Source organism: Gossypium raimondii, chromosome 8 (genome assembly GCF_025698545.1).
Source record: "Gossypium raimondii isolate GPD5lz chromosome 8, ASM2569854v1, whole genome shotgun sequence".
Classification (NCBI taxonomy): Eukaryota; Viridiplantae; Streptophyta; class Magnoliopsida; order Malvales; family Malvaceae; genus Gossypium; species Gossypium raimondii.
Window position 1 is genome coordinate 33,967,737 of NC_068572.1, and position 72,089 is coordinate 34,039,825.

General features: G+C 32.7%; 2 protein-coding genes, 1 long non-coding RNA gene and 2 other non-coding genes across 5 annotated transcripts; 3 read left to right on the forward strand and 2 right to left on the reverse strand.

Annotated features, from left to right (window-relative positions):
• Positions 1 to 19,851: 19,851 nt before the first annotated feature.
• Positions 19,852 to 20,312, forward strand: LOC105793614 (uncharacterized). Its single transcript, XM_012622485.2, has one exon. It carries the CDS (start codon positions 20,021 to 20,023, stop codon positions 20,192 to 20,194), a length of 174 nt encoding a protein of 57 aa, XP_012477939.1. The 5' UTR covers positions 19,852 to 20,020; the 3' UTR covers positions 20,195 to 20,312.
• A 6,864-nt stretch (positions 20,313 to 27,176) lies between these two features.
• LOC105793615 (heavy metal-associated isoprenylated plant protein 30) lies at positions 27,177 to 28,241 on the forward strand. The gene is made up of 3 exons (XM_012622486.2): positions 27,177 to 27,564; positions 27,651 to 27,726; positions 27,810 to 28,241. The coding sequence occupies exons 1-3, from the start codon at positions 27,412 to 27,414 to the stop codon at positions 28,130 to 28,132; spliced, it is 552 nt and encodes a 183-aa protein (XP_012477940.1). The 5' UTR covers positions 27,177 to 27,411; the 3' UTR covers positions 28,133 to 28,241.
• A 17,926-nt stretch (positions 28,242 to 46,167) lies between these two features.
• Positions 46,168 to 46,274, forward strand: LOC128032196 (small nucleolar RNA R71). Its single transcript, XR_008188324.1, has one exon. It is a non-coding gene; the product is annotated as a small nucleolar RNA R71 (small nucleolar RNA).
• A 10,350-nt stretch (positions 46,275 to 56,624) lies between these two features.
• LOC128032132 (small nucleolar RNA R71) lies at positions 56,625 to 56,731 on the reverse strand. Its single transcript, XR_008188261.1, has one exon. It is a non-coding gene; the product is annotated as a small nucleolar RNA R71 (small nucleolar RNA).
• An 8,825-nt stretch (positions 56,732 to 65,556) lies between these two features.
• Positions 65,557 to 66,929, reverse strand: LOC105791280 (uncharacterized). Its single transcript, XR_001132889.2, has 2 exons — positions 66,855 to 66,929; positions 65,557 to 65,853 (listed from the first exon to the last, which is right to left on the reverse strand). It is a non-coding gene; the product is annotated as an uncharacterized LOC105791280 (long non-coding RNA).
• Positions 66,930 to 72,089: the final 5,160 nt, after the last annotated feature.

Here is a 72,089-nt window from a genome sequence, read left to right on the forward strand (position 1 = left end):
GCATTGCAATGAGATTGGTTGAATTATGCTCTAAAATGTCATAAATGTCAGATTTATGCAGACAGTATTAATGCTCCTCCTACCAATCTTCATATCTTGGAATCTTCATAAATGTGGGGCATGGGTGTCATTGGCCCCATCTCACTGAAAGCATCAAATGGGCATCACTTCATCTTTGTAGTGATTAATTATTTTACCAAGTGGGTTGAAGCCACTTCAACTCGATCAGTGATCTACGAATTTCTAAAAAAAGAGGTCATTTTTCGGTATGGTTTACCTGAAAGAATCATCTCAGATAATGCTAAGAACTTGAAAAACGCCTTGATAGAAGAGGTTTGCACACAATTTAAAACCAAGCATCACAATTTTGTGCCATATCGTCCAAAACTGAATGGGCCAGTCGAAGCTGCAAACAAGAATATCAAGAAGATCATTTCCAAGACAACAGAAATGTGTAAGGATTGGCATGAGAAACTCTCTTTTGCTCTCCACACATATCGCACATCATTGTGGACTTCGACTGGAGCTACTCCGTTTACATTAATGTATGGCATGGAGGCCATTTTACCTAATGTGGTGCAAATCCCATCTCTACGAGTGTTGAGGGAGGTGCAACTAGAGGAGGTTGAGTGGGTGCAAGAGAGATGCGAGCAGTTGAATTTAATTGAGGAAAAGAGATCAGTAGCTTTATGTCATGGCCAGTTGTATCAGCAAAGAATGGTGAAGGCCTATAACAAGAAGGTGCGACCAAGGCAGTTCAAAGAAGATTCTATCGTATGTTCATGATCATCGGGGAAATGGACGCCAAAATAGGAGGGACTGTAATTGGTGAAGAAAGCTTTCTCTCGTGGAGCATTGATTCTCGCTGAAATGGATGGAGACAAGATGTCGAACCCTTTAAATTTTGATGCAGTGAAAAAATAATTTACTTAATAACTAAGCTTGATTGTTCTTAAAGAGTTATTCACATTAAGTAATATTGGCTTTTTCTACTTTTCTTTTCTTTGTACATCATGTTTGAGGTTACGATGTGCTTTGGAATCTTGCATCCTCCTTAAGGTTAATTACTTAATAAGTTGGTCATGTTCAAAGTGACGAATGGAATTTTTGAAATATCCTTCATTTGAAGAAAATTTCATCTTCTGTTAACCACTTTGGGTCATTTTTTTTGTTCAAAATTGACCCTTACCGAAGGATCACCCTCTACATTGGAGGAAATTTTTGAGGTTTTGGGTATGGATCGATGATTTTACAACATTGTGAAATAAACATGAGATTATGCACAATTCAAATTGAAAAGATGGGCGATGATCTTTGTGATGAGATTAACCATATTTTGAAATGATTCATGACATCTTTTCTTCTCACGGTTATTTGGAGAAAATTATATCCCTTGACACCTCATTTTGAGCCTAATGTTTCTTCTTTCTGAATCCTAATTAAAGTTATCCATCGAACATTATGGATTGACAAGAAAGATCATGAAAAATGAAAGTAATATTATAAATTTCTGATCTCCTTCCAAAAAAAAAGAAAGAAAAAAGAAGAAATAGGGAAAGCGAATAAGAAACAAAAAAAAAGGAAATAGGAAGGAGTAAGAATGAAGAAAAATGATTGAGAGATGGAAGGAGCAATAAAAAATTCAAAATAACTCCTCATGGTTTTTATACTCTTTCACATAATATATATTTTAGCCTAGAAAATCTTTCTCTGATTGACCCTTAAGCCTCAGACCATGTTACAACCCTTAAAAGACCATTTTGATCGAATATGTTTGTTCAAATCAAGAAGTTAATCCTTGGGAAATTGTGATGTCTTCAAGAGCATAAAAGAGGGAGATGAACTCTAGGGTGAAAACAAAAAAATGAGCAGTCTAGGGAGATTTCTAAAAAAACAAAAAGAAAAAAAGATATGAGACGCGCTAGAGGATAATGAAGATTTTCAGAAAAAAATTGATCCTTCGGTACAAGCCCTAAAATCATCTATTTGAGCCTATTTTAACCCTTTCTTTGGCACCCAAACTCGAGCCGACACTATAACCTTGGAACAAGTCCATCTCTGATTGCTCATGGTTGGTTTAAATTAGGGAATTAATCTACTTGGAGAATTTAAGAGTCTATAGAAAGAAGATTTTGCTTAAATCAAGAAAAAAAATAAAACCAAAAAAAAGGAAAAAAAAATAAAGAGAGCAAGAGAAAGGGACTATATTGAAGAATATCTACTTTTAAGACACAATTTTACAAAAGAGCATGGTACAAGGTTTACAATCGGAACAGTCTGAAGTCAGGAAAAGGAAATTTGGCTTCACGAGAATTAACGAGTTGACTCTCAATGCAAGAAGTTTATGTTTCAAGGGTGGATTTATTGAAATCCGTTGCACCAAGTTTGTTAAGTGAATTATCATTTAGGAATTTAATTTACGAGTCATAAAATCATTTTGAAATTTGTTAAGGTGATATCCCATGGGATTTGATTTTTTAAGATCTGTTGTATGTGGATAGGGATTTGATCTTTTTCAACCTAAAAACATGATTCTCAAAATGATTACCTTTTATGAAAAATTCAAGAAAGGAATAAAAGAAAGCATTCATTGCATTTAGAGGCCCAGGTGTGGAGGCCTATTTACTTTTCATTGTATTTAGAGGCTCAGGTGTGGAGGTCCATTCACTTTTGATTGCACTTAGAGGCCCAAGTGTGGAGGTCAATTCACTTTTCATTGCATTTAGAGGCCCAGGTGTGGAGGTCCATTTACTTGTCATTGCATTTAGAGGTCCAAGTGTGGAGGTCCATTCACTTTTCATTGCACTTAGAGACCCAAGTGTGTTTCATTGCATTTAGAGGCCCAACTGTGGAGGTCAATTTACTTTTCATTGCATTTAGAGGCCCAGGTGTGGAGGTCCATTCACTTTTCATTTCATTTAAAGGCCCAGGTGTGGAGGTCCATTTACTTTTCATTGCATTGTGTATGAAGGCACATGTATCAAGTCTATTTACATTTCTTCTGCATTCTCATTTCAAAGATTTGGTTGTGAGGTCTATCTTGTTTCACTCTTCGTGTTTTGATGGTTTAGTATCTACTTTTCTAATTTTGGATAACGTAATATGTTTTGATCTATTTTGATTTTGGTAATTGCAAAAATTTGTTATTCCTTTTACTGAGGTGGTGAATGGGATTTGATAGTGGTTAGGTGTCTACGTCTTTGTACGTTCCTTGCTACGCAAGCCACAAACAAAAAGGGGCAGCTGTAGCACCCATTTTGTCCGAGCCCATTTGGAGGCTTATTTAAAATTTTGTTCTCTCTTGGGCCATTTGAAGCCCACCCGATTTTGGCCTATTTGAGACCTTTATTTTTTTTTCTCTTCTTTCCTTTTTGGGCCGGCCAAAGGCCCAATTTATTATTATCATCACTACTACTATTATTATTAAATATCATTATTATCATTTTTTTTACAAATAAACAAGATTAAAAATATATATATGCATGAAATGAAAGAGCAAAAAAAAAAAGAGGCTTTTCTTATTTTTGTTCTTAAAAAAAAGGTAAAAAAAAAAACCAACAAGCATTCTATTTCCTTTTTTTCATCTATCTTCTTTTATTTTTTTGGCCATAGACATGTCCTGAGGGATCAGGTTTTGGGCTCCGATGAAGGGGACGTCACTGGACCGTCGATCCTCTGCCCCTAGGAGCCCCCAAAAATCCTTTATTTCCCTCCCCTTTCTAAAATAAAGGTTTTTTTTTAAAAAAATGCTTGATTTTGGGAAATATTTTGATTTAAAAAAAAAGAGAAAGTTTAGATTTTAAAATATAAAAATATGTTTCTTTTAGTCATTTTAAAGGAAAGTTTAAATTTTTAAAACAATATTTTGATTTTTTTAACTATTTCAAAGTAAAAGCATTAATCTTTAAGAAAAATAGTGTGTTTTTTTTTAAATGGAGAAAGTTTAGATTTTAAAAATAAAAATTTGTTTTTTTAATCATTTTAAAGAAAATTTTAAATTTTTAAAACAAAGTTTTGATTTTTTCAACTATTTCAAAGTAAAAGCTTTAATCTTTAAGGAAAATAGTGTTTTTTTAAAGAGAGAAAGTTTAGATTTTGAAAAAAAATATTTTTTTAGTCATTTAGAGGATAGTTTAAATTTTTAAAACAAAATTTTGATTTTTTTTTCCAACTATTTCGAAATAAAGTTTTGATTTTTAAGAAAAGTAATAATTTTTTAAAAAAAGCTTTGATTTTACACACAAAAAAAAATCTGGCCGCCGTACGTGGCGGCTCCACCACGACTCTCTGGTGGTGGAGCCATGGCCAACATAGAAGGAGGAAGAGAAAGAGGAAGAGGTTTTTGTTTTTTTTTTTTTAAAAAAATGGCGTTAAAATGAAAGAATGAATAGTTTTTTTCATTTATAGGTGTCAAAAATAGGTAGTTTATTCTCACCCCTTACTTTTTAAAATTACAAAAAATACCCTATTTTTTGCAGTATCGCCCTCACTCTCTGGCCTATTTAAACCCATGACCCTTTTGTTTATTCAAACACTCGATTTAATCTAAAATTCCAAAATTAAAAGAAAATTTATTGCTACATCAGTCCTCTGTCTTCCATATTTTTTATCTTCCAGTCCTAAAATCAAGCTATGTCATTTTGTTTCCATCTTTAATAAATTATTTACACTTATATCTTCCCTTTAATTTGCTTTTACACCTTATATATTTGATGTCAATTATGCACTTTATTTTAATGTTTTATATTTATTCACACTTGTATGATTTTTATTTTTCTTATTTTGTCTTTATTTATTTTTCTGTTCATTTATATTTATGTTTTTTACACATTCCCTTGCATACATTTTAATATTATTTATTTATGTTACTTTGATTCTTTTATTGTATTATGAATAAGGTGTATTATTATATCATCATCTGCCAATTTCTTATTTATTTCATTTATTTATATTTTCTTTTTTTATTTTAGCTTCTGTAAGGTCCAAAATCTTGATTCCTATTTAGGTGTTCCACTTTTTCATGAGAGGATCACCAACAGTTCCTTGAGATTTGTGGTGAAAAAGGTTCTCGCTCGAAGAGTTACTTTAGCCCAATCTGTTCTCTTTACAATACCTAATTATTTTATGCAGTCTATGATTATTCCACAAGGTATATGTGATGAGATTGAACACATCGCTAGACAATTCATACAAGGATATTTTGGTGGAAGAGAAAGATAACCCTAGTTAATTAGCAGTCCGTTTTTCAACCCAAGGCTTCTGGAGGATTGGGATTCAAGCAACTGAAAGATTAAAACACTTCATTTATGCTAAAATTAAGGTACAACATTCTGATCAATACTGATTTTCTATGGGTTCGTGTTCTCAGGTCAAAGTACGGGTTAGAAGAAGACATACCTACTGATATCAATCGAGGTAACTACTATTTCCTTTGGAGATCTTTCTCGAGAATCTGGCCCCTTCTTTGTGAGAATATCATCTGGTCAGTTGGAAATGGTAGTAGTATTAGGTGCTGGAAGGATAGTTGGATCTCTAGAGTCGACCCTTTATTGAACCATATTCCCTCACGAAATAACCTTGATGTGGACTGCCTACTTCGAGAAATGGTAAAAGAGGAAGCCATGTGGAATTTAGATTTATTCCATGTGTGGTTTCCGAATGAGATTATCAATCGTATTGTTAGTATCCATTCTCCACAATAGTCGACCGGTTCGAATAGAGTTGCTTGGGTGGGAACATCAACGGGTTCTTTCTTTATCAAAAGTATCTATAAGACGATCAAGAAAAGCTCGTGGAACTTAAGGAAAGACTTTTGTAATTTACCATGGAAGTACAAAGGACCTCAGAGGGTTCAGATTTTCATTTGGTTGGCCTTCAAATAAAGATTACCAAGTGGAGAGACTGAAGCTTGGTATTGCGAATGATGAGTATTATACAATATGTAGAGTAGCTCCAGAGGATATTATGCATGTCATAAGAGATTGTACTCATACAAAAGAGGTTTGGTTGTAGCTTGTTCTAGTAGAGCAGTAAGATTGTTTCTTTTCCAGCAACTTGGAGGAGTAGCTTGTGACAAATTTGAAAAATAGCCACATTTCGCCTTCGACGAGGTTGATTGGTTAGCTTTATTTGGTGTAGTCATGTGGCGAATCTAGCAAAATAGGAATCTTCTTATTTTTCAGGGAGTACCATGAAGGTTTGAAAAGATTATCAAAGGGTCATATAGTTGGGCAAAACAGTACGCGTCCTTACCCGTGGTTAATTCTTTCGTGAAGCAAATGGTGAATGTAGAGCCTAACTAGGCTGATAGGTGGATGCAATTAAGAACTGACGGTTTAGTTAAAGTAGATTTAAGTTATGCTGTTATAGGAGGAATTTTGAGGGATAACCATGGGGGTTGGATTATTGGTTTTAATCATCAATTGGGAAATTTCTCAATCCTTGATGTTGAGTTATGGGGTATCTAGGATGGTTTGCACCTACACAAGAGAAGCAAGGTAATAAAGTGTTGATTCCAACAAATAGCTTGGAAGCTATTTAAGCTATCCAATATTCGATTTCAACGCCTTCTAGGTCTCCTAAAGAATGTAGAGGACTGAATAATCGAGTATATCCTTAGAGAATGTAGAGGACTGGGTAATCGAGTATATCCTTAAGGAAGAAAACATAAAAGCTAATAGATTGGCCAAAATAACTTTTAATAAGGAGGATGGATTGCAATTGTTTACAAATAATCCTTTTGATATAGATTAATTATTTGTTTTTTCTTCACACCAAAAAAAAAAAAAAACTCAAGCTTATAAATACATATTTATTTTATAATTGGATTGTTATGTAATTTTCTTGATTAAAATGAAACTCAATAACAAAATATTTCTAGTCAAACCATCCAAGAAAATGAAAAAGATAAAAAAAATGATACAATCGAAATCAAGGGCTAAAGCTAAACAGTGGTTTACGACCCACTGTCTGCAATGAAGCTATTTTCGGCGGTTGTTGATACTATTAAAGAGTATTAATAATGACTATTTTACCTATAAAGGCCCATTTCCAACTTTATTTACGGAAAGGGGCTAATTTTTTCATTATTTACCGGAAAGGGCCAGAAATGACAAAATACATCTACGTAGGAGCGTTTTTGGGTGAAATTTTGGCAACCCACGCCCTTGGAAAATCGATTTTGCCATGTCAGCACAAAACACGTTGACGTGCAAGCGTTTTGCTGACGTGGCAAAATTACTCCCCCAGGGGCGCGTTTTGCTCTGTGTTTTTCTAGGTTAGGGCTTTTTGCATGTTTAGTCCCTAGGATTTTTTGGTTTATGGTTTTTAGGGTTTAAGGTTAGTGTTTAGTTAAAATAATTTAGGGTTAGGGTTATATGGGTAGGGTTTTGTTAAAATAATTTAGGTTTAAGGTTTAAAAATTTTAAAAAATAAATTAGGGTTTAGTGCTTTTTAAAAATTAATTAAATTAGGGCTTATTTTTTTGGAAAAAAATTGTGTCTAGATTTAGGGTTTAGGAAAAATTATATTGACAATAAGGATTTTTTTTCTAAAGTTCTTTCAGGAAAATTAATTTTGAGAATACTGTTCTGAAAAGATAATGTCAGAAACTATTCAAGTAGGATGCACTATCAGTAAAATTACTGAAAAAGGCTCCCACGTGGACGCTCTTTTTCTACAGTAGTTTTTGAAAAAATAATTTTGAGAAGACGGTTCTGAACAAATAGTGTCAAAAACGCTTCAAGCAGGATGCACTGTCAGCAAATTTGATGAAAAAAGCTCCCATGTGGACGCTCTTTTTCTACAGTAGTTCTTGAAAAAATAATTTTGAAAAGACGGTTCTGAACAAATAGTGCCAAAAACACTTCAAGAAGGATGCACTATAACACCCCTTACCCGTGTTCGATGCCGGAATAGGGTACGAGGCATTACTAGAACACACATATTTGCATACGTATTAAACCGAGTTACAAAACTTCATTCAAATTAAGGTTTTCCAAATTATTAACATGCTTTTATAAATCTTTACATTATAACTTCAAAATACTATAATTATAACAAATAGGGCCTCCTAGACCCGATACTTACTCATGTAATTCAATGCTTTATTTTTATTTCATTCAATTCACAATTTCTCATGTTCACAATTCAAATCAATTTCTCAATCCAATATACATTTCAGTACCACCATAATTCTTTTAATTCAAAACATATCACTAGAAACTTCCATTTAATTCACGTACAATTCAATATCATTAAGTTCAATACTAATACGTATTCACCATTTAACTCAACGTTTAGTGATTTTACCCTTCATTAACACATTTATAAAATTCTTAGTATAGCAATGCAAACATCACTTAAGCTTAAATAACAACATCAAATCAACTCATCATCCTCTTTTCATCATTTTATTCTTTAAGTATGAACTTAGTATTTCATTTCCTTTCCACACCCATTTCCTATGAATATTACACAAAACAATAACATATCATTCAACCATAGTCGCAAGCTAGTGCATTTAATCCATATACCATTCATGGCCTTACTTCATACCAAATCATATACCAAATATATCATACATACATACTATGAAACTTTATTTTCCAATATGAGCTTAAACCATGATCAATAACATACAAATGTAAGCATCATTTCTATTTCCACGTTTATCGATTATAATCGATCATATAACCAATTATACATAAATCATTCATATATATATATATATAATTTTCCTCCTCCTCCTCTCCATTCCACATCCTTAGTGTACTTAACATTCTTAGAAATAACATTTTCTATAGTTTCTTTATTCACCCTTATGTATATTCAAAGCTGTCTATCCGAGTCAGTATCACTAAATTATTTTTATCTAGAGCTACAGAACTCCAAATTAAGAACCTTTAATTTTCCCTAAAACTAGACTCACATATCTTATTACCATAAAAGTTTCAGAATTTTTGGTTTAGCCAAATAGTACAGTTTATTGTTTAAAGTTTATCCTGTAATGCAGTCTGACAGTTCTGACCACTCTTCACTAAAAATGAATTATCTAATTGTACAGAATTCAAATAGTTTTCTCTTTTGTTTCTATTGAAAATATACTCATTAAGTATTCTAATAATATAAATTATAACTCATAATTATTTTTTACAATTTTAATGATTTTCCAAAATCAGAACAGGAGATTCCGAAATCAATCTGTCCCTATCTCACTAAAATTCAAATATCTTGAAATATATAACTCTTTTTCTTGCTCTGTTTCCTTTTATGTAAAAATAGACTCACTAATATTTCATTTCATATCTTATTCACTCTCTAATTATATTTCCACCATTTTTGGTGATTTTTCAAAGTCACATGATTGTTGCTGTCCAAAACTATTTTGTTGCTAATTCTACTTTTTCATAATTTCACTTTTTCACTTTCAATCACTATTCAATTCAAAATTCACTTTGTCATTTTCAAGTCAATATTCAATTCAATTCCACACATCCCTCATTCACATAGCACTATAACCATTTATTTTATAACACAATACAAGACTTCATCATTTCAGTCACTCTTTCGCAACTTATCACATTCCAATCACATTCTCATATCTCATTGAACATGTCAGTATAACAACAAATATTAGGGGTTTTTCACACAGTAGTACCCATATTACTTTTATCATTCGATACACGTAGTAGCCTTCACATAGTACTACACACGTGATCATGTTTTACGGTTCACGTAGTAGCCTTCACATAGTACTACACACGTGACCAAAGCTTTTCGGTACACATAGTAGCATTCACTTAGTACTACACATGTGACCATCATTTATCGATTCACGTAGTAGCCCTCACACAGTACTACACACGTGACTAAAGCTTCTCGGTACACATTGTAGCCTTCACTTAGTACTACACATGTGACCATCATTTATTGATTCACGTAATGGCCTTCACACAGTACTACACACATGACCAAAGCTTCTCAGTACACATTGTAGCCTTCACTTAGTACTACACATGTGACCATCATTTATCGATTCACGTAGTAGCCTTCACACAGTACTACACACGTGTTCATCGATACCTTATTCAAATATTTACCATTCCGACAGTTCCACAAAGATTCTTACTTTCCAATAATTTACAATTTCTCCATAACACATTATAATATCAATCTTTCCACTCAACTCCATAACCAATTTAATAATTCAATTTAAATCACTTCAACCATTACTTGCAGTTGGTATATCCATAAACCAAGCTGATTTTAAACAAATCAACTATCAATTTCAAATTTCTAACTTTAATATAACTATTTCATATCCAACCCTTTCGCATATATTGTCACGAAATATAACAAAAATAATTATAACAATGTATTAATTACATACAACTTACCTTGATACAAAATGTAAAGATTTTGGAATTTAATCCCCAATCTTCTCTTTTCCCCGATTAAGGTTGACTTCTCATCTTTCTTGATCTATAATGACACATTTAACTTATTTAACACTCACATTTATCAAAACAGTCCTTGACTCGAACTTTAGCAAAATTATGATTTTGCCCCTAAACTTTTGCATATTTACACTTTTGCCCCAAAGCTCAGAAATTAAACTTCATCTCTTATTCTTATGTTTTAGAACATGCTAAACATTTTTCCCTTTATGGCAACATCAAATTCCCACTCTAGCACTTACTTATGAACATAGGTATTTTTACCGATTATGTCGTTTTACATTTTTCACTTAAAATCGCTTAGTAAAAGTTGTTTAACATAATTTCTAGCTTAATATTCTAACATAAAACATCAAAATAAACACATTTAACCTATGGGTATTTTTCCAAATATAAACCCTAGGTTAAATTATTGCTAGAATAAGCTAAATCAAGTTACCAAGAATACAAAAACGTAAAGAACATTAAAAACGGGGTTAGAACAGACTTACAATCAAGCTTGGAAGCTTGAAATCCCTAACCATGGCTTCCCCCTTGCTAATTTCGGCCATGAGGTTGAAGATGATGATTTTTGGCCTATTTTGTCTTTTTAATACTTTTTAATTACCAAATTACCAAAATGCCCCTAACTTAAAAATTTCCTATTTCACTTATCTCATGTCCATTTTTGTCCATAATTTAACCAATGTTCTAATTACCATTTAATGACCTCCAATTTAAAATTTCATAACAATTGGACACTTCTAACATGTAGAACTCAACTTTTGCACTTTTTACAGTTTAGTCCTTTTGGCTAAATTGAGTGCCCAAACGTCGAAATTTTCGAACGAAATTTTCACAAAATTTTTCCGTGAAATTGTAGACCATAAAAATATAATAATAATTATATTTTCCCTTGTTGGATTTGTGGTCCCGAAACCACTGTTCTGACTAGGCCTAAAATTGGGTTGTTACATACACTGTGAGCAAAATTGATGAAAAAAGCTCCCACGTGGACGCTTTTTTTCTATAGTAGTTCCTGTTTGGCCTTAGGCTATAAATGAGAAAAATTTCATTCTCGAGTTGCAAAAATTACAGCAAGAAAAATTAGAGAGGCTAAGCAAAATAGAAATTAAAGATGAGTGAATGTATTAATGTTGTTATTTACTATGATGGTGAGGCCTGTGACTTCGAGAACGGTGTTGGTTTTTTTATCGGAGAACACAACACGACTGGTTTTTAACCAGAACATAGATTTGACAAAACTTCGTAAAAAAATTAGGTGCAAAATCTTCGGAACGATGCCAATGAGGGTTTCTTCTATTAAGTATCGATTTTGTACTTCGATTAATCCCATGACATATGACTCATTTGATATCAAAGGTGTTCGTAGCTTGGAGGTAATGGTGCAGACTCATCTCGCTAGTGGATTACCCTATCTTGAGTTATATGTACAATTTTCATCGCCAAATGAAGCATTTGCGACTTCATCATCTACTGTTGTTCAAGAGGAATACACGACCCCTACCCGACACTCCGTCAGTGAGAGGCAGAACACAGAAGCACTCGTGTTTGGCAATAGTATGGAATACACAACTCCTGCACGACACTCGATTAGTGGATGGGACATGCATATTAGTGGGTCGATGTTCAACGCTGGAAATACGTATTGGGGAATTACATCAACTTCTAGTGGTTGGAAATCCACATCTGATTGGGGGCGTTACAAAATGTCCACAAGAAGGGATGATGTACTCCCTACGACGTCCACCGGCGAGGGGACCTCGTACGTTGCAGATGATGGTGGGTTGGATGATGAGTCCGATGTGGATCCACCTCGAGAGCCCAGCCTCGATGGTGCAGAAGTTGCATTATTTTTTGAATCGGAGCCTGTTCCATCCGAACTTGAAGACGTTGAAGGGGGTTCAGATGAAGAAGAAGAAGATCCGCGATTCAGGGCATACTCACCTCTAGCCCACATACATAATGTTGATATATCGGTAGATTATGTGTTGGAGTTTCCAGATCTACCACATACCTATGTTGTCAGTATAGTATCACTGGGTGTTTAGGGTTTTTGAATAATAATGTTATTACTTAATGTTGCAATATTGAACGTACTTCGTTGACAGGTGTTTCACAAGATCATCCCAAGATAGATTTAGGTATGATAGCTAGCTTAATACTACCGATGGTGAAGGAAGATCCCAGAACTTCTATATCAGTCTTAATTGCCAATATTCATAGTGAATTGAGGTACACACCCTCTTACTGCAATGCTTGGATAGCTAAGCAGAAAGCGTTGGAAAAGAAGCATAGTGGGTGGGACGCTTCATATAATGAGGTGTGGCAGTGGTGTTAGGTGTTAGAGAGGTACGTCCTAGGTTGCATACCTGACCTTGAAACGGGTCCTGTATACTACAACGACCGATTGCTCTACAGATGCCAAGTGTTCAAGCGTCTGTTCTGGAGCTTTAAGCAATGCCGGGACGCATTTGTGTACTAGAAGCCATTGGTACAAATTGATGGTAGCTTTATATATGGTAGATATACCCATCGGCTAGTGCTAGTTGTGGCACAGGATGGCGGTAAGAGAATCCTTCCAATTGTGTTTGCAATAACACCGGGAGAGTCAGGTGATGACTAGGATTTCTTTCTTTCTAGGTTAAGGAGGCATGTATGCCCCCAACCTGATATCTGCGTTATATCAGATCGGGGCACTAGAATACTAGCTGTAATTGAGCGACAGGGAAGCTTATGGGATCGCACACACCATAGGTATTATCTAAGGCAGGTTGTGTCCAACTACTACGGGTAATATCGGTCTACCACTGAACGACGGCAAGTGACCAACATGGGTATTTAATCTCTATTAATATAATTTCATTTGTAATATTCAATTTATTCTAAATGGAATAGTGGTATGTAATTTTAGCTATCAACTTATATTGGCAGGGTACGAGATCAATAATGACCATTTTCATGAGATGTTGGCGATTTTGCGTTCAATTAATGAACAAGGCACAGACTACCTCTATAACATACCTTTCGAACAGTGGACACAAGCATACGACGACGACCTACGATATGGCCATATGACCACAAACCTGGCTAAATGCATAAATTCTATTCTAAAAGGAACGCAACATTTGCTGATAACCTCGGTTGTGCGAGAGACATATTTTTGTTTGGCGACACTATTTCCAAAGCTAGTAGTGAGTTATAAATGCCAAATGCAGGGAGGCTATGTATGGTTCCTGAAGGTATTGTAAGAAATTAACAAGGGGAAGGCGCGGGACAACACCATGCACATAGTGTGTCACGATTGTGACAACCTATGGTTTCATGTGACTGAGTTTCACAGACCGAACCAAGGTATTACCGGTGGGAAATACCTTGTACACCTGAGAAATAGGACTTGCGACTGTGGGACGTTTGATGCACTTCATTATCTATGCGCTCATGCAATTACAACTTGTCAAAATCTCCATTTAGATCCTATGAGATATGTTGACGAAGTGTACAAAATAAAATAATGTACAATGTGTGGAGACATGGATTCCCACCGGTCCTAGATGAACGTAAATGGCCGTCTGTATCGATTGCTCTGTTTAAGTTGTTACCGTATAGAGAATTGCGTCGCAAACCAAAAGGTCGACCTTACTCGAGTAGAATACGTAATAATATGAATATCTAGGAAATAACGAACCAACAGAAGTTGTGTGGATGGTGTAGGAACCCAGGTCATACAATTCGATCATGTCCAAATCAAAATAGTGGATAATTGCTGTAATGAAACTATGTTGCATTATTTCTATTGCCTTATTCAAAAGAACTTATATTTTATTAAAAATATAAAAATAATTTACTATTAAAATATTAAAAACAATTTTTATTTTATTAAATGAAACAATATAAAACAGTTTGTACAAATTTATTAAAAAAATCAATGTATGTGCCGGTCAGAATCAGTGCCACATGGGGGTGGTCGACGATTACACGCTGGATTCCTCCTTAGTTCAGCTTCCGGTGGGGGTTGTGGTTGCTCCAGCTGTGGGTGTTAGCAGGATGACCCACCTTGATAGAATAAAGAATGTAGAGGTGTTTGCATCATCCACAACGGAGGTGTTTGAATCCCATAAAGCGATGGAGATTGGTAATGAGATGAACTCCCCGACGGTGCCTTGTGTGATCCCTCTGGCGATGATGGCCTATATCATCGGTTGAGTCGCAGTCATCGGGAAAGGAGATGCACCAGACCATGCATTCCAACCTGGCATAGGACTGGGAAAAGGAAACATATAAGGGTTAGGATCCATATAAGGGCTAGGATACGCATCTGGCATAATCTAAAGGGGCTGTGGTGTGGGTGTCATCGGTTGAGGCGTTGGGCCCAGTGATTTTGTGGGCACTGTTGATGGGCTCGTGCCGTCATCCGTTCTCCTTGGATTTAAAGGGCCTTGTTATTCCCTTTCGACACGAATTTGCCGACGCCTCTGCTCTTCCGATAGCAAATATGGATTGCCATGGATCCTAAACCATGGCACGTAATCTGGCGCACACATTAACTCTGGAACAATGATCGGTTCACGAGTAGGTATAAAATCATACCGATTTTCCCAAATTTTGATATATTCTGAGAAGAATACCGGCCAATTCGTATTCGATTACCGTAAGTCAATTTTGTATTCATCATCAAGCACCTCAAGTGCCTCGGGAATCGGTTGTCGGAGTCTAAATTACCGCAACACCCTATCCTTCTGGTGCATCTCGACAGTAGCATAGTTGACCAATGGGACCTTAACATGCCAAATGTTCGAATTTTTGAAAGAATTCATCCAAAATTACTACCCGAATTGTCGGATCCTCGTATGATGTCCATTGAAACTATATGAACGTGATAAAAATATTAGTTATATACATGATACTAAATATTAAATATAAAATGGTTATTTTATGTATATATATTTTATTTAATACTTACTTGCGCTTCTGATCGTTGGTCTAATAGAGGTCGTATATCTTCAAGAGCGGTAGGTATTCCAACATAACTTGCCGAATGGTTCCACCTAATTAAATAAATTTTTAGCATGCAATTTTATTTTAAATCTATGTAATAATTGGAAAATCAAATATAAATTTTACATCGTTATGAGTGGGAATGTATATGGGTGGTTCACTCGAGGACGTAAAAATGGAAAGCGAAACTGAGCCCATGATTGTAGTAGTGATTGGCAACCTCCGATTTTGGCTTTATTTCGTGGCGTCACCTCACACATCTCCCGATACAATGTTGCCAACACGACAGACCCCCAACTAAATTCGCCAACTGCTCTAAAATTAACGAGTTTCAGCAGCCACCTTAGATGTATTAGGTTTCGTGACAAGTCCGACATCAAATAACCTCCAATCATCTTAAGGATGTATGCCCGAGCATATTGTATTCTTTCTACTTCAGTCGAATCATTCCCCAACTCCAGGAATGTGTCTCTTAACCAGCCCATCTTGATTCGACCTCCATAAATATTATCCAAAATCGCACCCAAAAGATCGTAGCAAACGGTTCCCCAACAACAGATTGAACGGACCAAGTGAGTGCGGACCTATCCACCGCAATCCCAGTTGTAACTGCACGTCCTCCAAAGTGATGGTAATCTCTCAGCATGGAAGATGAAATGTGTGCGTCTCAGGTCTCCACATCTCTATTAATGCGCTGATGAGTTCGGGTCCAACTTGCACCCCCGGCCTATAGTGGCCACGTGCCAAAAACCTGCTTCCTTCAAGTAATTTTCTATCAACGGTGATATAGGACCAGACATATTACAAATATAACATTGTAACACCTGACCTACAGACTGTTATAAAAAATTATAATAAAAATTTATTAAAATTACATAAATGAAAAAATATTAAATAATATTCGAAAATTAAATTTAACCCTTACCATTTTCATTTGTTCGACAGAGATATGTTTATGACCGAGACGAATGAATTTCCCGTCCATTGCTAACAAGATCAAATATTTTTGAAATTAGAAAAAAACTAATACTAATTTAGAAAAACAATTAAAGGAAATAATTAATTAAAGAGAGCTTTGAGAAATTTAAGGAGAAATTTGAGAGTTTTGATAAATTTAGGGAGAATTTTGAGAGTTTTTTGCCAAATTTTGAAGAAATATTGTGTGAAAAAAATAGAATGGGGGTTTTATACTTTTTTTTTTTTACTATTGAACCCCCCAATGGTCAAAAAATCAAATAGCCATTGGGGGAGCAATTTTGCCACATCAGCGTGTTTTGTGCTGACATGGCAAAATCGCTTCCCCAGTGGCACGATTTGTTGAAATTTCACTCAAAAACGCTCCTACGTGGACGCGTTTTGTCATTTTTGGCCCTTTTTGGTAAATAATAAAAAATTTGGCCCATTTCCGTAAATAAAGTTAGAAATGGGCCTTTATAGGTAAAATAGTCATTAATAATGGTACAATAAATGTATATACATTTATCTAAAAAAACATAATTCCAAATTTACCTTTGAATGTTTATATATATTTTTTATTTTTTAAAGTTAAATTTTGTCCCAACATTTAAAAAAGTTAAATTATTTCTTTTAATTGACATATTAATTAAAACGTTAATATATTATTTCTTTTAATTGAAATATTAATTAAAACGTTAATATTTTTAACGATATTAATATAACTAATATGTATATATTTTATATTGACATGACATTAATTATTTTATATATTACGCTGAAAATAGTTTAAAAATTATAAAATATTCAAAAAAGTTAAAAATTTAATACGTAGAAAACAATAGGAAAAAACTCATAAAATTCAAACAATTAAATTAACTCGATGTATAATTTTATTCACACTTGTATAATTTTTATTTGTTATTATTTTATCTTTATTTATTTTTATGTTCATTTATATTTATGTTTTTTTACACATTCCCTCACATTCATTTTAATATTATTTATATTTATGTTACTTTGATTCTTTTATTGTATTATGAATAAGGTGTATTATTATCATCATCATCATGCCAATGTCCTATTTATTTCATTTATTTAAGTTTTATTTTTTATTTTTTATTTTAGCTTCGGTAAGGTCCAAAATCTTGATTTCTATTTAGGTGTTCCACTTTTTCATGAGAGGGTCACCAACAATTCCTTGAGATTTGTGGTGGAAAAGGTTAAAGCTAGACTTCAATAATGGGATGCTAGAAAGTTGTCTCTCACTGGAAGAGTTACTTTAGCCCAATCGGTTCTCCTCACAATACCTAATTATTTTATGCAGTCCATGATGATTCCACAAGGTATATGTGAGAAGATTGAACGCATCGCTAGACAATTCATATGGGGATATTTTGGGGGAATAGAAAGATAACCCTATTTAATTAGCAGTTCATTTGTCAACCCAAGGCTTCCGGAAGATTGAGATTCAGGCAACTGAAAGATCAAAACACTTCATTTACGCTAAAATTGGGGTACAACATTCTGACCAATACTGATTTTCTATGGGTTCGTGTTCTCAGGTCAAAGTACAGGGTAGAAGAAGAAATACCTATTGATAACAATCGAGGTAACTACTCTTTCCTTTGGAGATCTCTTTTGAGAATTTGGCCCCTTCTTTGTGAGAATATCATCTGGTCAGTTGGAAATGGTAGTAGTATTAGGTGCTGGAAGGACAGTTGGATCTCTAGAGTCGACCCTTTATTGAACCATATTCCCTCACGAAATAACCTTGATGTGGATTGCCTACTTCGAGAAATGATAAAAGAGGAAGCCATGTGGAATTTAGATTTATTCCATGTGTGGTTGCTGAATGAGATTATCAGTCGTATTGTTAGTATCCCTCCTCCACAACAGTCGACCGGTTCGGATAAAGTTGCTTGGGTGGGAACATCGACGGGTTCTTTCTCTATCAAAAGTGCCTACAAGACGATCAAGAAAAGCTCGTGGGACTTAAAGAAAGACTTTTGGAATTTACCAAAGAAGTACAAAGGACCTCAGAGGGTTCAGATTTTCATTTGGTTGGCCTTTAAACAAAGATTACTAACACAAGTGGAGAGACTGAAGCGTGGTATTGCGAATGATGAGTATTATACAATATGTAGAGCAACTCAAGAGGATATTATGCATGTCATAAGAGATTGTACTCCTACAAAAGAGGTTTGGTTGTAGCTTGTTCCAACAGAGCAGCAAGATTGTTTCTTTTCCAGCAACTTAGAGGAGTGGCTTGTGAAAAATTTGAAAAATAGGCAAAATTTCGCCTTTGAGGAAGTTGATTGGTCAGCTTTTTTTGCTCTAGTAATGTGGCGAATCTAGAAAAACAGGAATCTTCTTATTTTTCAAGGAGTGCCATGAAGGTTTGAAAAGATTATCAAAGGGTCATATAGTTGGGCAAAACAGTATGCATCCTTACACGGGGCTAATTCTTTCGTGAAGCAAAGGGCGAATGTAGAGCCTAACTAGGCTGATAGGTGGATACAATTAAGAATTGATGGTTCAATTAAAGTAGATTTAGGTTATGCTGCTACAGGAGGAAATTTGAGGGATAACCATGAGGGTTGGATCATTGGCTTTAATCATCAATTGGGAAATTGCTCAATCCTTGAGGCTGAATTATGGGTTATCTAGGATGGTTTGCACTTGCGCAAGAGAAGCAAGGTAATAAAGTGTTGATTCAAACAAATAGTTTGGAAGCTATTAAAGCTATCCAAGATCCAGTTTCAACGCCTTCTAGGTCGATGCTTTTCAGGCGGATCCATCATTTCCTAAAAAATGTAGAGGATTGGGTAATCGAGTATATCCTTGGGAAGAAAACATAGTAGCTAATAGATTGGCCAAAATAGCTTTTAATAAGGAGGATGGATTGCAACTTTTTACAGATAACCCTTTTGATTTAGATTAATTATTTGCTTTTTCTTCACACCAAAAAAAAAAATTCAGGCTTATAAATACATATTTATTTTATAATTGGATTGTTATGTAATTTTCTTGATTAAAATGAAATTCAATAACAAAATATTTCTAGTCAAACCATCCAACAAAATGAAAAGATAAAAAAACAATGATACATTTGAAATAAGGGCTAAAGTTAAACATTAGTTTATGACCCACTGTCTGCAACGAAGCTATTAGAGTTAAAAAATTTCAATACGTAGAAAAATAATGGTAAAAAAAACTCATAAAATTCAAACAAATTAATTAACTCGGTGTATAAATGAGTTTAAAATTTTAATGTTTTAATCTAATTTTTATTAAAAATAATTTAATTCGTTATTGATGATTAAATATGACATTTGGTAAAAAGGTTAGGTATAAATTTAACTGTAAAAAATAAAAATTAAATTGAAAATATATGTTATATACATTCCCTGTTTAAAAACAAAAACACAAACAACCGTCCCTCGCCCATTGTATTTGTAGACCCAGCATTTTTAGCTCCACTCCGCCCCACCAAATCAACTTTCACTAAATTTTCGCTATATATACAAATATTTTGGAGGCGATTGTCCTCATGATATGATTTGCTCTGATCTGTAATCCCAAGCTTTTTTTTTATAAAGTTTGAAGAGATGATTTTGGTGGCGATTGTAGCGGAGCTAATGGAGGAGTACACGGTGCTGTTGTGTAGACTAGTCGAGCATTTGTTTCATGAAGCTCCTTTCCCAAGGCGCATTCGTTTCCTTATCCTCTCCAGTCTTCCTGTTGCTTCTTCCACTGCCCCTCTCCTCCCAGCCCCTGCTTAGTGTTTTTTGTTTTTTCTTCTCTTTTTAATGACATGCGGGATTCAATTATTTGTAGATTCCTACTGTGTAATATAATTTTCATTAGAAATTGCAGTGTGATAGATCTTTTTTCATCAAAGTGTTGTTTTGCCTTTCGAATAGTTCAATTTTATCAACTGATACACGGTATTGGATTTTGGAAACTGGTTACGAAATATTCAATCATGTTTTATCCAACGCTAGTTTGGGCAGATTTTCCCAATATAAAAAAAAAACAGAGAATCTTCATCGATTCTATGAAAAGATCTGCAGCAAGTGTATTGATTGATTGTATTTGTGGATAGTTCTAAAACTTAACATTCAGCCAGCAGGGCGCATGTGAGTGAGTTGCGAAGAAGTGTGTCTTTTTGGTCCATTGGAGTAGTTTCGAAGCACTTCACTATAACCTTTTTTATTCATGTTTTGTCCTGCTGCTATTGGATAAGCTTAGACTTCCCACTTTATGTCACCATCAATTGAGTGAGAATACCAAAAAGAAAAACGAAGCCCTCACATTTATGCAATTTCTATAATCATCACATCACACAGAGATTGGATTTTTATTCATTTAATATCATGCGCAGATGTTTGGTGACACGAAAGGGATATGGTGGAGCAGCAGCATTAAGCATGCTCAACTCTCCGAATCTAATTTTCTCTTTCCATTAAAATTTTGATTTCATTAGCTCGGGTACATTTATAGTTTCATGTTCATCTTCATCTGTTGAACTACTACTATATGCAGAATCATATAGTAGAATTATAGTTTAGTATATAATGATAATTAAATAAAACAAATATGTTTTATGTTTCTAATGAAGTCCAAAGATAGAAATAACGAAGACGGTTTTAGACTTTCAAAGCAAATATAATACTTGAGAACAGACTCAAGGCAGCAATCCTTGTGTATCTGTATTTCCCTTCGGCAGCATGAACCATCACACACCAGCTACTCTAGAATTGGAACTTGGGTTTCTAAATAATAGTAAACTTCTTTGATTATTTATGTTATATTATATTATATTATATTTAAGGAATTTATTGAGTTAATGTCACCATTTATCTATACTATATATAAAGTGATTGATTAAGTTAGTGCCACGAGCTAACTTGACACCAATTCAGTTGAAATATACCTTTACTATAAAGGGTAATTAGTATTATTATAAGGATATTTTCATCTTTTGATATTTTAAATAATTTTCAGATAAAACAATTGTAAAACATTATATGAAAATCAAACATAAGACCAACAAATTCATATAAAAGTCCTTCCCACTTCACTAATAATCATTTGTTGATATATTTTCATAAATATAATTTCAATATATAGTATTGTGGGTGTACTAGATTTAAAATGACTTATTGACTTGGTGTCACCCTTTAATTGAGTCCTAACTCAGTTAAATAATTATTGAAAATCTTTTCTTTTATAAAGTGATAAGCATTACTGTGGAGATATTTTATCATTTCAAATCAAGTAAAATCTAGAAAAATACCCTTAATGGAATTCAATTCCAAAATATCATAATTTTCAATACCTTTACCATTTCAACTAAAACTTCATTTAATAATTAAACTAATTTTTTATAAATGGTAAATATACTGTAATATACTAATAATAAAAAATTTAATTAGTATAGTTGCCTTTTGCGTTATGGCCCATGCAAGCTATAAAAGGATGGAGCTAAAATGCCGTACAAGAATGCAAATGATGTGTATATATATATTACATTCAATCAAAGGATATATATATTAAGGGTAAATGAGATAAATCAGGATAATATATGTTATATATTTTCAGCATTAATGCTTTTTTTATATCTTAAATATCAGTTACAAACTTTTTATTGCTACTTTCAATTATTTTATTAATTACTTTATTTTTGTGTGTATAAACATCTCTTTTCCATATGAATTTTTGCTTCTTTTTTTCTAATTTCATTTGTTTTAAAGTGTTTTTATATGTTTTTTTATGATTTAAGTAAAATGTTTATTCTGATGGCACATTTATTTCTATTGTTTGAATTGATTATATATTTTGAATGGTTTGTACTATTACTCTTCAGATCATTTCGGCATCGTTTCAATTTACAGATGAGAAAGAAGTCAAGATCATCATTTGCAGAACCACGCAAGCATAAGCAAAAATGAATGAATGACTTTTGATCTAGAGACATACTCTTTATATTTTAAACACTTTGATGTGAATAGTTTTGACTGCAAGGCATGTCGAATATTCTACTAAATAAAACCAAAATTCACTGGAAGATTTACTGTAAATTATTTTATTTCTAAAAACCAATTAAATGATTTTACACTTGATTAATTATTTATTCTAAGTAAATGCAGCTTCCTTTCATTAGTAACAACAAAATTTTGTGGTTCTCTTACCCATGTTCACCCATCACATGGCACCACATTCTTTTTTTTTTTATTCTTTATTATGTTTAATGAATTTAAATTTAAGATTTATTTTATTTATTTTAAATTAATTTAGATGTTTCGAATATGGTTTTTTCACACATTCAATTGATTTCAGTTTTTTTCAAAAAATTGAGAGGAAAGGCATAGATTAAGATTTACATTTTCGTTTCTTTAATGTTATTTAAAATTTTCATTTTAAGACCAAGATTTCATATCTCTCATTTCTTTTTCGTCATAAAAATTCCATTTTTCACGTTAATTTTAAAGTAGTGAACGAAAATATAATATAATCAAATACAACATAACTTTGGATCTGATGGATGTGCTTCATGAAGTTGATTAGTCATCACTGTTGCCATCTTCCTCCAATTTTTTTCCTATCCATTCGTCCTTGATTCATGTTACTTATATGTTTTCTTTTCTTTTTTAAGATTTGTTCCTTTGAAATATTTTGTTAGAATTCATGTAAGAATCATTTGTTATTTTATGATGAAAATTTAAGATTTACTACAAATTGTTAAATTTCAATTAGATATTGAATTTTACTCAATTCTTTATTTTTTTCCATACTTAAAATAATTATATTATATTAGTAACACTTTCTATAATTTGCCCATTTTATTAATTTACAACTAAAAATATTAAGATTTATTACATATTGTCAAATTTTCAGTTGAAGATTGATTTTACCCAATTCTGTATTTCTTTTCATACCCAAAATAATTATATTATATTAGTAACACTTTTGTAGTTTGCCCATTCTTTGCGTACTTTCTAACAATTTAATATTTCCACTTTTTTATAATTAAAATAATTATATTGTTTGACAAAATAAATATTGAATTTTAAAAGATTATTTATTTTAAATTTGATCTTATTAGTATAATACTTTATATTATTTGAATAGTTTTGGATAAAAATAAATAATGTAATTTGGTTATCTCATTTTTTTATAAAAAGAATAACTTATTTTAATTTTTAATAAAATAATTTTTTATAGTTAAGGGTAAGGAATGAGATTGCTTAAAATTAAACTCAAACTCTTGTACCTATAACATAATATTCTTACCACCAGGCCAAGAGGTTGTTGGCTTTAATAAAATAAAATAAACTTAATATTTTGTGCATTAAGTGATAAGTAGCTACTTACCTATTTATCTTATTCAATACCTTTTTGTTGAAATTTTTATATTATGTTAAAATTAAAATACAATTAAACACAGTTAAAATATTAAATATTAAAATAAAATTTAATTAGAAATGAAAATTTTAATGATTTATCAATACAAAATATTAATCAATTGTGAAATGTGAATTAAAGATAATATTTTGAACATATTTCTTTCTCTTGAGGTTATAAATGAAATTCTTTCTACCTTCCTTGAAATGATAAACTTTTATAATGATTGTTTCTATCTAAACAAATGTGTATTTCTACCACAATATTAAATTTATAGGAACATTTAAAAAGAATATTACGATATTGAGTATATGACATTTTATGTAAAAGCTTTTGATTTCACTTGATATTATACTTTTCTGTCTTAAGTCATTTTAATTATCATAAATTGTGCCTTTAATTTAGCAACTAGACTGCAGAATTATGATCTATATAAAATTATTCTTTAAATTGTTGGGTTAATAATAACAGTTTTTTTTTTTTCATATTGGTTCGTTTTATTCTAAGTAATTTTGTTTATTTTTGATTTTTGATTTGGAATGATAAATTTTGTCTATTAAAATTTAATTATATTGAGTTAAATTATTTTTGGTACAAAATCAAGTACTTAATTATCTTAAAGAATGTGAACACTTGACCAATAAATCACAACTTTTGAAGTGATAGTGGTTTTTAATTGTTTTGGAAATTATAATTATGTGTCTTAAATAAATTCAAATGTTACAAATTTTAAATTTATTTGTAAGTTATAGTATTGAGATGTATATAGAGAATCATTTAAAACAATGCATAAATTTCAATTGTTATCCTTTTTTTTTACCGGTATATATCTAAGCCTAATTTATTTTTATTTAATATTAAAATTTATGTTCTTCCTACACTTCTTTGTAACTTATTCCGTTAAATTTCATAGCTAAAGCTTAAGAAGTAATTTTATCAATGGAATACAAATTTTATTTAAATAATTAATTTTTAAATATTTGGATCAAGTTCAAATTTTAGAGTTGATATTATTGGGAGGGCTTTATTTAAATGCTACCTCCGACTTGAACATATTGTAAAATGGACGAGAACACCTTTGATGATAAAAAAATCAATTTTTATATAAAAATCAAGATTCTATGCCAATAATTTCTTTTTAAATAATCTGGACTCAAGTATAATGAGTAATTTATGAATTGACAGTGAATCATATAGTGACACATCATTATCTTAGAAATAAATAAATAAACTTAACTTTGTAAATTTATAAATGGATAAACCTAATTAGTATATAAATTTATACATAGATAGTGTATTAAATGTAAATCTTTTGGAAAATGGAAACCTTCTTTCATTATTTATTAAAATATTTTTACAACAATTAAAATAATTAAAATTTTGTATATTCAATGTGAATTATAAATTTAATTTTGATAGGAGAATAAAGATTCACGTGGGTTTTTATTTTTCATTGATGGTATACATGATAATAATTCTTAAAATAAATAATAAAATTATTCCATTTTCTTTATGATATGCCATGAGCTACAATAGCAGTAAATGATATTGGATTGTAGAAGATCTATGTTTCAAAATTATTTCTGAGATTGTAGGGCAAACAGTGTTTTAAGCGAAGAGTTATTAGTCTAAAAAACGTTAATTGCTTATATTTTTATTGGGTTTCATGAATTTGTTAATGGTTGAAATAGGGAATATTCTCAAGATCAATTATTCAATCTAAGTAATTAAATGATTATGACTTTGATGATGCCTTTATTAATTACATCAAATTTAAACAAGGGTGTATAAAGTCAAGGCCCCAACACCATTCTTCCTAAATATGTTTTCATGGTGTTGGCAGTGAGAAGAAGAATTGTTGATCCCTACTACTAGTAATCAAATATTATAATCCCAAGGCTTTTATGACATCAAATTGGGATGTCCACTTGGAAACTATAGTTAAGGCTTGCAAGATATAGGTAAATTGAACAAAAAGGTACACACTTCTCTTATCCTTTCAGAACATTTCTGCTTCGACAGATCAGTGGTTGCCTGTAATTACTTGAAGAATAATAATTACCCTGAATTGATGTGTGGAGTAACAGCGCATTTGTTCTCTGTCTCAGATTCTTATTAAAATCCTCAGCTGCAGCTGGCTTTTTTGTAACTATCAATTGGTAATATGGTACTGCAAAGTGGAAAGGTTCTCTCTCCTCTAGGCTTGCATAAAAATGTAAAATCTATGTGTGTAGCTTATCAACTGACTAGACTGATTTAACTGAGAATCTATTTTTTCGATCTCAGGATGTGGGTGACAGCACCACTGATGAGGTTTGTTGGCATATAAACCAGAATTAGTGTTTGTTATACAATCATAAACTTCATGTTTATTCTGTCAAAACGACTTTCTGGGTGTCTTTGCTTCACTCTGTTTCAGCAAAAGCATACAAAATGGTGTGCAAAATTACACCAACACCGCTTTGGACACAATAAACCTTGCTAGCACTGGGATTTCCCACTGCATTTGAGGAGTGAATGTTGTGCAATGGCTTGTTGATTTATTTGGGTTAAACTATGTGGCGACTCCTTGTACTTTAGGCTTAGTAGAAAATTAGTCTGACAATTTAGACCCTGCAGATTCAATATGGAAGCAAATAAATGATGGTATGGTTAAGGTGATGTGCACTTTTATCATTGTCATGTTTTGAAGACTATTGAATTTTGGTTTACTTTTTCCATTTTGTTTTAAAACACAACAATGCTTTAAACAATTAAAAGTCCAAATTAACTGGAGATTGGTTGTAATTGGGGTGTGAGACTTTTGTCTCTCGTATATTTCATTTCATTAATATACATTTAATTTAAAATTTGTTTTAATAAACTTTAACATGAATATAATTTTAATATTTTGTTAACATAGCCACGATATATCTAATCTTCTTAATTATCATTTCTCTTTATATTTTATTGTAGTCATTAAATTTAAACATAGACTTCCCCATTAATATTAAACTCATCGCTATAATATCAAATTTCATCACTATAGCATATAATCTTACCGAAATTAATCATGTAACTTAAGAAAACAACGTGCAAGGAATAAAACTTTGCTTAGGCTTTTGATAAACATGGTTGCATATATGTTGCATTGTGTATTTAAAAAAGACGGTGGAAAGACAGGTTTTAAGAATATATTTTTTCCTTTTGCGTCAAAACCCAGCTTTCCTTAAGCTCATCCATAATCCCAAATCAGCTGATATTCTCTTCTGAATGTGTCAGCAGTCATGTTAAGCTTGACCCATATTTGAAGCATTAACATGAGTTTAGATACCATTCCCTCCAAAAAGGGTTTTTTAGAATTTTTTCTTCATATGTACGTGTGAAACTATGAACAACCAGCCAGCGTCCAATGGATATAAATAAGCACAAGAAATACAGTACTCTCGGATTATTTATATTATCAAAGATATTAGAAATTACAAGTTAAAGGGAATCGATGCCAATGCAAAGGCAATAGAGGATTATCTTCTGGGATTGCGGTTGTTTCCATCATCAGTTGATCTTATTTTCTTTTGTCTTTATATTATAAAGCTTGAGCAGACTTATTTGTATGGCTAGCTTAATTGCCAGAGCATTTGGCTCCTTATTATCGGTCATCGCTTACTGTATCTATGGCTACCGAGGCAAGAAGAAAAGCGTCAGCACCAACATCAATTACTGCAACTTCAACATGCCCAAGGGTCGACCACCACTTTCTTTGCAGGTTCCCCTTTCATTCCCCAAACTACATACATATATATTTGGATCATCTAGTGTCGACAACTTATGAATTTTGATCACTATTTACAGACTGTGGACCTCAAAGTTAGGATGTGCTGCACTGGTTGCGAGAGAATAGTGAAGAACGCCATTTACAAGCTTAGAGGTATATTCTCCTTCATTAAAAACCCAATATTCCATCACGATAATATGATTAGAATTAATTAATGCTTGACAATACTGCGTTAGGGATTGATTCGGTGGAAGTGGACCTAGAAATGGAAAAAGTGACGGTGATCGGGTACGTTGATCGGAACAAGGTGCTGAAACGAGTGAGGAGGGCTGGAAAGAGGGCTGAATTCTGGCCCTACCCGGATCCTCCTTTGTACTTCACCTCCACCACCGAATACTTTAAAGACACAACAAACGAGTTCAGAGAGAGTTACAACTATTACAGGCATGGTTACAACCTGGGACATAGGCATGGCAACATTCCAATGACGCATCGTGGAGATGACAAGGTCAGCAACTTTTTCAACGACGACAATGTCAATGCGTGCTGCCTCATGTAAAAAACTTGATATTTTCATTTCCATCATCATGTAAATATTATTTGCATTCATAACTCTGAATTTCCTCTATGTTTATTATTAATTATTATGTACTAATTACTGTGATTAATATGTAAACTATAACTCATTTTATGCGAAATCACGAACCACAAGGCTGAATCGGAAGAATGGAAGCAGTTTGGATTTTATCAAATTGAATCTTCAACCGTTTCTTGGAACTCAAATAAAAAATAAAATAATCAAAATTAAATTAAGAATAATAATAATAATAATAATAATAATATTAATATTAATAATATTAATTAATTAATTAATTAATTAATTAAAGAAAACGAGATAAAAATGGAAGACGGAAGTTCAAATCGATTTTCGAAGGATGGATGATAATCAGATGATAGACTTCTTGTTATGATCCTGAAGCCACCAACAATTGTTAGAATTAGAGCAAGGATGGTAAGAATCCAAGTCCACCATGGATTCCGAATCTTTTCTTTCTGGAACGATTATAGTAATTATTTGTTTCGTTCCGTTTTATTATATGAAATTATCAATTTATCTTTATATATATAATTATTAAAAGGGTAAAAATATATAATAATGAGTTATCGAAAAATCTATATGTTTTATGTTTAAATATTTTTTGAAGAATTATGTTTAAATATTTTATTTGACATTAAAAAAGTAAAAATAAATAGAAAAATTAAATTGAAGTGGAGTAGAGTGGAGTGGAGTGGAGTGGTGCGGGGATGAATGTATTCAACATCTATAGAGCTGGTAGTGGTTTTCAAAATTACACAACCATAGTAGAGCGGTGCAGGTGGTAGAGCAAAGAGTGCCAACTATGGAACGGTGATGGATTTAGCAACATTCGCTCCCATCCCGATTCATTATCATCCCTAATTTAGAGGTGGCAAATGAGCGAGTTTGGATTAGGCTTTCTTCGGATTCAGATTTTCTTGGGCTTGAATTTTTTGGGTTCTAATCAACTTGGACTCGGATTTCTTTTGGGTGCGATTTTTTCGGGCTTAAGCTCTTTCGGACTCAAAAATTTTCAAGTTCAGTCTCTTTCGGGCTTGAATCGAGCCAAGTGGGCTCTGACAAATTTTAATAATTTTGAATTTTTTAATTTATAAAGATTCTAATTTTGAATGTAATAATTCACTTTACTTTTTTATGATAACAACACAATTCAATTTTGCATTATAAAAAACATAAATTATATATATTTAATAGATTAAATTGCTAATTGAATGTAAAACTTATTATTATATGATATGTATATTAATTGACGAAAATATTATTTATTATTATATTATATTGGCAATTGAATAATTGTTATCTTTCTTATTAAATTTATAAACCTAATACTCATATTCTAAAGTACTTATACCAAAACTCAAATATATTATACTATTTCCAAATCCAAATAATATACTTATTATTATCCAAAGTCAAAATAAATTGATTATAACCCAAAATAAAAAGAAATTAAACTTAATACCCAAATACAATTTGTAAAAGTTAAAACCCAATTCAAAGTCTAATTTAATAAAAATAATATTTTATTAAGATATTAAATTTCTAATAATATTATAGTTATTATGTATTGTAATATACTACATAGACATAACTATTGATACTATATAGTTTATTATAATCTATAATATTACAATAGTTATATCCATGTATTAATAGTTCTAGCCATAGTTATATGTTATATTATTATATTATGTAATACTATATCATCTATTATAGTTAGCTATTAAAATTAACTTAAGCAACCAAATCCAATCAATTCAAGCAAGTTGGTTAGAAAATTCAGTTTTGATTTTACCAATTATATATATATATATATATATATATATATATATATATATATACACGTATGTATTAATAGTTTTAAAATAAACTATTACATTATGTAATCTTATATCATATATTATAATAGTAATAGATAGTATATTAATTATTATATCTTATTGTTTATTACAACATTGGTTCAAATATGTTCTAAAGTCTCTATACTCTCTGTATATTTGAAAGTTAACCTCCTACTATATTATATAATGTTATATCATATCATAAATTATTTAATATATTAATAGTTTATATATATGCATTAATGATTAAAAATTATAATATTATATAATAATGTATCCTTTATTATAATCTATAATATAATAGTAGTTATATATGTATGTATGTATGCATGTATGTATGTATGTATGTATGTATGTATGTATGTATTAATAATTTTAGTAATAATTTTATCTTACATATATTATTATTTTATTCCCTTTAAATATTAATTATTCTTGTCTCATGTAAATGGATTTCAAATAATTTAACGTAAAGTTTGAAACTAATAATAACTAGATTTTGTCACACTTACTGTTGCGGATCGACGCGATTAAGCAAGGAACAAGTAAAAATAATGGAAGAAATTGAAAATTTGAACACACAAATTTAACGTGGAAAAATTCCTCCAAAGAGGATAAAAAATCACAAGCAAAGATAATTTTACTATAATGGCAAAAAACAAAGAGTACAAAAGATGGAGATAAAACTAAACCTCGAAACCCAAAAACAAATAACCCTCAAAACAGAAACACAAAATTCTCCAAAAGTATTGAGTTCTAATCTTTAATGGGTGTATTTTCTAAGGTTGTAAAAGAGCCTATTTATAGGCTAAATTCGTAAGTAAAATAATAATAAAATAATCTAGGCTAATCAAAGTTTGAATGAAACAAATAAAAATAGTTTAACTGGGAAATTATCTCTCAAATTTGATTGAAATATGAGGCATATTCAACAAATCTCCGCCTTGACTCGTATTCCTACAACGTCATCTTTGCCAAAGCCCGCCATGGGCCTATATTGAACTATGAAGGGAATTACTGAGTCGAATCTATGCTTAGAAGCTGGAAGACTTCTAGCCTTCAACTTGTGCATTTCTAAATCAAAACTAACTCGGGTTTGCTTTTCACGAACACAATACCCTAACTTTTCAAAACTTGCATCCAAAAGAGAAACTTTCTTCAACGAAACAACCGTACCTTTTTTCCTCCAATGAGCAAGTTGCCTCCACTCCAAATAAGTTGATTTCGACTCCGTAATGGACAAAGGGCATCCGATTTCACTGGTCACTATCCAGAATATAAAGATTGTTGATCTTTTTACCTTTTATCAAAATTAGAACCCCATGAGATACCGAAATGCCGCTCGACTAGATGTTGATTCTACAACCTTTTTAGTCTAAAGGACTCAAGGAGATAAGATTCTTTCATAAATCAGGTACATACTTGACATCTAAGAGTGTCCTAATCGCCCCATCGTGCATCCAAATTTTAATAGTACCAATACCAATTACCTTACTAAATGAATCGTTTCCCATGCGCACAACTCTACCTTCAACCGAACTGTATGTGAAGAACCATTCTCTGTTGGGACACATATGGAAAGAACATCTCAAATCTAGGATCCACTTAGACGTAGGCTTGGAGTTATTGCTCATTGACACTAACAAGAAATTATCACTGCTTTTGTCGGCCAAATTAGCACCAATTAAATCTTCCTCGTTACTCTTAGCAGCCCTTTTATTTCACAGTTTATAACAATATGCTTTGACATAACCTAACTTCTTACAATAGTGACACATTTTGTCTCGCTTCTTTGATGCTACCAAAATGGAAGCTTTCCTATTTGCCTTGCTATCTGAACTAAACTCATTGTCAAGTTTGTTTTTACTCAACAAATGACCCTTCACATAATTGAACGAGAGTTTGTCTCTACCATAAATTAGGGTTTCTTTGAAAGACTTGTATGAAGGGGGTAAAGAGCACAATAATAGCATAGCCTGATCTTCATCATCAATCTTAACCTCAACATTCTTTAAACCATTCAAAAGAGTAATAAATTGACTGATGTGATCTCTAATAAACTTACATTCGTTCATGCGAAATGTAAATAGACGTTGTTTCAACACTAAACGGTTAGCTAGAGACTTAGTCGCATAAAGAGTTTCTAACCTTTTTCACAAGTCGGTTGAGGTTTTCTCCATCAATACCTCCTGGAATATCCTATTTGCGAGACACAATTGGATTGCAGACAGAGCCTTTTCATCAAGTTTTTCCCATTCTGTCTAATCTAGATTCTCAGGTTTTTTCTCGATAACAGCCTTTTTCAGACCAGTTTGAACTAGAATTGCCATCATCCAAACTTGCCAAAGATTAAAGTTTGTGACACTATAAAACTTCTCAATGTCAAAACTTATTGTTGCCATCTCTAAACAAGCTAATCTATGAAAATTGAACTAACTCTAATATCACTTGTTGGGGATCGACCTGATTAAGCAACAAAAAAGTAAAAATAATAGAAGAAATTGAGAATTTGAACACACAAATTTAATGTTGAAAAACCTCTCCAAAGAGGATAAAAAACCACGGGCAAAGATAATTTTACTATAATAGCAAAAGAACGAAGAGTACAAAATATGGAGATAAAACTAAACCCCGAAACCTGACAACAAAGAACCCTCAAAACGTAAACACAAAATTCTCCAAAAGTGTTATGAGTTCAAATCTTTAATGGTTGTATTTTCTAATGTAGTAAAATAGGCTAAATTCGTAAGTCAAATAATAAAATAATCTAGACTAATCAGAGTTCAACTGAAACAAATAAACAAATTTTAACTAGGAGATTATCTCTCAAATTTGACTGAAATATGAGGCATATTCAACACTTACAATATGAGTGAAAGTGTAACACCCCAAACTTGGCCTAAACGTTATGGCCGAATCTAACGATGTGTCATGATAGTGCTTTTCGAAAAATATGTCATCGCTGAATCTCCTTTTCTATTTAACCATTTTTTCAATATCTTATGTTAATTTCAAATCGTGTTGTTCGTTTTCAAAACATTATTCATTTACAAATCGTTATTCAATTTCAAAATGTTTTTTTATTGCAGAAGCTTTTAAACAGTTTGCGTACTCGTGGTATTTTTCATAAAACATTAATTTCATTTGAAAACCCGAGTTTTACCTAACATTAGCAGATTTAAATCATAAAACTATATAAAAACCAAATTTAAACCAAAATCCAAAAAGGCCATAATTATAGCAAAATACTCCCAAATAAAAGTAAAATCATAAATAGGTAATAAATAGTGTAAAAGAAGTCGTGTGGCCACCACTGAGTCCTCCGCCGCACCGATCTGCCTAAATCTGGGATACCTATACAGATTAAACAAAAGGGGTGAGTTTACGTAAACTCAGTGTGTAATCCCCAAACAAATGAACAGACAGTAAACAAATAATCATAGTTTGGGCTTAAGCCCTTTTCAGTATTAGTATCAGTCCAGTTTGGGCCTTAGCCCATCTCAGTACAAAAATAGTCATGCAGTAGCGCTTTAGCCCATCACATTATTAGTAGTAACAGATATGCAGTCACAAAAATCCTACCCATCCAGCCTCTACACATCATCTCCGTCCAACCATACACTCCATGTAGGGATATGATCAACCCACCCATCCCTACACTCTAAGTAATACCGAATGCGGCATTAGACAGTAGTTTGCAGTTGAGCTGCTAGTAAATTAGGCTCGAGGTCTTTCAGTACACTTCCTCCGAACATTATAATCCCTCAACCCAATGCAATGCAATATACAGATATGACATGCTATAACATAATATCATGCATGTAAATAGGGTATACAATATCAAATCAGTGGGACATCATCAGGCTTAATCATATCAATCATACAACCATTTCAGTTAATTAGGGGTCTAGGTAAGCTTACCGACCCTACAGTAGGTTCACAGTCGACTTGGGTGACCTGTGCAACCTAATTAGTCAAACAATGAAAATGGGCCTACAAGCCCATGATTTTCACCCATTTGGCCCATATGACCCAAATTGGCCTTGGCCTCATGATCCATTTTAACGTAACCCGTGCTAGTTAATTATTCATATGTGTTTCCACTATTTACTCATATGATCCTTCAAAGCTATCTACTTGACTCACTGTTACTAAATTATTTGTATCTTAAGCTATAAAATTCTGAATTAAGATTCGTAAATTTTCCCTAAAACCAGACTCACATATCTTCTTACCATAAAATTTTCAGAAATATTGGTTTAGTCAATAAGTACATTTTATTCTTTAAAGTTTCCCATGTTCTGCTGTCTAACAGTTTCGACCTTTTTTAACTAAAAATTAATTATCTTCTCGTAACAAATTTGGATGATGTTCCTGTTTATTTCTCTTGAAAGTAGACTCATTCAAGATTTTAAAAATATAAATTATAACCCATAATTATTTTTATACATTTTTTAATAATTTTCTAAAGTCAGGATAGGGGATTTCAAAATCATTCTCACCCTGTCTCACTAAAATTAAAATATCTCATAATATGAAATTCTTTTGCTTACTTCGTTTCTTCTATGAGAAACTAGATTCAAATATATTTAATCACATAAGTTTTCATCATCTAATTCGATTTCCATAATTTATCGTGATTTTTCAAATTTAGCCTACTATAGCTGTCCAAACAGCAAGTAATTTCGGCTTTTCGCCGAATCCCTTATTTTTGTGTTTCAGGTACACACCTGGTTTTGTTTCATTGCAAAAACATTCCCGATCACTCTAATACCTAAAATTGACAAAAAAAACTCAGAATTAAACACTTATAACGACATTAAACTGAACCAAAAGCGATGGACTTAAATCGACTAAAATCTTACCTTAAGTCGAGCAACGTTAATCCGCACATTTAAAACGCCGATTGGGAAACCCCAGCACCTTGATCTTCTCATAAACACATGATACATCGATTAATTACCATAAACTAACGTTGCTAGACCCCAACTAAAATGAAGAAGGCCAAAAGAGATCACTTACCAGATGAAAAATGGCCACAAACGCAAGAGCGATGATTGACTGCGAAAAATCCAACAGGAAACCGTGAAAAATCGAAGAAGAAAAATGAAGAAGAAAGTCGACGTAGGAATTTTGGAGAGAAAGAGAGAAACAAATTTTGAAAAGAATAAAATAAAAAATAACAAAAATAATCCTAATAACCCCCAAATCCCCTATATTCTCTCAATTAACTACCCACTAAACAATCCACTACTGAGAATCCATCTTCTGTACAACTCTTTCAGGAAACCGAGTATAAAGATTAACATTCTTGCTCGCGTAGAGGTTCGAACACAAAACCTCCAATACTCCAACTCCCTTACCACTTGAACCAGCAGACTCATTCTAATATAGTTTTACAAATAATTAAACTTAAGCTCACTGAACAAGGATAAGGCTTTAATTAGAAAAAAATCCAAAATTTCACGAAAGGCATGGCTTGAACTTAGGACCTCATACGCACACACCTAGAACACTTAACCACTGAAGTAAACTGATATTTATGTCATATTTTTACAAACTAAAATATACATTTTTGGGGCGTTACAGAAAGAAAAAAATTCATGTTAAAATTTATTCTTTTTAAAATTTATTCAATAATAAATATAGGCACAAGTGGTAACAAACTTGTATTTTAATAGTTTTATTTAAAGATGATATACTAGTATGAAAAGACAAAATTGTCATAAAATAATAATTATAATTTAAAATAATGAGTATTTTTGTAATTTTGTAACTGAGTTTGTGAGCCGATTAAGGGTGACACCAACTCAGTAAAGTGCTTAAATATAAATATTTGATTACATACAAAATTAAAATATAAAATACTTTAGATTGTGAGTAAAAGGAAATTTAAATAGGTAAACACATCATATTAAGAATATTAAATGAACTTTAATTATTTATCATGGTATTGTTATTTTCTTTAGTTGGTATCGAGCTGACTTATGATACCCAGCCAAAGTCGGTGAAACAATTTGTGTAATAACACTAACATGTAAAAAAATGTCAAAATAGAACTTTGGTTGAAGTGGTAAAAAAGAGATTTAATAAATGTTGGGACATTTTAATAATTTTATTTATTAAACTAATGTCGAGTTGATTTGTGACACAAACCCAATCGAGACACTTAAATAGAAGTATAAATATATTACTTTGAGTTTAATTTCTTTTCAAATTATATTTCATATTCAAGATCATATATGTAATCTTTGTTCTTTTAATTAGTTTGCATACCTGTATGTGTATTAACTCGGTAAAATATTTTTGTTGTTTTAAATCATTAATGATTTATAAAATGAATAACAAAATAATTTAAAAAATATAAAAATATTTTGTTAAACAAATGATAATTGTAATATTGGTTTAAATTTCTTATATGAAAAAAATGTACCCTTTTTGAATTGGAAGAAAACTTAAAGTGAAAAAAATCTTATTTAATCTTATTTTATATATATACACTATAGGAGGTTTTTACTGTTTGAAAAATTCAATTACGTGGACAGCTTTCATAAACCACAATTGTTATCACCTCACACTGCCACATTACTCTAAAAGTGACCAAATTACTTTTTGATTCTTTTCAATCAATCTTCACATGAAATTACTTTTAATTGACCAAATTACTTTTTGATTCTTTTCAATCAATCTTCACATGAAATTAGGGAACACATAAAAGATTGTCATTAAATTGATTCAACTTTAATTGTTGATCGAAGTAATACATAAATAAATAAAAATCAACTTACTTGTCATCTAATCATCTAATTAAATCATTATAAAATATTATTAATGTTATGAATGCTATCAAGTGGATTTTTATTATAATCAACCTTTCACTTTTCATATTCCTTAATTATTATTTATATGATGATGGAAAAGAATAGAAAGGCAATAGAAATCCTTATTTCTCATCTATTATTTTGTATTCTTTGTATTATTATTAATAATAATATTATTATTATTTCATAATACATTATCAACACGAGCTTACTCGATAGTATTCAATATTTCGTTGGAGAACAAGTAATCTAGACATACAATGTCCTTGTTGAAGCAACACGCCTAAGGTATGTGATTTCTATGTGTGCTTGAAAGATTTTAATATTTTAATATTTTTAATGAAAAATTAAAAATGATGCTCATTTTTTCTTCATATTTACGTATGAATTTATGTTTATATATTCCATGGTATGCTTGTTTATGATCTAAGATTTTGAATAAGATTGAAGTATCAACAACTTCAATATTTTTGCTTAAATATGTATATGTTTCATAACATATGTCATTGATATAATTTAAAAATAGTATTCATTTTAAATGTTTTATTTTATTCGGTGACATTTACCAAATGTAATCGTTGCCTATTAGATTATTTCTAATAAAGCCACACATGATTTGTGAGTATAAACAAATTTGACTTTATATATAGACAAAACAAAAATTATGGTTTTTGTCCAACATCATCTACATGAAAAATTAAAAGTGGAATATCTAATTATGAAAGATCCTTTTGACTCTCGAATTGTGTAATAATTTGAAAGAATAATTTGACCATTAAAAAACGATAATACACTCTAAAACTTATTATGATTGAAATATCTTATGTGCTCTTGCAGCAGCAATATTGCGTGTGACGCTCTATGTAATACCCCAAACCCAGCCCAGACGTTATGGCCGGATCTAGCGATGTCACATGATAGGGTGTTTCAAAACCATGTTGTCGCGTTAAAACCAATTCCATTGAATTCCTTATCTTCATATCTTATTAGTTCCAAAATTGTGTTGCTCATTTAATCGATGGTTTCAAAATGTTATTCGTTTGCGGAAGCTTTTAAAATAGATTAGACAATCGTGCGTTTAGGAAAAATATTTGTTTCTTTTGAAAATCGAGGTTTCCTACTACTAGCAGTTGCAATCCATAAGGTAAAGATAATTAAAACCCAAAACCAAAGTCCGAAAGTCCAATTACAACCCAAAAACTTAGCCAGTAAAAATAGAATAGAAATAAAACCAATTATCGTAAATATGGGTTAAAAGCCATGAAAGTCCAAAACCGTGGTCACCGCTGAGTCCTCCACCGCACCGATCCGTCTAGATCTGGGGATTACCTGTGCACATTTAAACAAAAGGGGTGAGTTTACAAAAACTCAATGTCTAATCCCACAGAAAACAAACAATAGCAAATCACAGTGCACAGTTAAAGCAGTCCTGGGCCTAAGCCTTTTTTCAATATCAGTAACGGTTTGGGCCTTAGCCCATCTCAGTACAATATCAAATATGCAGTAGGGCCTTAGCCCATCATAGTATCAGTAGCAGTCATGCAGTATTCAGTAACAAAGTCCTACCCAACTAGCCTTTACACACCATCTCCGTCCAACCCTACACTCCATGTGAGGATCAAATCAACATACCCATCCCTACATTCCAGATAGTACCAAATGCGGCACAAAACAGTAATTTGCAGCTGAGCTGCCAGTATGTTAGGCTTAAGAGCCTTTCAGTACACTTCCTCCAAATATAATTAACCCAATCCCATGCAATGCAACATACAAGTCATGACATACTATCTCAAGACATCAGTACCTATAACCAGTTCAGTACACAAGCATACTATCATCATGCTCAACACATGTATAAATCAAATAGTTAGTTCGTACAATTAGGGGTCCAAGTGATGCTTACCAACCCTACAGTAGGTTCACAATCGACTTGGGCAACCCGTGCAACCTTAGCAATCAATTCAGTGAAAATGGGCTCACATGGCCATGCGTTCTGCCCGTGTGGGCCCACTCGGCCCAAATTGGCCTTGGCCACGTGGTCCATTTTTAATGTAACTCGTGCAAGCTAAATATTCATATATGTTTTCACTATTTACTTATATGTTCCTTCAAAGCTGTCTACTTGAGTCACTGTTACTAAATTATTTATATCTTGAGCTACATAATTCCAAATTAAGGTCCGCTTGATGTCTTTGAAACTAGACTCAAATACCTTTGTACCATAAAATTTTTAAAATTTTTGGCTTATCCAATAAGTACAATAAAATCTTCAATCTTACCCTTGTTCTGCTATCTGACAGCTTCAACCTTTCTTTGCTAAAAATTAATTATCTCTTAGTACAAAATTTGAATGGTGTTATCATTTGTTTCTATTGAAAATAGGCTCATTAATAATTTAAACATGTAAATTTTAACCCCTAATTATTTTTCTCCAATTTTTGATGATTTTCCAAATCCAGAACAGGGGAACCCAAATTCATTCTAACCTTGTCTCATGAAACTTATTATATTTCGCGATTTACAATTTTATTACTTACGCCGTTTCTTCTATGAAAAACTAGACTCAATAATATTTAATTCCATATTTTTTTCATCCTCTAATTCGATTTTCACAATTTATGGTGATTTTTCAAAGTTAGCCCACTGCTGCTGTCCAAACAACAAGCAATTTTAGCTTTTCGCTGAATCCCATTTTCTGCGTTTCAGGTACACACCTGGTTTTGTTTGATGCTAAAACAGTCCTCGAGCACTCCAAAGCCTATAATTTAACAAATAATACTAATTTAATCTCACATAACGTGATCCCAAATCGAACTCGTATCGAGGTTTTAACCCATAAGCGACTAAACCTTACATTCAACCGATGAACAGTAATTCCCACACAAACTAAGACTCCGATTGGTGATTACGAGCCCTTGAATCCTCCCCTAATTGGCATAAACAAAACACTTCAGAAGAAAGTTAACAAACGAAGACAAATCACTTATCTAAAACTTACCGAACGATCGCAGAAAAATGTGGAGTGACACGAGGCAGAGTGGGAAAAGAAAAATCAAGATGATGAAGGGTGAAAGAGAGCAAAAATTCGGTAGTAATGAAGAGAAAAACGACAAGAGGGTGGAGGGATTTTGGGGAAAGTAAAAAAATGAAAAAAAAGATGAACAAAATATTTGATAACCACGCCAATCCCTTATTTCTCTCCATCAAACTCCCCACTAAATCCACTACTCAGATTTTTAGTCCATCTCAAACTCTCCTGGACGCACGAGCCTAAATAATACCCACGCCAATATTCGAACACAAGACCTCCTTTACACCATCACTCCACTTATCCACCAAACCAGCAGGCCCATTCTGTTAATTATTTGCCAACTTTTACTTAAAAGCCTATTGACCAAAGATTTGCCCAAGTCCTAGCTTGAACTTGGGACCTCCCAAACACACCCAGAACACATAACCACTAAAGCAAACATATATTTTGTGTCACACATTCACAATACCAAAAATTAAAATTTTGGGGCGTTACACTCCAAACACGACCCAAATTCAAAACATCATATTAGTCACTATGGTGACTTTTCATTTAAAAATTTACAAACCACATCAACCATCCATACACACCACACAATTGTAGAATATTTCATATAGGAATTTAGACCTAGGTGCATGATTTTCTAAATTAATAATTTGTTTCACACAATTAGAAGGTATAGGGTGTACCTTAATACTCGACAGTTGTAACAAGGTTTTATGCAAGTGTACACAGTCGTTCAAGTAATAAAATGATTTATTGTCTCCATAGGGATCGTGTATGTTAATTGATTATTTGTAAAATTATAAGTTAACAATTTGGTGGTAAAAACACAATATTTTGAGTGGTGGATGATTAAATTAAATTATCTACAAGCAAGATGATCCCTATGCAATTAAATCTAAATGCAAATGATCTAAATGTATGAATGAATTTTAGCAACAAAAACACAATTTCAACAATCAATAACATGAATAGGCTAGGATAATCATATTAATCAATTTAATTCATTTTCATCATGCTAAATAGTGTTCAAAAAACATTCCATGACAACTTGATCTTTCATGCGTTTGGAAACCAAATTAAGTCCTTTTGGACCTTTTACTTAGTGAAAGATGCATTTTACTGATCATATTAAACTAAGAGTTTCTTAGTATTTATGCGAGGTAACAGAGACAATTACGTTTGAAATAGTTTAATCACATAAACCTAAAAACTTTGCAAGATAATATAGCTAATTAAAGATATTATGAACCTCTAATTTAGTCTGGTTTAATGATCTAAATTGAGCATTACACTTTTCAATTATGTGTCCACTAGTCGTCATCTGATTAGGATCGCTCAACTAATCTGAATTCATCCAATCATGTATGAATGAAATACATCTTGATTTTAATTGAAAACATGATCGAATGAGCACAAACACTTTAAACATGAATCAAACAAATATTATTGAATTAATATAATCATCTTAGCTAAACAGAATTAAGATATCATTGTTGATTGCAAGATCAGTAAACACTTAGCAAACATGTTTAAATTAAACAACAAGGAGGAAAGAGTAAACTCTAATTCAATTTAGCAGCCTTTCGAATCTTTCCGACTAAGGTGTTCCTCCAATTCTTCCGTTGCTCATTTGCTAAGGGTTTCTCAAAGTGGCCGGCCAAGAGATGATCTTCACAAGGGTTTTGTTGGCTAAAATGGAAAGGGAAATGGAATGGAAATGAAAAGAGCAAGAGAGAACAAAAGGATGTTTTGAAGAGAGAATGATGGATGAGTGATGAGGGATTAAAGGATGCTTTGAAAGGTGAAAGGTGTAGCTATTTATAGGTGAAAGTAAGGGTAAAGTTTACTAAAAATAGAGTTTGAAATCCCTTCATTTTCTCTCATGCTTGGTTGGCCACAATTTGTGGAGAAAGAGGTGGTTTGGTTGCTAATTTTGAATTTAAATCCTTTATTCTTAGTGCAGAAAAATGCTAGCATAAGTCATTGAGTGCATGGTTTTGAAGATCATACATACCATTCACCATTCAATCAAAGTCTCCTATCGATCAAACAAAACAATCACAAGGTTTAATTAATGGTTCTCATATGTTGAACTTAGCAATTTCTTTCCACTAATGTAGTTGGCACAATCATCCAAATCAATAGGTCTTTTATATGGTTGTAATGGGGCTAGGCTCAACCTAGGGATAAAAGAGAAGTCAATTTTTAGGTTCAGTAATCTTAACCCTAGTTTTGCCTTGGATCTTTTCGAGGTACATCCTTCCCACTAATAGGTTTTACTACGCTCAAACTTAATTTGAAGCTTTATTCCCAACAAGATTTCTCAATGTCTTGAGTATTTATTTTGCTCTTTTTTGCTTTGATGTTTGAACAGAGCTTTTTTTTTAATTTCGAAAAACATGTACATCTTTTTGAATTTTTCCTCGATCTTTGCTCACCAAGACAAGTATAGTTAAGATAGGTGAAAAAAACTAAGATAGAATTTTAAAAAATGGTAGCATGACTTACGATGTAGGTATAACAATAAAATAGGCTTAAAGGCTCAAATTAAGGTTAGAAGGGTCAAATTCATATGATAGGCTTGAAAGGCTCAAACAATCTAAAGAAAATGTGCCTAAATCATGTTTAGATTCTTATGCCTCTTAGGATTTCGCCTCAAGAAAGTTACTAAGTCAATTCTAGGGACTTAACCTTTATGCATGTCTATTTCAAAGGAAATTTAATTTTCATGGCAAAAGGATACATAAGACTTAAGAACATACAAACATTCCATAACTTAAGATAACATAAAAAAAACTCAGATAAAATCAGAAATCATACTTGCATGTGAGCTAACTTATGAACAAATTTTTTTCTCTAAACATCATTTTATTTCAGTATACTTATGTGTAATCATTGAAACATACTTAAGAAAAATTGAAAATTCATGCTACTACTGCTCTAAATAAATTTCATGCTAATATTGCCCTACCTCACCTTAAAAAGAAGAAAAGTCTTCATTATGTAAGTAAAGTAATGAATGAGAATTAAACTCCAGGTAGGATAGCAAGAAAAAGAGGTGAGTCATGAAGACTGCTTAAGTACCAAGTCTTCCTTAATAATCCAATCCTAGACATGCTTAATTTATTCATGCTAGCTTTTTTATTATGCGAAAGTAAAATACTAACTAAGAAGATAAATATAAATACTTAAGAAAAGAAATTCCCCTTTTTTATTAATTTGTGTCATCCTTTTTCTTCCGAAATTGTTGCAGTGTGGGGAAATGATGCTGCGACGAAGGAAAGGGGTAGCGAGTTTTGGGTATTATTGTCCTCATCATTGTTCCAGGCCTCAAGCCCAAAACTACAAGCTTTTTTATTACTTACACTGAAATAAAGCTTAACAGAAATAAACTCATTAAACCTTAGGCCAACTTGACCCTCTTATTGAACATAAAAATAAAATTAAAAGTGGAAATAAAAATGAAAATATTCTTTTGGGTTACTTAGAAAATTTCTTTTCGAAAACTTACATCAAATTAAATTTCCAAGAAAGGTTGGAGGGGTCACAAATGGTCTTGCTTAAGTTCCAATCTCCTTAGACAAAATAAATTTGAAGTACTAATTCAAGAAAAATAATTTCTAAGCATGTCATTTATTCAAATGAGATAGAAAAAAACTAAAAATAAATTAAAGACAAAGACAGTGAAGAGAACTCCCTCAATGTTATTGATGATTGTCACTGACAAAGGCGATGTCGAATGGCCATTTATCATACCAACCGTATACATCTAGAAAGAAGAGGTAATGTTGCCCAGCAGTTATATTCAATATTTGCTTAAAAAATAGCAGCAAGAAATGGTCTTTCTATTTTACTTTGCTCGACTTTCTATCATTCATAGAAACTGCCGACCTGTGATGATCCTTAACAAAATCATCCCATTTTTCGTAATACCTTCTTTCTCTAGTACAAGTCCCACCCACTGAATTTTATAGATAGGATCCATGATCCTTGCTTTAAACCATTAAGACTCGAGTTTCCCAAGATCAAATACTCGAGATTGAATCAAATTGTTTTGTCCCTTGACAGATCTCTTTTCAGTATTTGAAATAGTCCACTCGATACCTTTCTCGTGCCTTTTCAAAATAGTGAAGTCTAACTCGGATGGCTCTTCTCTTGATGGGTTGGGTTGCTTGTACTCATGTGATGATAGCTCTAATGACTCGAATTTAACTTTTGAACTAAATTCTTCCAAGTACAAGTCCCACCCACTGAACGTCATAGATGGGATCCATTATCCTTGCTTTTAACCATTGAGACTTGAGTTTTCCAGGATCAAATACTCGAGATTGAATCGAACTGTTTTGTCCCTTTACAGATCCCTTTTCAGTATTTGTAATAGTCCACTCGATACCTTTCTCGTTCTTTTTCAAAATAGTGAAGTCTAACTCGGATGACTCTTCTCTTGATGGGTTGGTTTCCTTGTACTAATGTGATGATAGCTCTAATGACTCAAATTTAAATTTTGAACTAAATTCTTCCAAGTTAGCTTCCAAACATGTATCATCCTTATCTTGATGTGAGGAGTTAGATGAAATACTTTCTAATGGATCATTGTATTCTAATTTTTCAAGAACCAATAGATCTTCCTCAAAGATAGTAAAACAATCTTTAACCTCATCAGAAGATCTTAGGGCATTAAGTACATTAAAGGTCACTTGTTCATCTTAACTTGCATGGTGAGTTCACCTTTCTGTACATCGATTCTTATCCTGGTGGTTTCCAGGAAAGGTCTTCCTAGGATGATTGGTACTTTTTTATCTACTTCAAAATCTAAAATAACAAAGTCAGCAGGAAATATGAATTTATCAACACGTACCAAGACATTTTTGATCTTTCCCTCTAGGTATGCCAAAGATTGATCCACCAATTGGAGTGTAATTGTAGTCAGTCGGGCCTAACCAATACCTAATTGTCTAAACATAGATGTAGACATTAAGTTGATACTCAATCCCAAATCGCACAAAGCCTTACCACAATAGGATTATCCAATATTGCAAGGTATGATGAAACTTCTTAGATCCTTCAACTTGGGAGGCAACTTATTCTAAGAAAATAGGCTACACTCTGAAGTCAAGGCTACAGTTTCAAATCCCTAAACCTTCTCTTCTTAGACAGAAATTCCTTCATAACTTTCACATAGTTCGGTATTTGCTCCAAAGCTTCTACCAACAGGATGTTGATGCGTAGTTTTTTCAACACATCCAACATTCTTTTAATTTGAGTATCCTGTTTATGTTGTTGGAGTCTTTTAGGATATAGAGGTTGTGGAACTTTAGCTTGGAGTAGACAGCTTTTCCGAGGTAATATTTCTACATCTAATGAAAAGGTTAGCTTGTTAGAATTTACTAGTTTAGATTTCACCTTTTCAAAATTTGTAGAATTTGGCTTCTCTGGTGCAAGAATTTCAACTATTGGTTGATTCTCCTTTTTCTGGGACGTTCATCTTCAACCTCAACCTTATTGGGTTCAAAAGTTATTTCGCTTCGTAAATTGACTGCTTTGCAATTCTTCTTGCTCGGTTTTATTAAGTTCTCCATGTCACTGAGCAAACCTCCTTATGGTCTATTTCAAAGTTCGTTGGCTTACTGCCCCATCTGATTCTCAAAATTTCTCAAAGTCGCGTCATTCTTCGTCATGTATGCTTTTAATAAGTTCTCAAGATTAGAAGACTCTGCTGATAGATGATTTTCTATATTGCTTGGTACAATACCTTGGGGTTCGTTTCTAAACTCATTAGCTAATTGTCCCACTTGATTTTCCTGATTTTTCAATGTTGTTGCTTGACCTTGAATCAAGGCATCATTTTTAGCAATGTATTTATTTAACAAATTCTCTAAATTATTTGAAGGTTCAACTTGCTGTGGATTTTGAACTTGTTGATTGAAACCAAGAGGTTAATTTGATATATGCTGCATGTAAATGTTGTTCAGTCCACCTCCTTGGCAGTGGATTGGTGGTTGAGTTGCAACATGATTTAAACCATTAGCAATAAACTATTTCAAAATTGAAGAAATAGACGATACCTAAGCTGAGAGTGAAGTAAGGGGGTGTACTTCATACATTCCGACTACTTGTCTTCTTGAAGCTGCTTGATTTGTTGGCCACTAATAGTTTTTATTGGCTATTCTCTCAATGATTTCATAATCCTTATTATAAGACTTCGATAAGAGAGTACCATTTGCAAAAACATCTACCACCAACCTTGTTTGTGCGTTGAGACCATTATAGAATGTCTCCAACTGGATATAATGTGGAATCCCGTGATGAAGGCATCTACGTAGTAACTCATTGAATATTTCCCATGCCTCGTATAAGGACTCGTCATTCAATTGTTAAAAAGTGGTGATCTCATTCCACAACTTAGCATTTTTTCTATTTGGGAAATACTTTACAAGAAAGCATTAAGCTAATTCTTGCCAAGTAGAAATTGAGTTGGATGGAAACTAATTAAGCCATACTCATGTTCGATCTCACAAAGAGTATGGAAACAACTTCAACCTTAGTTCTTCTTCAGTTACACCGACTATCTTGAAGGAATCGCTCACCTACAGAAACAATCGAAGGTGAATATGTGGATCTACTATGGGCATTTCACTGAATTGGCCTATTGTTTGAAACATCTGACACATCATAAGCTTCAATTCAAACTGCGGTGCCTCAATCTTCTGTCTCTTAATTCCCAGATTTAGTTTTTTAAGAAGTGGCATGGCATACTGTCTTATGGGTCGATCCCTATCATCAACAATAAGGATTGGATTTCGAGCATTAGCGGCTCTATTCCCTTGAGCATCATTTTGATTCTCAAGGTCCACTTCTGTGGCTTGTCTTTGGGCTAATCTTTCTTGTCTTCTTTGTCTAAATGCCAGCTCGATTTTAGGGTCTACAGGAGTAAATCGATGATTCGATCTATACTTATGAAGACCTAAAAAAAATAACAAAAAAATAAATAATAAAGAATAAAATAGGAATAATAAAGGAAAAAAGTTAAAGAATTAATTAGTAAATTTATAAATAAAATAAAAATAAAATAAAAACCAAAATTAAATAACAATTTCATAAAAAAACATGATTAAAGCAATAGTCCTTAGCAACGACGCCAAAAACTTGTAATGAGATTTTGTGCAAGTGCACACAGTCATTCAAGTAATACGCAAGTAAAATGAGTTATCATCTTCACATGGACTGTGTAGGTTAATCGATTATTTATAAAATTATAAGTTAACAATTTGGTGGTAAAAATACAATATTTTGAGTGGTGGATGATTAAATTAAATTATCTAGATGCAAGATGATCCTTATGCAATTAAATATAAATGCAAATGATCTAAATGTATGAATGAATTTTAGCAACAAAAACACAATTTCAACAATCAATAACATGAATAGGTTAAGACAATCATATTAATCAATTAAATCATTTTCATCATACTTAATAGTGTTGAAAAACATTCCATGCCAACTCGATCTTTCATGAGTTTTGAAACTAAATTATGTCCTTTCGAATCTTTTAGTTAGTGAAAAAAACATTTTACTAATCATATTAAACTAAGGGTTTCTTAGTATTTATGTGAGGAAACAGGGAAATTACGTTTGAAACAGTTTAATCACATAAATCTAAAAACTATGGAAGATAATAGAGCTAACTAAAGATATTATGAACCTCTAATTTAGTCGGGTTTAATGATCTAAATTTAGCATTACACTTTTCACTTCTGTGTCTACTAACTGTTGTCCGATTAGGATCACTCAGCTAATCTGAATGCATCCAATCATGTATGAATGAAATAAATTGAAAACATGATCGACTGAGGCACAAACACATTCAACATGAATCAAACAAATATTATTAAATTAACATAATCATCCTAGCTAAACAAAATTAAGCTATCATTGTTGATTTCAAGATCAATAAACACTTAGCAAACATGTTTAAATTAAACAAGGAGGAAAGTGTAAACTCTAATTAAATTTAGCAGCCTTTCAGATCTTTCTGACTGGGGTGTTCCTTTGATCCGCTCGTTGCTCCTTTGCTAAGGGTTTCTCAAAGAGGCCGACCAAGAGATGATCTTAACAAGGGTTTTGTTGGCTAAAATGAAAGGGGAAATGGAATGGAATGGAAATGAAAAGAACAAGAGAGAACGAAAGGATGTTATAAAGAGAGAATGATGGATGAGTGATGAGGGATTAAGGGATGTTAGAGATGCTTTGAAAGGTGAAAGGTGTGTGGTATTTATAGGTGAAGGTAAGGGTAAATTTTACTAAAAATAGAGTATGAAAATCCTTCCTTTTCTCTCATTCTTGGCCGGCCACAATTTGTGGAGAAATAGGTAGTTCGGTTGCTCATTTTGAATTTAAATCCTTACTATTATTAGCCATGAAGTGGACGATTTCAAAGATAAAGTTGGCGTGTCGATTTCTTGTATTTTTCCAACTACAGAGACCTCTAATAAAATATCCCAAAGTTGACTTTTGGGCAGCCATATGCTTGTCCCGAAATTAGGTTTGACTCATCCTTGTTAGACGATCTCTTAGTCCAATAATGAATTATACATGTCCATCATGTAGCAATACTTTTATTAGGTCAAATTAACATCCTTATGACCTAGTTTTGTATGTTCTTGCCGTCCAAACAGATTGGATGTATGCATGTCCATGCAACATTTATATTAATATCATCTTCCATGGTCCCATTGCATAGTGGAAATTAGCATATTAATAATTAACATGAAAATAATATAAATTATGCATAAAAATCATGTAATAAAGTATAATTTCGTATACTTCATAAATTCAGGTCCAGTATTAACATTTAAGCAAAATCCATATAATTTATTAAAAATTACTCAAAATTAATATAATAATTAAGTCAAAAGGTGGTAAAATTGCTAGAAACATCCTATATAATATCGAGTTTATAGTGGTCTCCCTTAGCTGCAAAAATTTGTCAGTTTATTTAATTATCATCAGATTAATCAAGTAATAAAATCCATCCAAGAAAACAAGAAAGCAAGCAATTATAACATTCAAAAATCCAAAAAAACAAACAGTTTGTAATGTCTATTGACAACCCGCTGAAAAGTTTATTTAAAAAGTCTAAGTCTAATTCGAGTACTAAACCCTTGGAACGACCCATATTGCCTTCACTTTGGAGTTTAAAAGCTCAACACACATACTCTAAATAAAATTACCTTACGATGGATCACCGATTTGCAGCCCTCCTCGCTAACCTGGGAACTATTTATCTACAAGGTAAAGTAAGGGTGTGAGCTTGGGAAAGCTTAGTGAGTACACATGCATACAACACAAATATATATACACACACCAAACATGTTAGGATTTAAACATATTTTAACAATAAACATTTAGCACAATTTTCGTACTGAACACAGTGATATATTGGAAATTCGTGAATATGAAACATAGCCAAATTATATGCTCGTTGGATAAATGGATATCCAAAACACACCACATGACTCATAAAGTCATACGCTATCTCCATGTAAGTGTAGCACGTATGCTCTCACTCTCTAAACACACCACACTATCTATGGTGAATGGAGCTATGCTCGACATTCCCTTATCTCTTAACACTATCTCTGGGCCACAATGCCCAACACATAATAAAAAGGGTGAGTACTCACAATCCAATGGCATGCCAATGATATCAAGCGATTTCAAGTGTTCACGTTGCCAGCATATCTACTTAATCACATTTTATTTCACAATATAACTGGCTAGAATTACTGTTGAGCTTGCACTTACCAATTCACAATAATATAATTGTATACTAATCAAAGCTCGTAATAACGTAAAACTCATAATTTACTTACGGGGTCGTGCATATGTCACAGGGCTAAAGCATTCGTCTCGTGTTCCATGCGGCCTTGAGCGATCCTTTCTATGTAAACACGCTTAAGTCAGCCTAACCACCACAATTGAGGATTCAATTGGAGTTCCTCCAAGGCATCAATTTATATAGCGAAAGCAATTATGCCAAAAGAAAGCTAAAGAAAACAAAAAACCACAGAAAACTATGCACGAGATGTGTTTGAGTAAATGCTCTCAACTGTATTATTTTTTCTCAAAGAATACAAGAAACAATGAAAGAATGAAGTGAGTTGTAAGTGAGGGGGAGGCTCTCTATTTATAGTTGAGCTCCCCTAAAATCGACAATCTAGATCAAGTTATATCGACGGGTGATATTAGCCTATCCCTTAAATCTAGGGGTTTACAACATTACATGATCAATTTACATAATTAAATCGAATCTAATCTTATAAAATATGATTCCCCTCAATCTTGTAAGTTTAGTTTCCCTATTTACCAAGGTAGCTTATCTTTCCAAATCAGCATAATGGGCCACCCAAGCTTTAATTTAACAGGCTTCTACAGCAGCTCATTGAATCGGACCAGTTCTCGTGGGCCAAATGATCCTCATCTAAATGATAGACCTCTATGAGATATATTTTGTGTGATGGTCACGAGCTTTAAATTGCAGCCCATGACATTCTCCCCCAACAATTTTCGTAACGCCTTCGTTGCGCCTTTAGAATGGCACTAACTTGATTCGTCTTGATCTCGTCTCGATGCCTTAGCTCTTTCCTTTTTTCAAAACTTTTGCCTCAACTTTCATCGCCTCTTAACTCAGACCCTCCCACTCGCTTGTGCATCTCGATGACAAGAAGTTACCTTTCTCTCTTACCCACATTCTAACTCGTTTCGAATAGAATCCACTTGATTCATACCACTTGGTTTCAAATTGCCCATAGTCTCTCAGCCTCCTTACTTAAGAAGTTCGAAAGGGCTCTTACGTTCTTGCCAAGCCAACAAGTTAGAATGTAAAACACTATCAAAGTGTTCAAAATGTACCCTTATCGCAGCATTTACTCGGGTAAACTATCCAACTTGCACCATCACTTTCTCGAAGTTTGATGCACAACCCACCTCTCCCATAGGTGGTAGCTCCTCCGATGTGTCAACAGAAATGAGCCTTATTGATCCTAGCTTCAAATTTTGCATCACTACTTCTTCCTCTAAGTTCAATGCCAAACTCACCTCTTCCATGGGTGGAAGCCTCACCGACGACTCGACCAACTCCATCGCTTTACTTGAATTGAGCCTTATTGGTCCCAGCTTTGCTGTTTTCATTGTAAATTTTTCCCTTAAGTTCAATGACAAACTCACTTCTTCCTTGGGTGGAAGCCACTTCGATGACTCAACAAGCTTCGATGTTGCCTTTTCTTTGACCACGACTTGCTTTGGACAATTTTGCAACTCATACGGACCATGGCACAAAAAGCACTTTATTAGCTTCTTTTTCCTCCTCTTTGCTCTCTTGGCTTTAAATTTTCTCTTGCTTGAACCAAGCTTCTCGGGCTCACTGTTTGTTCCATTATCCCCTTCAATGACTTTTTCGGACATTTCTACAACCTATGCAGACCATGATACAAGAAGCACTCCACTAGATTCTTCTCACTTTCAGCCTCCTCGACTTCGACAACCCTTGTGCTCAAACCAAGTCTCAAGGCCTTACCTTTTGACTTCACCTTCTTATAAATCATAGATTTCTTCAGACATTTCTTCAACATATACGGATCGTTGCAAAGAAAACATTTCAACTTGCCCCTATTTTTGTTGGGTTTCTTCTTCCCAACTCGTGGTTTCCTATTACCACCATCGTTGTCGTTGCTACCACCATTATCATCTTCCTTGTAATTCCCTTCACTTACACCCCTTTCCTTGGACTTGGAATACTTAAGGTTGCCTTTCCTTAGACCAAACTTGATTATAGACTTCGCTACTGTAATGGCTTTTGATAGCTCTTAGACACCTCCTTGTTCCATTTCGTGTCTGACCCACAACTTTAATCCATTCATGAAAACAAGTAATGCCTCTTTCTTGGTCACATCTAAAACTTAGAGTATGAGTTCCTTGAATTTTCGAACATACTCCCTCACTGTGCCTTGTCACGTTAGCCATCACAACTTTTCTCGAGCTTCTTCCTCGTAAATTCTGGGTAAAACTATCCCTTCAACTCACATTGGAACTCTTGCCACATCCCAATCTCACTTTGCCTTTTATCTATGGACTTACCTCGCCACCATTACCTCGCCACCATAAAAGTGCAATATCAGTATGAAAAATTGAAGCAATATTTACCTTAATCACATAGTCCATAATTCCTTTGGCATAGAAGTAGCTTTCCATCCCCCACAAGAAATTTTCCACATCGCATGCAGACCTTTTCCCCACAAACACATTCGGCTTTAGGGCATCATAGCAATTGAGTGTTACACTCGCCACTCCATTCCCTACGGTTGCTTGACACAAGGCAAGCTCTCCTTCGAGCTCCTCTATTCTTATGATCAAAGCATTTGTCGTGGCCATTGTTTCCTAATTCAAAACCATCACCATGGCCTCGAGAGCATCATTTCTCTCCGTCAGTTTATCCCTATGTGAATGTAATAACTCGTTTACTTTATTGATAAGTTATAAAAGTAACATATTTTAATCTCATTATTAATGCATTTTTGGATGATTAATTATGCAAATTAGTGAATTTAATGCTCCTAATCCTTTAAATTCATGTTTATATACTTATGAGAGCATTTTGTAGTGAAAGGAGTAAAAAACGAGCCAAAATCAAACAAAAAGAGCTACTTTTAGGATCCACACGAGCTGTGCACACACCTGTGTGAGCAACATGGACTGGCCATATGCCCATGTACCAACCCATATTGATTTCACACTATGTTTCCCAAATACGCGAAAAAACCAAATTTTTAGGCTTTCGGTGCATTCTAAAGACTATAAATACCAATTAGAAGAATAGGGAAGGGGGCAATCAAAGAGGATTGAAGAAAACACTCGAAGAACACCATCGAAATCAACTCGGAAGTGGATCTCCATCAAGATCGAAGATCTCCTTTTAAATTCGTTCGAAGTTTTATTGAGTTTCTTATGTCTTATGGTTATTCTGAGTTTAGGATGTTTTCATTCAGGATTATGAACTAAAATCCCTAGATACCTAGGGAAGATGAAGCCTATGATGAATCTTACTATTTGATTCTTTATTTACATGATAAATACTTGATTATTGTTCTCAAATATGTATGCTTATTTCTTGTTTTAATTGTAACGACCCGATAGTCACGGGTATTGAAAAGTGTACTTTGGGGTCTTTATTTTCGTAAAACAGATTTTTAAATATTTATTAAAAATATTTACGAAATTAATTGTGTGGTTAATTAGGTTTTGATTAGGTGAATTTGTTTAAATTAAGAGTAATTAGGTGTAAGGACTAGATTGCATATAGGGAGAAAGTTGAATTATAGATTAGAGGAAAAGTGAAGGGACAAAATAAGCAATTAAGCCATAAATTGACAAGTGGATGGTCTTGGTAAATACATGTGTAATAATAATAAACATATGTATTTAATAATAAAATATGAATTTCTTATTAATTAAGTAAATATATATTATTATATTATTATAATTAAAACAAAACAAATTAAAGAAAAGAAAATGGAATTGAAAAAGAAACAGAGAATAGAACGAAACAGAGGGGAAAAGAAAGAAAGAAAAAGAGAAAGAAAGAAGGAGAAAAGTTAGGGTTTTAAGGGTTAAAAGTTCAACTGGTTAGTCAAGTTAGTCCATTTTCTTGGAATTTTATGTTTTTGAAATCCTAGTACTAAATACTACTTAACCTATGCTGAAATTTCAAAAATTATTGGATTTTTAAATGTTGTGTATGTTGAATAATTTGAGTATTAAGGATTAAATTGATAGATTTTAAGCTAGAATTGAGAAAATGATTAAATTGTGGGATAAATTATAAGTTTTGAGTAATAGGGACTAAATTGTGAATATTTCAAAATTTAGGGATTTATAGGAAAATAGGGAGTTAAATTTAGTCTAGAGTGGAATTTGCATGAAAATAAAGAACTAAATGTGAAGAATAAAAGTTAGTCTCGGTTTAGGGACTAAATTGAAATTTAGGCAATATTTGAGTAAAAATTGAAATATTAAATATGAAATTGAATTGTGTTGTGTTGTATTGATGAATTTTAATTGTTTTAATTCCGTAGCTAACGTCGTACAGGAATCATCGACTAAAAAGGGAAAAGATAAAGTCGACGTCGAATAGCTCGAAATTTTTGGTTTGTATTTCTATAATTCGAAACTACTTATTAACTGTTGTATTTTTAATTTAATGTATATGGTAAGTGTTGATGTGAGAATTAGTGTTTTGCAACTGAAATAGATTGATTTAATATGTGATGAATTTATTGAATTTATATTGGTTGAATTGGTATATATATATATATTGAATATATTGATTATTTGAATTGAAATGAATATTGGTTGTATTTGAAAAGTGAATTGGAACCCTATTAACTGTATCAGGCTGAGTCGGATATAGATGGCATGCCATAAGATAGGAAGTGTTCAGGGATTTATTCGACTTTGAGTCGGTGAGACAGTGGGTGTCAATTTATTACTTCGAATTAATTTCATGAGGCACTGGGTGCCAATTTACTTCGGTTTAGCCGATGAGACACTGGGTGTCAAATTATTACTTCGAATTATCCGATGAGGCACTGGGTACCAAACTGGTGTGTTTTGGTTGGGTCCATGTATCCGTCCGAGTCCGAGTCGTGTTAATAGGGGTAAACATATAATAAAGTTTTATAATTGATATTTAAATGGCATGGTATGAGAAATGAAATTGATATAGTGAATTGAAAATAGAATGTGAAATATGTTATAAATACATGGAATACATGAGTTAAATACTCATGAACTGAATATGGAGTGGATAGTGCCATTGTTTAAATGATATGTGAACAAATTATGGAAAGCTATTATATAGCAAGTGATGAAAATTGAGTATGGTATATAATGATGTATTCATGAATTGAGTATTGTATGACTAATGCCATTGTACGAATAAATATGGTTTGATATGTGAATAACCATTTATATAGAAATTGTGCGAATAGGATATTGTTTAATAAAAAAATGATAGTCATGATACTAGATATTGATATGTCATTATAATTTAATTGTGCTTATTATATTATCATGTCTTTAAATATTCGAATTATGGAAATACCACTGAGTTTTACTCAGCATACGGTTTTGTTTTCGTGCGCAGATTAGGTAAAATCATCTTGAAGAGTTGTAATTGAGGTTCTGAGCATCCATCTCATCATATCTCCAAGTGCCAAGAGGGTATGTTTCAAAATTTTGAATAGAAAGGCATGTACTTAGGAAGATCAAGTGTATTCCAAGTAGTAGGGACAAAAATATAATTTTTTTAAATGTTCAAATATATTAGTGATTAGCTAAAATCACTTTGGCACCTAATGTAATATTCCTATATCAGGTTCCTTGGATCGAACCGAGTATAGGGGTGTTAGATTAATATTTTTGGGATATTAGTTCATGTTTAATGTACTTATTTCAGTGGAGGAAAAGCCTCTGTTTAAGAGTAGATCTAACATAATTGAGTGGAGTTGCATGCAATCCTAGAAATAAAATGACATAAATCTACCGGATTAGAGTCAAATCTAATATGGGAATCCATAGATCGAGTTAATGCGACAATAGGGGTTTTAATTAGAAATAGATATCAATTAATCAACTTAGAGTCAGTTGTTCTTACTCTCGAAAGAGATATTAACATAATTTAAGGATTTCTACGGATCAAGACACAAGTGAATAAATCGTTTAATTCAGATTCACAATAATAGGTGAAGTTTAGGTGGATTCTTTCCCGGGTATTGTCTATCTCATTGGTTATTATTTGATTATTTCCTTGATTTATTCTCTGTTGCGTTCTTAGATAAATTAGTTTAGTAATTTTAGATTTAACACAATCACTTCAATTTGTCGGCTAAATAATTGAAAACAGTAATTATTAGTACTTGTAGTCCTCGTAGATACGATATTCCCTACTCACCATAGCTATACTATTGTTTGATAGGTGCGCCGTTGTTAGAGACTAAAATATTAGGAACACTTTATTTTTATTAATTTAGTCATTTATTCTTATTGCATTTTATTTTTGTTTTTAGTTTAATTTTTACATTCTAATTTTTCTTTAATTTCCTTCTAACAAGTTCTTTTAGTTTATGAAAAGAAGAAACTTGTCGATACCATTGTTATTTGACAATAAAATTCAAAGTAAAGCTCGTAGAAACCGTAGAGAAGTAAGGAAAATTCGACATAATATAATAGATAAGCAAGAGTACATTATTATTACTGAGGAGATGGGTGATAATTAGAATAATCAGCTACCTCCAACATTTGTTGCAAATCTTGCAAATCTAGATCCTGTTTTTCGTACTATGTATGATTATGCCAAGCCCACTCTAACTGGGGCTGAACTAAGTATTGTGAGACCCACCATTGCTGCAAATAATTTTGAACTGAAGCCGAACACTATTCAGATGATACAATAATTTTTTCAGTTCAATGGTTTGCAAGACGAAGATCCAAATACTCATTTGGCTAATTTTTTGAAAGTCTGTGATACTTTCAAGATAAATGGCGTTTCTAACGACGCCATTCGCCTACGGTTGTTGCCTTTCTCGTTGAGGAACAAAGCTAAACAGTGGTTGAATTCTTTACCACGAGGTTCTATCACTTCATGGAATTAAATGACCGAGAAATTCCTACTGAAGTACTTTTCACTGGCTAAGACAGCCAAGTTGAGAAATGATATCTCTTCCTTCGTTCAGATCGACTTAAAGACCTTATATGATGCATGAGAGAGGTATAAGAACTTATTGAGACAGTGCCCTCACCATGTGTTATCTCTATGGCTATAGGTTCAAACCTTCTAGGATGGTTTGAATCCCTCAACTACGCAATTGATCGAAGCAGCAGCCAATGGAACCTGAATAATAAAACACCTGAAATGGCTTATGAATTTATTGAGGAGATGTCTCTAAATAATTATCAATGACAAGTCATGAGCACGAAACCGATGAAAGCACTTGGTGTTTTTAACTTAGATGCAATCACGATGTTATTAAATCAGATAGAACAATTAAATAAGAAAATTGATGATTTATATGTTTCTACGCAGGTATATCCAGTGATGCATTGCGAAACAAATAGAGGAGGAATGTTTAACCCAAAATGTTTACCTTTCGCTCCTAGCACAGAGAACGAACAAATCAATTATATGAATAATAATTCTAGGCATCAGAATAACCCTTATAGTAATACCTATAATGTAGGTTGGAGGAACCATCCCAATTTCTCTTGGGGTGGTCAAGGTAGTCAGATAGTACAACCCCCTCCAAGCTTCGAACAACAACCTTGCCAGCAAGAGAAGAAGCCAAACCTTGAGGAGATGTTGATGAAGTTTATCCCGGTGTCAGAAACCCGCTTTCAAAACACTGAAGCAGCACTTAAAAATCAACAAGCATCGATTCAAGGGATTGAGAACCAAATCGGTCAACTTGCTAAGTTAATTTTAGAATGACCACAAGGTAATTTGTCTAGCAATACTGAAATTAACCCAAGGGAGCAATTTCATGCAATTACTGTGCGAGATGAAGAAGGGTTAGTTGAATCTAAACCAGAACCGAGACAAGAAATTATGGTAAATAACGATAGGTTGAGGTAAGCCAGAAAGAGCAAAAAACTGGTTGGTAAGGAATAACCTCGTGTGTCATATCCTAATGCGATGAAGAGAGACCACACGAATGAACAATTTGGTAAATTTCTTAAACTTTAAAAAAAATTACATATCAACTTACCATTTGTTAAAGCTCTTTCGCAAAATGCCCAATTTTGTTAAATTTTTTAAGGAGCTTTTGGCAAACAAAAGGAAGTTAGATGATTCGTCGACTGTAGAGCTAAATGCGGTTTGCTCAACCATACTACAAAATAAACTACCCAACAAATTGAAAGATTCAAGGAGTTTTGCTATTCCTTTTTTAATTGGTAGTTTGAATATTAATAATACTTTAGCTGATTTAGGGGCTAGTATTAATGTCATACCCTATAAAATGTTTAAGCAATTAGGTATTGGGAAACCTAAACAAACTAGGATGAGTATTCAATTAGCAGATAGAACCATTAGATTTCCTAGGGGTATTATTGAAGATGTTCTTGTAAAAAATGAGAAATTCATATTCCTAGTTGATTTTGTTGTTTTAGGCATGGATGAGGGTAATGAAGTACCTTTAATTTTAGAAAGACTCTTTTTAGCAACTGCTAGAACTATAATTGATGTTGGTACGGATGAATTAGCACTTCGTGAAGGTGATGAAACAATTACTCTCTAAGCTCGTGATTTTGTTAAGACATCTAGTGATCGAGATGATTTTACAAGTTCTGTTAGTATGAGTAACCATGTGGCTCAACCTTCTTTGCAGGAAACCTCTCGAAAAAATGTAATGGAGCCACGTTTCAGTCCATGTGACAGAAACAGGACGACTCATAAAGAACGAATGTTACAAATAGATGAACTGGATGAATGGCAGACACATGTCAAGGAGAAACTAAAAAAGCACGTTGAATAGCCAAATCGACGCCATGATGAGCATGTGGATGGAACAAACCAATTTAAGGTTGGGGACAAGGTACTGCTAGATAAAACGGATCTTTGAATTGCAACTTCGTAGCTTGATGCAAACAGATCAAGTCCCTTTACGGTACTGAATATCTTCCCATACGGTATAGTCGAGATAACTCATTTTGAATTTGGCACATTTAAGGTAAATAATACTCGACTTAAACCTTATTTTGATAATAGAATTGATAACGAGAAAGAAGAGCTTCGGCTCCGCGAAACACCGTGACCGTGCGAATACGAGGTAAGTCGAGTTTAGACTTTAAATAAGTGTTTCTCGGGAGGCAACCTAAGTGTTAACTCAGCTAATTATTTTAATTTTATTTCATGCTATTTTAAAACTAATCAATTTTTAAAATCTAAAAAGAAGGTGTGTTTTTTACCCACACGACCTGGACACACAAACGTGTCCTAGGCCGTGTACGAAATGGGGTAATCAATAGTGCGTCACACGACCTGACGACATGGTTGTGTAACACACATGGCCTGGACAAATAGACGTGTCCTCGACCGTGTACATAATCGACAGTGAGTCACACGGCCTAGCGACATGGCCATGTGACCTGTACGGCCTGGACACACGAGCGTGCCCTTGGTCGTGTGGATCCTGGGACTTAATTTTTCAAAAATTCAAAGGTTACATGGCCTAAAATAGTCTACACTGCCGTGTGAAACCTGGAACTAATTTTTTTCATTTTTAAATCAAGTCAGAGAGTTACACGAGCAAGAGACACAACTGTGTGCAAGACATGGTCGAGCCACACGGGCGTGGGAGAAGCGAAGGAGATCACACATTACCTGGACACAGGGCCATGTACGCTACATAGGCTGGACAAACGGGCGTGTCCGAGGCCGTGCAAAGACTGGGTTGAAAATTTTTATCGCACATGGGCTAGTAAAGCCCCACATGAGCGTGTAACACATCCGTGTGGCCCAACATTGGCCTTTACACGACCGTGCCCCCTATTTAACCCAAAAAAAAACCCTAATTTATTTCTTTTCATTTTTGTCTTCTTCAATTCATCCCCCCTCCATTCCGGCCACCGCCACCCTTGCACCACCAACCCTCTTCCATACTCTCCCAACCCCTTTGAGCCACCACCCTTTCGAGCCTCCCTCTTCTCGTCACTCTTTTTATTTCCCCACCGCCCCTGAATCATGCATTCTATCCTTTTCCCTCCCCTTTTCTTGGCCTTCCACCGAGCCATACCTTGTCGACCCACCCCTTCGCGCAATCAACCTCTTTTCATCCTCGCCAAACCATGCACGACCAGCCCCATTCCACCACCGTTTCCCCCTCTTCTGTGTCGCATAAACACACCCCCAACTGTGTCACCACCTAACCTCCGTCCATACCAGCCGAATCCTCCCCACGCCGTGACCCGACCATCGCGCATCTTCGCCCATAATCGCTGCTGTCGGTCAACCTCCATTTACCATTCTTTTTTATTATTTTATTTTATTTTATTTTTATTACTTTCTTTATTTGTTATTCTTATTTATTTTTCTTTTATCATCTTTATTACATTTATTTTCCTTAATTTTCTTATTATGTTTTTTATTTGTTTATTGTTATTCTGTTCCTAACTTCTATTTTTATTAGTTGATATATTATTTTACCTCTGTTTTGATGCCTTGCCATAATCTACCATTTTATTTATTTATTTATTACATTCCTTTATTTCTATTATTTTATTTTTATTCTTTAGTCTTATTTTTATACTTATTCTAGTATTTTGACTTTATGATTTTGATTTTTGATTAGATTCACTGCTCGTTTTGTGATTATTTAAACCACTCAACTATGTCGATTCGTGATGAATATTGGAATTAATATTTGGTCATTTTATTTTATTGCAGGGACACCATGACAAACACTCGTAGTAAATCTAAGTTCACCGTTAAACCGAGAAGAAGACTCGGCGCAACCTTCTCCTCGGCGCTTCATTGAAAAGCGTCGATCGTTCTTACGATTTTCACGAGTTCTTTTCCATCATCGAGCCCACCTATATGGAGCTTACTTTGGAGTTTTGTTCCACATTTACCTTCAGCAGGTGATGTCGTCCCATGACGAGCCTGGCACCATCACCTTTAGACTCAACACCACAGCACGGCATATTGTTTCCAAGTTTGGAGCGGCATTAGGACTTTACACGATAGAGCTCAAGAGTGCCAAGAACTTTCTCCGATTATACCGGCACATACACTACTCACCATCACTTTGTTGGGTCGACCTTATGGCGAGTACGAGACCTTATGACATGAGTCGCTCGAAGACGACTTCTCTCCCCTCGGCATTGAGATATATTCATGCCATCCTGGTCCATGCACTGACCGGTAGGAGGAAGAGCACCAGAGTCAATGGTACTAACCGATACATATTTTCTATAGAGCATGACCACGGGGCGTATTTTTTATCTAGCCTATTTCATCGCTCTAGCCTTTCACCATCAGGCAGAGCGTAGCAGGAAGGGTCTTTTCTATTTAGGCCCTTATGTGACTCGACTCGCTCAACACTTTGGTCTCCTCGACATACCGTAGCAGTCTTCTTCACTCACACTCGTCGGCCAGATGTCCCCGCAAGAACTATCGAGCATGACACATATGCGGATGATCGAGCGGCTTTGTTGAGTGGATCCTCCCTAGTATCGATTATTTCAACCTGATCCTTAGACTGAACCCGAGGACTTCGCTGATGATGTCCCTTTCCATCACGAGGATCCCCCTCATCATCCACCTTCGAGTCATCGTCCTGCTTCTTCTGCTATTACATTAGAGGACCTCTCCGAGCAATTCACTCGCTTCGAGCGGCACTACTTTTAGAGATTTGACAGTATTGACGCGACTTTGCAGCAAATCTGTCAACACCTCCATATCTCTTTTTCAACGCAGGATCATTGATTTTATTTGTTTTCTTTTTAATTTTAATTTTAATTTTAATTTTTATGTTTATTTTTATCTTTAGTTGTTTTGTTTCATTTTTATTTTCTTGTACTTCTTTTAATTATTATCTTTTGAACTATATTTTTATGGTCATTTTGAATCAAGTTATAACCCCTTAATATTCTTTATTCTTTGTGTTTATTTTCTTACTAGTTTGCTTGAAATTATGCACTACATTTAGATTTGACTACACTTCCGCTTTTCAACATTCTGACAATTTCATCCAATATTCAAGGCAGTTTCAATTTTCTCCCTCTTATGATATTCTACTTATACTGTGATTATATTTGTTTGTGCATTGAGGACATTGTACATCATAAGTGCGGGAGGTTATTTATATAATTATTGGAAAATCTCGAATTATGTCTTGTATTTAAGTAATTGTCTCATACTTCCATTAGAATAAACTTTTGTCGATTTGGAATTTTTGTTGATGTTTTTATGTTAATTTATAGATATTTGTGCATTGGTTGATTTAAACTTTAAGACATGAGAAAATCAAACATGATAAGTTTATTTTTAGAATTAAAAATTTTAGGTTGTTTCCCTGAATTGAGGTATTATCTTAAAGTTTTAAATTTGCAAGTTTGACATCAAAAACCATGATTTTTTGTGAGATTTTGAGCCTTTAAAGCATACATTTTTCTTGCTCATTTTATTATTGGTTATGAGTGTCTCAATTTGATTTGTTATTCTTGAACTTGCTTCGATTATACATGTCAAGACCATACCTTTGATTTGATATGCTGAGATGATAAAGGCATTTAGGTTTAACCCACTTATCCCATAAAATGCCTACCTTCGTTTGTAACCCTTAGTGAACCCTGTTGAGCCTAACACACCGTTTCTTGATTTTCCCATTAATGTTAACCCATAACTCAATTTTTTGTTGAGACTTTTTCCCGTTTTATTGACTCCTTTTCTGTCGAGATTTGATTTGATTAGTTGTCTAAACTATACTCTTTTGTTTGGTTCGCTGAATTATTTCTTATTGTTTTAAAAAGAAAAGATATAAAAATTATTGATTATTATTTAGTCTTATTGATTGAGCTTGAACAGTTAAATTCAAATTTTGAAAAGAAGCTCATTTTATTATTCTTGAATAGTTCTTAATTCAGCATTTGTTTATTTTTCCAATTTGGTAATTTATCAATTCGATTTCGATTTTAACCAACTTTTTCAGCCTTTCTCCACACCCTTAACCTAAACCCCACTATAACCTCTTAAAGACCTTTTGATTTGTGTATCATATTATTTTATAATGGTGGAGATTTGATTTTCATGCAAGTTTATGGTAATGACTTTTCTTGTTTGACTATTGAGTGTTTATTCTTGAACCTTAAACACTTTGAGTGATTTGAGTGAATCTTTAGTGAGGAAGTCAATTCTTGTTGATTTTGAATTAAAGGTAATTACTTAGATAAAGGGGAAATACCTATGTTTTCGTACTTTAAAAATTTTCGACTTAGATTGTTTGAGTCTTTAGTGCTCTTTTAGTTGAACTGCCAATGCATGATTATTTGTGAATTATTTTGAGACATTATTAATGAGATTTATAAGTTGAGAAAGATTAATTTTAATGAGAGTTGAGGATTTTGCTTGAGGACAAGCAAACGTTTAAGTGTGGGGATATTTGATAAGCTATAAAAGTAACATATTTTAATATCATTATTAATGCATTTTTGGATGATTGATTATGAAAATTAGTGAATTTGATGCACCTAATCCATTAAATTCATGTTTTTATACTTAGGAGAGCATTTGAGAGCAAAAGGAGCGAAAAACGAGCCAAAATCAAACAAAAAGAGATGCTTTCCGGATCCACACGGGCTAGGAACATGCCCATGTGCCAGCCCGTGTAAATTTCTCACTCTGCTTCCCAAATACATAGAAAAACCCAATTAGAAGAATAGAGAAGGGGGCAATCAGAGAAGATCGAAGAAAACACTCGAAGAACACCATCGGAATCAACTCGGAAGTGGATCTCCATCAAGATCGAAGATCTCCTTTTAATTTCTTTTGAAGTTTTATTAAGTTTCTTATGTCTTGTGGTTATTTTGACTTTGAGATGTTTTCATTCAAGATTATGAACTAAATTCCCTAAATACCTAGGAAAGAAGAAACCTATGATGAATCTTATTATTTGATTTCTAATTTACATGATAAATATTTGATTCTTATTCTCAATTATGTATGCTTATTTCTTGTTTTAATATTTCCGGGATATTAATTCATGTTTAATGTGCTTATTTTAGTGGAGGAAAAGTCTATGTTTAAGAGTAGATTTAGCATAATTGAGTGGAGTTGCATGCAATCCTAGAAATAGGGTGATATAAATGTACCAGATTAGATTCAAATCTAATAGGGGAATCCATAGATCGAGTTAATGCGACAATAGAGTTTTTAATTAAAAAGATATTTCAATTAATTTAATCAACCTAGAGTTAGTTGTTCTTACTCTCGAAAGAGATATTAACATAATTTAGGGATTTCTATGGATCAAGACACAAGTGAAGAAATCGTTTAATTCAGATTCATAATAATAGGTGAAGTCTAGGTGGATTCTTTCCTAGGTATTGTCTATCTCATTGGTTATTATTCGATTATTTCCTTGATTTATTCTTTGTTGCGTTTTTAAATAAATTAGTTTAATAATTTTAGATTAAACATAATCACTTCAATTTGTCGGCTAAATAATAGGAAAATGATAATTACTAGTACTTTTAGTCCTTGTGGACACGATATTCCCTACTCACTATAGCTATATTATTGTTTGATAGGTGCGCTTGCCTTTTTCGTAATTATAGTTAGTTTAGTGACCATCACTTATCCATAGTGGAATTGAGAGACAACTTCACATAGTCTCTAGACTGCTCCTTCTAGTCATCTATGCAACCTCGACCACATCGAGTGACTCCTTTACATCCTCCAAGGACTCCTTGAGTTTATCCACACGTTCCTCTACTACCGACAACATATCCTTCAAAAGGATTGATTTTCTGGCCAACTTTTGATCAAAATCTTCTTTCAACATCCTATCAATGCCTACTTAACCAAAGCTTGGATACTACTTGTCACGGGGCTAGAACTTTTGTCTCGCGTTCCGTGAAGCCTTAGACTATCCTTTCTATGCAAACACGCTTAAGTTAGCAAAATCACCACAATTGTGGATTTAATTAGAATTCCTCCAAGGCACCAATTTATATAGCAGAAACAATTATGCCAAAAGCAAGCTAAAGAAAACAAAAAGCCACAAAAAAATATGCATGAGAGGTGTTTGAGTAAATGCTCTCAACTATATTACTTTCTCTCAAAGAATATAAGAAATAATGAAAGAATGAAGTGAGTTACAAGTGAGGAGGAAACTCTCTATTTATAGTTGAGCTCCTCCAAAATCGACGATCTAGATCAAGTTACATCGACGAACGAGATTAGCCTATCCCTTAAATCTAGGGATTTAGAAGATTACATAATCAATTTACATAATTAAATCCAATCTAATCTTGTAAGATATGCTTCCCCTCAATCTTTTAAGATTAGTTTCCCTATTTACCAAGGGAGCTTATCTTTCCAAATCAGCATAATTGGGCCACCCAGACTTTAATCTGACAGGCTTCTACAATAATTTATTGAATCGAGCTTGTTCTCGTGGGCCAAATGATCCTCATTTAAACGATAGACCTATATGGGATACATTTGGTGCGACGGTCACGAGCTTTAAACTGCGGCCCGTGACACACATAATTATGCATTACCAATAAAATTTACATGTTATAAAAGTGTGCATTATATTATTTATCTTTTCATATCCATTCACAATTATTACATAACCATATACGAATATATATACATATATATACATACTTATTTAATGACATTTGTCACATTAAATTTTAGCATACATTAGTCTATAAACATATATATTATATAACACCAAACCCCTAAATATATATACATACTTACCTTTTATTTCTTCAGCCAAATTTTAATGTTTGTTCATCCACACACGCAACAGTTAATACTCCAACCACTTAGGTCAATTTAGGCAACAATAACAAGACCAGCTTTGCATAAATATTGTGTATACATACATACTTATTTACACACACACATATATATATATATCCTATATACATACTTATTTAGTTCAATAGCTCCCAATGTTCACACATTCAACCTTTAATGCACAATTCACTCACACATATTTGGCACCTTCAACTTTGCACAACATGCATATCCAAAAATTCAAGAAAGAATTCAATGATTTGCACAAGGAAAAGCCAAAGTTTACATGCTAAAACACAACATACAAATGCACTTACCTGTAGCTCACTTTTACTCGTCGAACTAGACAACTTTTTGCTTGTCTTTGTCGCGATTTGTTGAGGTTCCACCAACGCTTTCAACTTCGAACAAAAATATACATATTACTAAGCATTCAAAAATAATCTAACTTATCTCTTTGTGTTCATACAACGACACTCCACTTACACATATTAATCCGGCTTATTTCGTACAATCTATTTCACTTAATTTATTCTTTTTAGCTTAATTAAATCATTAATTTCTACCTCCTAAACCCCTAATTGAAGTTTAATTACAGATCCAAATCTCTAACTTTGCTCAATTTCTTTAATTAATAATTTTTCAAAAAATGTTCTTCCTCATTCTCAAAAGAAAACCATTTACTTCACGCAATTACTTAAAGATTTTGATAAATTGAATTTGTAAACCTCTTAATCTCATCAAAATATACTACAAATCATTTTAAAAACATCTCTTAGCACTTTATTATGAGATTCATCATTTTATACAAAAGATAGCTTTAAAACCATTGATCTCTAATTTTCTTGCTTAGATCTATAAAAATTCAAATTTAAAAATATAATAAAAATTAATACATAAGAAAATAATAGATTTATCTTTAACTTAAAAACCTCCATGAATTTGTACGAATTGAGCAAAAACGAGCTAAGTTTAGGTGAGAAATTAGAGAAGAAATAATGGTTTTCTTGAAAATTTGAAAGGATAGGGGGTGTATTGATGCCAAGAAATCTAAAGAAATGCAGAAATTTGAGAGAAAAATTGGAATACTAGATCTAACTAAATTTTAAAACGAAAGAAAGTTGGGAGGAAACAAAACTAAAAAAACTGGACGCTGGTGGCTTTTTATAGCCAACAAAATTTTCTTTTAAAAATGGACTATTTACCCTTTATGTCCTTTCCTATTTTACCCTTGTTCTAATAACTCTCCCTTTTAATTACTAGCCTTAATTTATACATTTAATCTCTACTTTAACCACTATTCCAATATTTCCTTCATGCTTATAAATAGATTGAATGCATGAAGAAACAAAGAGTAAATCAAAGTTGAAAGAATATAAGGTATGATGGAAACCAATTTTACCTGAGTTTTATGAGGATAATTGGAATTTTGGGATGGGCACGAGCTTGCTCGATCTAGAATGAGAGACAATTGTGGTATGTTGCTTTATCTAAATTGAGATGCTTTTTTATCAAAAGATACAAGTTTTGATGCTTGAGAGTTATAAATAAGCTGTTGAATTTTATCATGTGACCCAAAGTTTTAAGTTACCTCAAAAAACCCTTCAACATTCAATATCATATTAATTTAATTTTTCAATTCACTACTTAAAATATATTATTTTATTTAGTACTAATCTCAAAGCCATATTTGACAGAGAAAATCAAAGTAGAAAACTTCCTCGGATGGCTTAGGAAAATCTGGATGAAAAAATATATTAGAACAAAAAGACAAAAATCAACCAGCTCATTTCTCATAGTACTATTGAGTACTGATTTAAAATTTACTTCTTTTAAATTTCTAAGTTTTTTATGTGAATAGTAACGAAAAAACGTGTTAATTGATTGCCTATATTTCTATCTTTTATTTGTTTACAAAATAAGGAAACCATAAAAGATATTTATCTTTTAATTATCAAAATTAATTTTGATTAGAGAAGAAAATATTAAAATAATGTTTTTATAAAATATTTGGTTTCAATTTTGTAAATAATAAGTTATAAATGGTGTTTAATAAGACAATACCCTCTTTGGCCTTTTCATTACTAAACTAATTATTTTTGTTTATTATGGTAATAAATCAATTATATAAAAGAAAAGCTAAACTTAGTTCTTTATTATTATTGTGTTTTATGTCAATAAATTTATTATAAAAATATCATTTTATAGTTTTGCACTTCCTAGAGTCGTTAGAAATGTAAGAATTAATGCGAGTCTGTTCATAGTGACACGCTTTCTCTCTGTTTTGTCCACTCATAATGGCACATTTTATATGTTCTCTGTTTATGTTTTTCTGATTTTATCTTTGCTTTCCTGCTTTATTTTGAGTATTTTGCTTCTGTTCGACTCTTATTTTGATCCATGGAGAAGGAAATTGCTGGTCTAAATATTGAAGACGGTGAAGAGGAGACATGGAAGTTTCCTAACGGATCCGAATCTCAAAAATCGGTGTATAAGTTCTGCTTGGTTGGATGTTTTCTTACGGCGAGCGTTGGTCATTTTCCAGCAAAGCGGAACACGATGGCAAACCTCTGGCACCCCCTTGAACTCGATGTTGATTGAGTGATTCATCGGTTCAAGGAAGACGAAGATCCAATGCAAGTACCTTTAGTTTTTTCTTTTGGGTTCAATTGCATGATCCCCTTCGGGATATTTCTCTAAGAATGTTGCAAATAATTTGGAAATTTCCTCAGAATGTTCTTGGAGTATGATGCCAAACAACTTAATCGAGGTTTTAAGAATTTTCTGCGAATTCGTGTTCAATTGGATGTACGAATACCACTAAAGCGGCGAAAGAAAATTATGATTTCTTATTCAAAATTTATTGATTCAAAATTTTGATATGAGAGGTTAACACTTTTTATTTTTTTATGTGGATGTCTTGAGCATGGGGATAACTTCTGTCCCATCAGACTCAGTCATGGCATGAAGGAGGTGGAGCTAGAGTGGGATTTGTCGCTGAAGGCACCACCGAGGAAGGACACCACTATAACTAGTGTTATGCTTTGTGATGATGACAGTGCAGAGTTTTTTGGGAGCTAATTTTGGGAAGCAAGAATTGAGGAGGAATTTATGGGATGGTCAAAGGCAAAAATCATGACAGAATATTTAATCCTGTCTTGGGTTTTAATTTGGAAGGAAGTCTGAATCCAATAGATTGGAAAGAGGCGGGATCCTTTAGTGGGTCGGGTAAAGATGCTATGGAGCATGACTTGGAGGATAGCCTAACAGAAAGCATTGATGGAAAGAAAATACTTCGATATGATAAATCAGGTTCCAACATTTTTGATTCTATAAGTTTTTTGGAGACCACTGATGAGCGTGGTCAAGCTCATCTTCAAAGGATATCGACGACTACTAGTAGGCAAGCCGATCAAACGCAATGAAAATTTTATGTTAGAATGTTTGTGGTTTGGGGAACCCAAAGGATGTTCGAAGACTTCAACATCTGCTGAAAATCTACCATCCCCAAATTATCATTTTTATAGAGACAAAACTAAATTCAAAGCAGATAGAGAAAATTCTCAAATGAAATGGATTTTAAAATGGTATCGATGTATCAAATGATGGTACTCATAGAGGTCTTAGCCTTGGTTGGAATGAAAGAAGTTCTATTAAGCTTAGAAGTTTTTCAAAGGATCATATTGATGTCGAGATTTAGGAAGGGGTGGATAGTCCAAGATGGCGGATGACAGAGTTTTATGGTGCCTCGAAGGTTCATTCTAGAGCAGAAAATTGGGATCATTTGCGATCATTAGGAAGGAATCAGGTTGTACCATGGATGGTTTGTGGCGATTTTAACTAAATCCTATATTCTTTTAAGAAGGTAGGAGGCTTCCGTAGGGATGAAGGGCGTATGCAGGATTTTCGGGTAGTCTTAGTTGAATGCCATTTGGAGACTAATATTAGAGAAAGACTTGATAGAGGATTTGCAAATACCGACTGGTTGATACTTTACCCTTGGTATCGATACCAAAATGTCATTCTATGATTTCTTTTCAGTTAGGGTTAATTTGCTTATTTAGCCCTTCACGTTTTGTCAATTTAACCCTGTTTGCTTGACTATTTAAAACTATATCAATTCATATATCTACTTTGCGTTTTCAATTTTCCCTTCCTTATCCCTAACATGCAACTCATATAGCTATATATAATATTTCATATAAATTAAATAAGTTTCACACTTCACATTTTAGTCCTTTGACATTTTTTTTGTGTAAATACTCACCTAGGTACATGCCATTTACTGAAAAATAGAAATTAAAATTTTACCCTTTTCATGGGTCCACGGGTGTACTAATGTGATGAGATGCGGCCTATCCACAATGTCTTTTACTTGCTTCTCTTTACCCATGCGTATAAAATATATGTTAAGCTATTGCTAACTTATTAGTAAGTTGAACAAGAAATTTAATTAATATTTTTATCACATAACTTAATTTCTTATTAATCATTTAATGAACTATATTTCCGATGATCAAATAAATTCCCCAATCATTCATCTTTTACCATAATTCAATTTTAATCTTTTTTTGTCACGAAATCCAATATTTGTTATAATACCATTCTAAATTCACCTTTCATTCAACTTCATTATCACTTAGCATTTTAAACCGTTAATTCATTGCAATATCTATATTCACATATCAAGTTTTTACACACTTCCCTTTTATTATTATTTCAAACATAATTTTCTCAATATTCTCGATTTAATCCTTAATTACCACAATTTAGACAACAATTGTAGTTTGAACTATAAAATTCTTGTATTCTTGTATCTTTCACTACATTCTTTACTTATCAATATTTTCTTGTAAATTGTTGTAACTTTTCAATTTAATCCTTTTAATACCTTTAATTTTTTTACTAATTCATTTAACAATTACGATATTTTAATTGTTAAACTAATATTATTCAGAACTTGTATTCATAATTAACTTTAAACTTGCCATTCCCTTATCACATATTTTTATCTATTGCTAATTTTTTCATTTTATAATTTAATCTCATTTCAATACATTTTATTTTCTCATTTCTTCATTTAGCTGACACATTACTCTAACATTTAACAGAGAAAAAATTTACCTTTAAACAAGGAATGTCATGAACCTTTTTAACAGATGCCCAGTAGACTAAAAAGAACACTTAGGATATACAAAATTGGTACAGAAGTGCACTAAAGTGCACTTATAGAATAGTAAGCACCGAAGTGCGAAACAGTAAGTGCTAAAGTGGAAGATGGTAAGCACACTAAAATTTCCTTAATGGCATGCCACCTATATCCCAATAGTTCTTATCTCGTCTACTTGGGCAAACCATATAATACACACACATCACTTTTACGCCTTTCATAATTTAATCCTTGTAACAATTTTAATATAATTATATATTTCACTCTAAATAACACATGTACCTAACTTGTCTCCATATTTAATAATCTTTCATAACTCACTAATAATTCTTATTAGACATTTCACACAACGCTTTTATATTAGATTTCACGACATTTCATGTAACAATATCTTTTACTTTCAATAATCAATATAGCATATTTCATTTCTTTGTTTGATTTCCACATTTCACCACAAATTCTTATTATCGTTATTCACGTCATTTTCACTTATTTCATAGTGGCGGCATAGTATCTTCTAAAAGAGAGAGAATAAGTCCTATAATGAAAATGAATTTCATTCCTGCTTTCCATTCCATAAAATTGAGAAACCCAGGCATTTTTCATATTTTTTATGATTTTTTCAACTTTAGAGCATATATTAACTCATATATCTTTTTCAATCGTTTCAATTGTAATTACAATTCTTTTTTAACCTTCAATTCAACAAATAAAATTTACAACTCTTTTTAATACATTTAATATGTTTCACCAATTAATATAATTCTCATAATTCATTACTAATCCTTATCATTTCTTTCACATATTATTTCTACACTTTTAACATATAGTCCTTGTCTTTTCATGTTTTATTTTACACTTTCATAACTTCACCATACCATTTTTCACATCACTCATATATATACATTTATTTTACAATTCACACACACACACACACACACACACATATATATATATATATATATATATAATAATAACATTTCTATAGATTTTTTCCATCTTTTATGATTTAGTTGATTAAGTCAATTTAGTCCTTTTCACATCTTAATCTTTTTCTCACTTTTCTCTTATTCCTCTATTATAATTTACTTAGTAAATACAATCAATTCATCATTCTTTATACTCAATCATTACCATATAATTTTTCTTCATTTATGTCACTTGTAAACTTATGATTAAATACCATATTAAAGTATTTATCTATCTAATTAAGCTTAACTAGTAACAACATATTTAAAATAAATAACACTCTAGTTGTACTTACACTTCAAAGCTTGGAATGAACCTTTCTTCTTCCTTGGCTCCAATTTTGCTCTAATTCTCCACTTGTTTCTTACTTTTCTTTACTTTTTTTCAATTGCTTGTATTCTCTACTAATTCGTATTTTCTCTCTCCTCCAAAACAAATATGAATGCACTTCTTATAACAGTTGAAGAAATTTAAAAGAAACTAACTTGATTGGCTTAA

Bases quoted from the DNA above. Each gene is read 5' to 3' on its own strand.
- LOC105793614 (XM_012622485.2), top strand. From the start codon at position 20,021: ATGATTTTGGTGGCGATTGTAGCGGAGCTAATGGAGGAGTACACGGTG.
- LOC105793615 (XM_012622486.2), top strand. From the start codon at position 27,412: ATGGCTAGCTTAATTGCCAGAGCATTTGGCTCCTTATTATCGGTCATC. The intron at 27,565-27,650 runs GTTCCCCTTTCA...CACTATTTACAG, and splicing joins GACCACCACTTTCTTTGCAG to ACTGTGGACCTCAAAGTTAG. The intron at 27,727-27,809 runs GTATATTCTCCT...ATACTGCGTTAG, and splicing joins CGCCATTTACAAGCTTAGAG to GGATTGATTCGGTGGAAGTG.